The sequence below is a fragment of the Ananas comosus genome, linkage group 7, assembly GCF_001540865.1.
Source record: "Ananas comosus cultivar F153 linkage group 7, ASM154086v1, whole genome shotgun sequence".
Taxonomy (NCBI): domain Eukaryota; kingdom Viridiplantae; phylum Streptophyta; class Magnoliopsida; order Poales; family Bromeliaceae; genus Ananas; species Ananas comosus.
In genome coordinates, this window is record NC_033627.1 from 2,106,183 (window position 1) to 2,177,617 (window position 71,435).

General features: G+C 34.1%; 8 protein-coding genes across 13 annotated transcripts; 3 read left to right on the top strand and 5 right to left on the bottom strand.

Moving 5' to 3' along the window:
* On the top strand, positions 1,727-5,617 carry LOC109712647 (peroxisomal membrane protein 13-like). The gene is made up of 5 exons (XM_020236339.1): positions 1,727-1,862; positions 3,319-3,540; positions 3,632-3,915; positions 4,347-4,439; positions 4,746-5,617. The coding sequence occupies exons 1-5, from the start codon at positions 1,838-1,840 to the stop codon at positions 4,950-4,952; spliced, it is 831 nt and encodes a 276-aa protein (XP_020091928.1). The 5' UTR covers positions 1,727-1,837; the 3' UTR covers positions 4,953-5,617.
* LOC109712646 (peroxisomal (S)-2-hydroxy-acid oxidase GLO1-like) lies at positions 6,168-9,958 on the top strand. Of its 3 annotated transcripts, none has more exons than XM_020236336.1 (12): positions 6,168-6,325; positions 6,723-6,904; positions 7,397-7,521; positions 7,746-7,792; positions 8,024-8,101; positions 8,195-8,319; positions 8,510-8,576; positions 8,671-8,733; positions 8,866-8,935; positions 9,068-9,168; positions 9,340-9,444; positions 9,593-9,958. In XM_020236336.1, the coding sequence occupies exons 2-12, from the start codon at positions 6,768-6,770 to the stop codon at positions 9,776-9,778; spliced, it is 1,104 nt and encodes a 367-aa protein (XP_020091925.1). In that variant the 5' UTR covers positions 6,168-6,325; positions 6,723-6,767; the 3' UTR covers positions 9,779-9,958. The 3 variants fall into 3 exon arrangements, with proteins under 3 accessions (XP_020091925.1, XP_020091926.1, XP_020091927.1); XM_020236337.1 differs by having other exon boundaries at positions 6,214-6,325; positions 6,694-6,904; XM_020236338.1 differs by lacking the exon at positions 6,168-6,325 and having other exon boundaries at positions 6,793-6,908.
* LOC109712648 (protein TIFY 5-like) lies at positions 14,313-16,608 on the bottom strand. Its single transcript, XM_020236340.1, has 3 exons — positions 16,391-16,608; positions 16,134-16,254; positions 14,313-14,822 (listed from the first exon to the last, which is right to left on the bottom strand). The coding sequence occupies exons 1-3, from the start codon at positions 16,477-16,479 to the stop codon at positions 14,493-14,495; spliced, it is 540 nt and encodes a 179-aa protein (XP_020091929.1). The 5' UTR covers positions 16,480-16,608; the 3' UTR covers positions 14,313-14,492.
* LOC109712705 (pyruvate dehydrogenase E1 component subunit beta-like) lies at positions 20,162-23,916 on the top strand. The gene is made up of 4 exons (XM_020236443.1): positions 20,162-20,517; positions 20,683-20,786; positions 21,031-21,074; positions 22,700-23,916. The coding sequence occupies exons 1-4, from the start codon at positions 20,427-20,429 to the stop codon at positions 23,670-23,672; spliced, it is 1,212 nt and encodes a 403-aa protein (XP_020092032.1). The 5' UTR covers positions 20,162-20,426; the 3' UTR covers positions 23,673-23,916.
* On the bottom strand, positions 24,370-26,797 carry LOC109713011 (F-box/kelch-repeat protein At1g30090). Its single transcript, XM_020236921.1, has 2 exons — positions 26,585-26,797; positions 24,370-26,450 (listed from the first exon to the last, which is right to left on the bottom strand). The coding sequence occupies exon 2, from the start codon at positions 25,879-25,881 to the stop codon at positions 24,661-24,663; it is 1,221 nt and encodes a 406-aa protein (XP_020092510.1). The 5' UTR covers positions 25,882-26,450; positions 26,585-26,797; the 3' UTR covers positions 24,370-24,660.
* Positions 38,793-41,037, bottom strand: LOC109713434. 2 transcript variants are annotated; one of them, XR_002217102.1, is made up of 2 exons: positions 40,903-41,037; positions 38,793-39,246 (listed from the first exon to the last, which is right to left on the bottom strand). XR_002217102.1 is itself a non-coding variant. In XM_020237515.1 (2 exons), exons 1-2 carry the CDS (start codon positions 40,908-40,910, stop codon positions 38,870-38,872), a joined length of 432 nt encoding a protein of 143 aa, XP_020093104.1. In that variant the 5' UTR covers positions 40,911-41,037; the 3' UTR covers positions 38,793-38,869. The 2 variants fall into 2 exon arrangements, 1 of the variants encoding a protein (XP_020093104.1); XM_020237515.1 differs by having other exon boundaries at positions 38,793-39,293.
* Positions 43,896-45,315, bottom strand: LOC109712429 (WAS/WASL-interacting protein family member 3-like). Its single transcript, XM_020235990.1, has one exon. It carries the CDS (start codon positions 44,894-44,896, stop codon positions 44,267-44,269), a length of 630 nt encoding a protein of 209 aa, XP_020091579.1. The 5' UTR covers positions 44,897-45,315; the 3' UTR covers positions 43,896-44,266.
* On the bottom strand, positions 56,773-62,235 carry LOC109713197 (DNA topoisomerase 3-alpha-like). 3 transcript variants are annotated; one of them, XR_002217063.1, is made up of 6 exons: positions 61,733-62,235; positions 60,216-60,413; positions 58,965-59,208; positions 58,606-58,779; positions 58,203-58,316; positions 56,773-57,033 (listed from the first exon to the last, which is right to left on the bottom strand). XR_002217063.1 is itself a non-coding variant. In XM_020237191.1 (4 exons), exons 1-4 carry the CDS (start codon positions 62,186-62,188, stop codon positions 58,667-58,669), a joined length of 1,011 nt encoding a protein of 336 aa, XP_020092780.1. In that variant the 5' UTR covers positions 62,189-62,235; the 3' UTR covers positions 58,370-58,666. The 3 variants fall into 3 exon arrangements, 1 of the variants encoding a protein (XP_020092780.1); XR_002217062.1 differs by lacking the exon at positions 56,773-57,033 and having other exon boundaries at positions 58,127-58,316; XM_020237191.1 differs by lacking the exons at positions 56,773-57,033; positions 58,203-58,316 and having other exon boundaries at positions 58,370-58,779.

The window sequence follows — 71,435 nt, forward strand, 5'->3', positions numbered from 1 at the left end:
CATATTGGGCTTGGTCCTGGGCTTGATATGGGCCTGTGCTTTGAAATTCGTGATATCAGGCCCACATGATCTCATTCAAATGTATACAAAAATCGCAAGATCCCATTCGCAGGCCAATTTTAGCTGTAATTATTTCTAGCAGAGTATTTAACAAATTTGTTTGTATCTTACATTTGAAGTTGTGGTGCAGATCCAGTTCTCTGTAATATTTTACAAATTTGTAGATACATAATCATTCTCAATTCTCAGAAAAGCACCACCGATCCCATAAAAAAGTTGTGATTTTGAAAAGATAACAAAATTCAATCATTAATTTTTTTAAATTCTATAAACTGATATAGAATTTTAAATTTTATTCCGTAATTAAACGCGCAATTTTATCAAACCACGAGAACTCAAAAAGTCCAGTCAAAGTTGACTGCCGTGGCCTCGTCCCTATTCGGTCAACGCTGACAGTTGCAGTGCATTTAATTGATTGCCGCGTTGATTTGTTCCCATTTGTTGTTATTATTATTATTATTATTATATATAAAAATAAATATTAAGAACAAAAATTAAAAGTACATGCCTCTGCTTGGTCAAATTTGCTATTAACACACGAGAATACTCCTATGAATGAGTCGTAATTTAATTTCCACAAATATGGAGGATTAAAGATTAATATGATTCCAATTAAGATAAGCAAAGATTTAAAGTTTGTACATTTTAATTTTAATTCTTTTACGACTCATTTATTTTTTTTGTACTAATTTTTCTAACCTAATAACAATTAAGGCCCAGCGAGCACCAACTACTAAGTAATGAGCTATAATAATAATTTTGTACGTACATACATACAGTTACAACTGTTTTTTTACAATTTATTTTTTTATTCATATTGTTATATAAATTTGATATATTTGCAGGAAAAAAAAAAAAAGAAAACCCACATTCCAAAATTTACATGTAACTTCCCAAACTTTGACCACTTCAAGAAGTCATCAAAGTACAAAATTATATAATACTAATGTCTTTATTTGATTTTGTTATTATATAAAATTTATACATTAAAGTAAGAATTTAATAAATTAATTAAAACTTGATAGGATACTGATAATGTATGCATATATTCACCAAATTTATTTAGCAAGGACAAATTTGTAAGTGAATGGTGGGATGCTGATCATATAGGCATTTATCAAATGTATTTAGTGAGAAAAATAATGTTCAGCAATATATATATTTTTTTTATTTAAAAATAATATTTTTTGACATTAAGTTATGTTGTATTGCAAGCCGGCAAAGAGTAAAGCAATCTATATGCAAATTATCCAAATATATAAACCTTTTAATTTTAATTGTAAATAAAAAAAAAAAATTTAACTAGCCTTCTAAATTTAACATACTGTTTACAACATCACAACATATAACAACATATTATATTATAAATAATAAAAAAAATAAGAGTAAAAAAATTTAGTGTCGAAATTTCAGCGAAAAATAAAACAAAAAAATATTCACTTTTTCTTTTTTTTTTTTAAATTATTTATGCCCATATTCGTGGGTAGGCTACTCAAAATATTTATAATTTAACAAATATTTGTACATTTTATTCATAATTATTTATATTTTATATAAAAAAATTAATATTTATATTAATATAAGGAAAAATTGCCAGGTCTATAAATTATAAAATAAAAAATTAGAAAAATTAAAAATGTCTCTTTTTTTTTTTTTTAAAGTCACACTTATTTAATGTTGTCCCTTCTCATTGGTGCCATCGCTTTTCTTCTTGAGAGGCGTAACGAGGCGAAAAAGGGGGGTTTTTTTTGTAGCTTCCCCACCTCGATCGAGCGCCATGGCTTCGAATTCCCCTCCTCCAGGTTTGTTTCTCCGCTCCCCTTCGATCAAATCCCTAAATTGTATCCTAATTTTCGGGAATTGTTCGTGTAGGGTTTTGGAATCGATACTGAATTGTCCCTAATCCGTGGGATTGTTTCGATGTAATTTGTAACATCGATCGATTAGATTTCTTCTTGTAACATCGATCGATTAAGGAGTGGTTTTGTTCTTCTCTTGATGTTTTTGATGTCGGAAGGGTTAAGTGTTCGAATCTGTTTGCCGGTTTTGTAGTTTTTGCTGTAACAAATTAAAGGAATCCGAATCTCGCTATGTTGATCTTGGGAGCATTTACTAGAATCGTGTAAAAATATCCTTTTTCTCCCCCTAATTCGGCAAATATTTTTGTAGAATATTCTGAAAAAGAGTTGGTTGTGATGCGAATTTGAAGAAGGGAAGTCAATTTAATAGTTACGGTAACATCGTGCTGTTTGAGGTATATGAAGTTATATGGAGTTTACGCACTATAGTTGTGATTTTTATCAATTTGATATACCGACGATCGGAAAACATATAGTTTTACTATAGATTACTGGACTACTTACAATGATGAGGCAAAGATGCAATTTTTATACCCCAAAGTTGTGACTTTTACTGAATTGCTGAATTTTGTGTGCCAAAGTTGTGACTCTTATCAATTTGATATACCGACGATTGGAAAACATGTAGTTTACCATAGATTGGTGAATTACTTACAATGATGAGCAATGATGGCAACCACCGTCATCACAGGAAATATGTGCACGCAGGTAGCTTATCAGGAAGGATATGTGGTTTCCTTTATGCTGAAAATGTCGACTTGTTTGATTAGCACAAGCACATTTTCCCCTACTTTATGCTGAAAATGTGTACTGGATGTGGAGTTGTGGACCATGTGGTCGAAAGATTAGCACACTGGACATCGTGCAGAGATATTTTTCTGATGGTTAAAACACAATTAGTAGGAATGCCTTATCCCATCTCGCTGAATATTTTTCGTTGAACCAAATGGTTCATAAAATTAGAAGATATCTTCTTTTATCTGTTTTTGATGGATATAACTATTAGCTATTGTTATCTTTTATCTATTCATGCTTCCTATAGTTATTAGCTGGGGGAATTGCTCTTACGTAAGATGCATGTGGAATCAACTCATTTTTCAAACACATGTATTTATAAACTCTTCTTTTAGATCCTTGAGTGTTATCCATGTTTGCCTGTGAAGTAATTTACTTCTTTCTCGAATTTAGAAGATTGTGATTTGGATCTGCCTTGTCATTCATGTCAAAAGGATCCACCATCTAATATAGGATTTTGTATCCCTGCATTTCTTCTCCCTTGATCACACTGGCTAGGAATTCAAGTCCACTTTATGTACTTTCTCCTTCTAGTAGGCTTCTGTCTTTGGGTTTATGATTATGCAAGCTTTATCTTTACCAAATAATGCATCCTATGCTGCAGGCAATACCAGACCAATAAAACCATGGGACCGACCTGGGACTTCCTCTGGCCCCACACCCTTCAAGCCCCCATCCAATGGGAGTACTAGTGATGTTGTCGAAGCATCTGGGACTGCGAAGCCGGGAGAAATTGTCAATACTGCAGAGAGGAATGTCCCTGCAAACACTAACACTCTTGCAAGACCTGTACCCCCGAGGCCTTGGGAGCAAAACCGACTTGGAGGTACTATGTGAATTTAAATGTGCTTTACTTGACAGTCATTTCATTCTTCCTGCTTCTTCTTCATCCTCTCTTAATTCCATCTTAACTACAGGTTATGGTATGAACTACAATACATATGGATCTGGTATGTATGGCTCGTATGGCGGATATGGAGGATCATATGGCGGTGGGCTCTACGGAAATAGCTTGTATTCAGGGTATGGTGGGTTAAATGGGGGTTCTGGAATGTACGGTGGGGGCATGTACAACGGGTTAGGTGGTTCATTTGGTGGCTATGGAATGGGAATGGGCGGTCCATATGGTGATCGCGACCCAAATAATCCGTATGGTCCGCCTTCACAACCACCAGGCTTTTGGGTTTCTTTCCTAAGGGTGGTAAGACATTCCTCTCCTTGTAGCATCCTAATTACTTGATGTTCGGCATGCTTCAGCTCTTAATGTCTTACTCATCAAACTTTTATGTATGGATATGATCTACGTTTTCTTGACTTAATAGCTGCTTTGTTCTTGCTTCTGAATTTTGACCGTGTGGCAGCATGTCTATTCTATTTTGTCGTCGCTCTAGATTTTTAGGCTTTGTAATTTTCATTTAGACTAGTTTACATGGTGGATTCCATCAGATTATATTAAGTATATGTGAGTCAAAAATTTTTGCTGTATAATTTCGTTTATGATGCTCCATTTCTATGACCATTTTTAGGTTAGAATTCTGAAACTATATGTACGCCTACTAATTCTCTATACTCGTTTAAAATTATCGCTCCATAACTTTCGCCTTTTAACTAATTCTGGAGTGCCAATGGCAGATGGGTGGTGTTGTGAATTTCTTCGGTCGAATTGCAATCTTGATCGACCAAAACACCCAAGCATTTCACATGTTTATGTCAGCTCTTCTTCAGGTACTTTCCAGTTCTTCTATCTGTTATCATTCTTTAATCCTGTATGGTCTGGCTTCTGGAACAGCTTCCTATTTGAGAAGCGGAAGCTAAGTATTTACCAAACAAAAATTCCGGATCTTCTTCTGCCTTTCGTAAGAAGCAAAAAATGAGCATCTGCTCCAGTTTCGGGCAGCTGCTTCTTGGTGTAATGAGCTTCTTTGAACAGCTCTTTTAAAAAAGCACTTTCTCTAGAATCTCAAGTGAGGCCATACACATGCAAAAATTTGAACTGATTCAATTGCTTTAACCTGATAAATGTTGTGGCAGCTCTTTGATCGTAGTGGGTTATTGTATGGCGAGCTTGCGAGGTTTGTGTTTCGCTTATTGGGAATCAGAACAAGGCCCAAGAAGGCCCACCTTGCCGGGTCCGGTGAAGTCCCAGGCAACGATGGAAAAGGGCAGCGCTATATTGAGGGTCCTAAGGCTAACGACGGATCATGGGACAATGTTTGGGGGAATAATGTTAAGGCATAAAGGAGGCACCTTGTAAAATGCAAAAAGTTGCTAAGTGTGTACAAGGTCGAAATGTGGAGAGACCCCCTTATCTAGTAGGAAATTTTGAAACAGATCCCCCTCAAATATTTCTCTTTTGATTGACACCTCCTTAACTTCCGATTATTTTCATTTGAGTCATTATAATCCACTTCATTGGTGATGTTGAATTTAAATTCTCTTAAGAATTCTTTTTGGCTGATGGAGATGCGATTTATGTTGCCGTCAATGTTGGCAAATCTGATATTCAGTTTAAGAGTACCTCAAATCGAAATAATTGGGAGTTGAGAGGCTGCCAATTTAAAGAAAAATGATTGAGGGGTCTATTTCAAAGTGGCCTATAGTCGAGGGTGTCGCCATACTCATTTACCTCTATACAACATTTCGGAACTTGAGGCAAATACAGAGGATATGAGCTGCTTACATGATTGGGGCTTGAAACATGAATGTTTTGTTGTATGTTTACTTAATTCTATTGTGTGTTTCGTGGTATCTATGATCGATAGATTCATCGCAGAGGATGTTCTAGTATTACATGTATGTGAATGTCATACAACATATGCTAGAAATTGTTTTGGAGCTGGATGGATAATGTCATTCTCGTGTTGCAGATGTTCAATGTGTTCCTCTTTAGTGTTGTGTATTTATTCTTATGAATGCTTCTTCGGCAGAGGTCGAGTTTCCAAAAGCTTGTGCTATTCTTTGTTCTTGATTTAACCCTTTTTTTAATTTTTTTTTTAAGTTTACCAGAGCACATAAAAGCGCCAGCACAAGTTCACATCCCATTATTGGATCAATCTAATTATGTCAATAAAAGCATGTAAAAATTTAGTGAAAAATTGGTAGCTGCTTAAATTGAAACAAAGCAAATAATGATTATAAATAAAATAATGAGTCACCATGTTACTATAGTAATTACTACAAAAATAAACAGTAGTCCTATCAAACCTCCAACGCTACGCGATAATCACATGCATGTGAAGTGCAAAATAGTAAAACACACTTCCCCTGTTTCTATGCTTGTTTTGGCACGAGACAAGTGAGGAGATAAGCCAATAGCAGAGCATATTTTAATACTTAATTCCTCTTCTGTGGACGTTATATTATTTATAGGTGTGGAATAATTGGGGATTTGTTGGGATGTGGAAACGCATGTGGATGAGAAAGTAGTGTTGGAGGAGCCATTCTTAATCCCCACCTCCAAAAGCTGATCCAAAACCAACTCTCTCTCTCTTTCCCCCCCTCTTTGTAATATATAAATACTTTTTTTTTTCCCTCTGTTTTTCAGTCCCAACCATTACTACTCTATTCCTTTTTCACTCCATTCTCTCTACCTACTGCTCCTAGTAGCAAAGGTGACACCTTTTCTCTTTCTATTCTTTTTTTTGTTTTTTCTCTGCTTCCTCTGCTTCTGCTTCTGCTTCTGAGTTTTAGCCAATCGGGTCTTTCTTTCCTTCGGCGCGTATTTATAAATACATTTCTAGATATTTATATGATAAGAAACGGCTCAGAAATAGACTTAACGCCTTTGCATACGCACATGATAGAGATCACATGAATCATATCACATGCACCGACACCAGAAAAGTTCAGATACGCGTGTTACCTTCGAGTCCTGATGACAAAACACTTAGCTATTTTTATATATTCATCATCTTGTGATTCGTTCTGTGTGTTGGTTTGCTAAAAGATAAGTCACGGATTGTAGGAGTTTTGCATGCAGGGCTTAATTTTACCATGTTTTCGTCGCAGAGGAAATTGGAAATTTGGGTGGTGTGATCAGGAACAGCCACCAAGATGGAGATTACCAATGTCATGGAGTATGAGGCCATTGCGAAGCAGAAGTTGCCGAAGATGGTTTATGATTACTATGCTTCCGGCGCAGAGGATCAGTGGACTCTCCAGGAGAACAGAGAGGCTTTCTCGCGGATACTGTATGTTTCTTATTCAACTAAATAAATTTGTTCATTCTTATTTTCTGTATACAAAGTTTGGCTTAATTGATCTGCAAGTTATATATATATATATATATATTTCTGATTCATGTTGTTGGTACAGAATACTAAGATGTAAGCAATAGTATTAAGAAGAAATTTTAAATCATCTAACTCAAAGATATGTAGATTAGTTCTTAAAGTAACTCTCCAGTAGCTGTTTCTTCTAATTATTCTATGCCAAGTTCACATTCAAATGTTTTTATCTTTCCCATCTCTTCGCATAAGACCAAGAAAGCGATGAAGATAAGCTTCGCTTTATCTTTGTCATAAAGATTTGTATGCTTCAGCTTCTTCATCTAATATGAAAAATGACATATACTTGATTGATAATTTTGAACAGCCAAAAGAAAAAAAGAAAAAAAGAAAAAAAGAAAACATTTCTATTTCTTGTTACAAAGAAATGACCGAACTTTACTGTCCTTGGACTAGCTTCCGCCCGCGCATACTCATCGACGTTTCCAATATCGACATGACCACGACTGTTCTGGGGTTCAAGATATCGATGCCGATTATGATTGCCCCTACTGCCATGCAGAAAATGGCCCACCCAGATGGTAATTTTATTTCTGAAAATTGCTGCTGCTTTAAGCTTTGTTCATGACAAATCTGTTTAGCAGCTAGAAGGGCATTTCATGCCACAGAAATTTCCATTAATGGATTCACTATCAGTTGGTTTATTCTAATATCATGATATCTTCTGCTATTCATGAGCAAGATTTTAAAGGAATTCAGGAGAAAATACAACAGTAACTTAATTGAGTCTGATATTGTGTCTCAGGAGAGTATGCAACTGCAAGGGCAGCATCTGCAGCTGGCACTATCATGGTTTTTTTTAATCTCCTCTTCTTTTGCTCCCAATTACTAAGTTTATTTTAAGTCTTATTCGACGAGCAAATACTATTGAGATTTGAAACTTTTTAAACATACCTCAATGTAGTCAGAAAGAGCTCTTTAACTTTCTTTCTTCAGGGGAATCCGGTTTCTATAACTTCACTCTTCTTTTGCTCGATTCCTCTAGATTAATCGACTCGACGGTCTTATATGTTTCTGTTATAGACATTGTCATCATGGGCTACTTCCAGTGTTGAAGAGGTTGCCTCGACAGGGCCCGGAATCCGCTTCTTCCAACTTTACGTAAACACTCGCTTGTTCGCCTCTTACTATTCTCTCAAATAACTTTGATTCTTCATTCGCCTCTTATTGTTTGTTCCTTAATTTTCTTTTTAGGTCTACAAAGACAGGAATGTAGTTGCACAACTTGTTAGAAGAGCTGAAAAGGCTGGCTTCAAGGCGATAGCCCTTACTGTGGATACTCCGAGACTCGGCCGCAGAGAAGACGACATAAAAAATAGGTCCACATATACTACTTTGCGCATTAATTGATATGACGGAAACATATACTTGCGAAATTGTTCGGAATGAATATAAAAGATCAAGTTCTTGCGAAACAGTATTTACGAACGTGCGATTTTTCAAATTGATGCTGTCCGTGAAACACTGAGTTGCCAAAGGTATTGAATCTATGACTGGATTGTTTTACAGATTCACTTTACCGCCATTTCTGACTCTCAAGAACTTCGAGGGATTGAACCTCGGAAAAATGGACAAGGTGGGTGTCAATCATGTCCAATTCGAACACTTTTGTTTCTTCTGTTTTTGTTCGCGTCTCAATTTTCTTGTTTATATGTCTGCACAATGTGCAGGCTAATGACTCTGGGCTGGCGTCGTATGTTGCTGGACAAATCGATCGCTCATTGAGCTGGAAGGTTCGTTGTTTGTTACGCTTTCGAAAATCTGTATACAATTAACATGATTGATTGATTATGTTGCGCGCTTTGACAATAAATATTGCTAAAAAGATACTATAATAAAAAGAGTAATTTTTCCGACATGAGCAGGATGTTAAGTGGTTGCAGACAATAACTTGTATGCCGATATTCGTCAAAGGAGTTCTCACCGCAGAAGACGGTAAGCGATTCTCCGAACTTTTCATCACTTAGACAAAAGTTCCCGCCCCCCCTTTTTGTTTCCTAGTGAGAAAAAGTCGCCGAAAATTTTGACAGCTGTCGTAGTTAGTTATATTTCTACAATGAAATGCAGCAAGGTTGGCAGTACAAGCTGGCGCAGCCGGCATCATCGTGTCCAACCACGGAGCGCGCCAGCTCGACTATGTTCCGGCTACTATCACTGCTCTGGAAGAGGTTATTTGCTTCGCCTCTTTCATCGCAATTCGCATAACAACTAGATCAGTAAAACCCCTGCAGTTGTTTTCTTCAATCTTGGATCTTGGTTCCTGCGACTGCTCAATTAGATTTTTTATGGAATATGAAAGCTTGCTTACTAATACTAATCCAAGTTTGTTCGAAATTCAGGTTGTCAAAGCTGCACAGGGCCGTGTTCCGGTGTTTCTGGACGGAGGTGTTCGCCGTGGAACCGACGTCTTCAAAGCTCTAGCTTTGGGCGCATCTGGTGTATTTGTAAGTAACGATTGACATCCCCATGCAACCTGCGTTACTCATAAGCTCGATTCTCGCGCGTCGTCATAGACGCCGTTCGTAAAACTATCGTCTTAGAAGAACATACATGTTGAGAAAAATGTGTGTCTCGATCGAACTTGTTTCGCAGATCGGAAGGCCCGTGTTGTTCTCTTTGGCTGCGGAGGGCGAGGCCGGAGTCAGGAAGGTTCTGCAGATGCTGCGCGACGAGTTTGAGCTGACCATGGCACTGAGTGGATGCACCTCACTCAAAGAAATCACCCGCAACCACATCGTGACCCCCGCGGACATGCACCGCGCCGTGTCGAGGTTATAAATCATTCAGGGATGAGAAGGAATGCTCTGCACATAACCACTGGTTGTGCAGAGAATGTTGTATCTCATATTGGGCTCTGAAAATTCTACACACTCGAAATATTTCAAGTTTCCGTGGCAAACGACATATTAATTATACTTTTATTGGCTAATATTAGTTTGTCTCAGCTCTCAATGCTTATTTCTTGTGTCATATACCCAATCATGATACTGCTGGATATATATATATATATATATATATATATATATATATATATATATATATATATATATATCTTCTTTTGTATATATATAGGGCATAATTAAATAGATATTATCATCAATATGAAAATTGATCCACGGCGCATTGAGTTTACCAAAGTTTCTTCAAATGTGAACGAGATGATTGCAATCAGTGGGTCAAGTGTGTTTCCTGCGTATGCATGAATCAAACTTATGTATACTGTGTTTGCCAAAGTTTATGTACGCATAGGCTAATTAAGAATATTGGCCTTGCATGAATTTGCCAAATTCAATACGTGCAGGTATGCAAATAAAAGGATTGTTATACTTCTTAAGTAACAAACAACGAGTGAATTAAATGTAGTAGTTTTTTGAGTTTTTTCTAATGGAAATTCATTTGGAAATTTTCTTGTAACATGGGAAGGGCGGCAATTAGATCCAGTAATCTCTACTCATACATGCAGGTACCCGCAGGTTAAACGTTGATTTGCCGGTATGGGCATTAATTTTTTGTTACCCAAAAAATCGCAGGTAAAATAGGTGGATTCCCATTAACTTACGGGTATTTTGGGCGACCGGCTAATATATGAGACCGGCTATTGTACTCTTATAAATATGATTTCTCATACTCATAAGTCATTTTTGATTACAGCGCATATGAATCGACGATTCATACCATTAAATATTATCTAGAGCATTTGAAACTTTTAAGAACAAAATTCAATAATTTTTCAACATTGTTTACTTTATAATCATCGAAGTTGATAAATTTTAACGACTGATATGTAATAGTTGCTAGTTTAACCGTGTAAAAGAATCGAAATTGGGTGAAATTTTGATAAAAAATTCTATTCACTATTTAGATAAAAATCAATTACTCCGAAGTTAAATTAAAGAATTTGATTCTATAATTTTAGAAGGTCGTTTGATTTTGACCGTTTATTTTATGTCCGCTTGATGGACTTTATAATAATTTCAAAAAATTATGAAATTTGATTTCTAGAAGTTTTAAATACTCTAGATCATGTTTAACAGTATGGATTATTGATTTGAAAGCTTTATCATCAAAAACTCTTATGAGTATAAATGACTCTATACTTATAAGAGTATAGTAGCCCTACTCTCTTCTTTATAAAGAGAGATGGGCTAGAATGCTTCTAATAGCACAAGTCATTGGTGCTCATAGTTTTTTGGCCTTTGGAAGAAGATTTGCAAGGTTAGTATGATAGTGATCCTTTAACAGTTTAGTGGGTGATGGGTAGAATAGTATGATCTAAGAGGTGGAATTAATTGGCCAAAGGGGTAGATGTAATTTTGAAAAACTTGATAGCATCAAATACTTGATACTATTAGAAGTACCATAGTCGGACCCTATATGTAGAGTTTGGCTCCCCTTTGTACTCATAAATTTTCGACCATTAGATATATCCTTTTGATCATTTTCACTTATTAAATCATACCATTCAACCAACCACCCATTCAATCGGAGAGAACCACTACCATCCTAACCGCACGTCCCCTAACCGCACATCCCTTCCTCCAACGGCCGAAAACGTATGAGCACAAATGGATCTACACTCATAAGAGTATAGTAGCTCTACTCTCTCTCTTTTTCTCTCTCTATATATATTTTAAATAAAATAAGTGAATACTTGTTTTATTTTATCTATCTCTAGAATTCTAATCTTAATTTTTCTCGGTGTTGTTTTATAACTTTATATTATTTACCGTATATTGCAATATTTTAATGTATATGTTGTGAAATTTTAAATAGTATATTATCTTATGATTTTTTAAAAAGTGTTATATATGTATTTTGTGTTTGAAAAGTTAAGGGGGAAAAAAAGGCATACTTTGCTGATAACTTGAATACCTACCACGTACTCCGCCTATGGACGGGTATAAGTAAGAATGTTAGGTAGCCTAAAATTTACAAATAAATTTTATCTATACGAGCAATGCTTCAATACACCATAAGTATTAAAATCAAATTCTTAATTAGTAAAGGGTATAATTATATTTTACATAAAGTAACCTATTAAACATGTTACCGATTTTAATTAGTTAATATGACAATATTGAAAAAAAATTAGTAATATATACCAAATTTGTTAGCATCATATAATATTTAGTATCTTATTTAGTTTTGTTACTTACCAAATTAGATAATACCCAATTTGTTATCCAACTCAAAAGAATATTGAATTTAAATTTAAGTTTTGAAGTTGGTACTTAAATGTAAAATTTTAATTTCAAAATTTATATTAAACTTTTAAATTTTGAATCTATATTGCATTTTTAATCTGAAAGCCAAATTTTAATTTTTGATTTAAATTAAAATTTTGAATTTGAACTGAAAGTTTTATTTAAAATTTATTTTTTATATTTAAAAGTTGAATTTGATTTATAATTAAGTTTTTTATGTTGATTTGTATTTAAATTTACAGTTTAGTTGTAATTTAAAGTCCAACTATTGTTGTAGGTATTTGAGAAGGTTATAGTATTTTTAGTTGGATAAAACTAGTTTTGTACACCAAAATATTTTTCTAAGACCAAAATATTCTTTAAATAGGTACCTGGTGAATGGTATCTATGCCAGAATAGTAGGCCGCCTTTATAATCATATTACATCTCAACCATCTATTTAAAAAAATAAATGGTCAAGATTTATATAGTGTATTGAAGTATTATTCATACCGAAATGATCCGTTGAATAATGACCGGTCCGCAGATCACCCAACATGCCCGTTTGCTGGATCTAGCGACAATAATCATAAGACTATTATATTTAGGTCGAAAGAAATGTAAAGATATAGACTTATGTTCTAATTTCTTCACATATAAGATATATATTTCTCTCCGTCTCTCATTCTCTCCGTACGTGGATGTTGGGAAGTTGCCGAACCCCATAAACACATGTCTCTTCTTTGTGTTTTCTTTTTATTTATTTATCATTAGTTTTTTGTTTGTGTGTTTTATTAATAACACATGCAGGACTATTCTAGCCCGAACAAATACTAATTGACTTAAATCCTACCGAAAACTCGGAGCAATTAGAGAGTAATATTTTAATAATTTGTATTCAAAACCTTTTTTTGCTAATAATTTCATTCAAATGCTCAAGGAGACCGAAGACTACGGGGAAATATAATTTCTTAAAGTTGAGTGGTGCAAGCTAAGAAAAAATGTGTCTCCTCAAAAGCGTAGTGTAATGTTTGATCTATTCTCCTCACCAAAAGGACAAAGCGCTTTGTCGTACCATAAAATTCTAAAAAAAGTATGAATGAACATTAACATGTGACGCATCATGCATGGGCTTAGAAAACATTAATTTCTTGCATTGACTTAAAAAATAATTAGCACGGTAAATTTCAAGCCACCTAATTGCGTTACGAAATCTAATTAGGTCAAAGATCACGACATTTAAGAGGAGGTTGTACGCCATTTTCTAATATCTAATTATGTCATATGTAGACTCCATTATCTTACTAAATTGAACAATTAATTGGAATAGTTGAGAATGCCTAATTAATTAAAGGCATTTTATGGGCTTAATTTGCGCAGCAGCTTCTAGGCGGGTGGGACTTTTTTTCTTTTTTTTTTTTACAACAGGTTCTCAGTTTAAGTCACGGTAGGCAGCTAACATTATTAATTTCTTCACATTTAATTCAAGTCCACTTACAAAAAAAAGTTGAAAATGAGTGTTAAATATAAAAATATATAAACATTGTTTTCTAATAAATATTTTTTTTAGGAGAAAGATAGTATGCTATCCGCTTCGTTTATTTCATTTAGAAATAAACTTAGCTGGAAATGTGAATCAACTAGGATTTGAACTTGGGTCTCCCTTTTATAACTTACACTAGGAACAATCGATCGTTTTCTTATAATTTAAACTTTTAAAGTACAACTGTTATTTTACACTAGTGTGCTTGGCGAAAATCTTAACATGAATATTTATATATATTCATCATGAATTTTTTTACAAATGTTAGTAAGTTATTAGATTAACTTTTTTTATTAGAAACTATTTTTATTTGATTAATTTTTCTTATATATAATACAGTAGTAGAATTATTTCGGAGCTCAATCAAAAGATATTGCTTCTAATATTTAATGAATTAAAATGCCAATCTGACTTTTTTTGTTTACACTAAACTTCTAATATGGACCAATTATTTTTCTTTTTTTTTTCATAATAAATGAAACGGGAGGGTTCGACCCAATAAACAAGATGATAAACAGTGCACATGTGCACATGCAATATTACTCGCACAATTATTTGCCTTCAATTTTTGTAATATCAGAAGCCATTTAATAAAGAATAATTATGTATTAATTACAATCTCAATAATTCAAACACAACCAAACATATAATAATAAACAAGATTAGCCAGGTGTATATAGAACTACAAGTCAATCTCATATCTCAAGCACGAACATATAAAGATAATTTTTTTTTAAGGAAAAAAAGAGAGAAAAAAAAACTCGATCTACGAAATGGATGAGGATAGCAGTTCCTTTATGCGAGCATCGTACGGAGCGGCGGCGGCGGCGGTCAATCGCGCCTTCCTCTTCTGAAGGAACCGCTGCAGCGACCGCTTCATCGTGAGCCCCGAGTTCAGGAGCTGCGGCGGAGGATTCACATTGCTACCATGCGGAGAGATCGAATGCGGAGTTCGCGACGGGGCCTTCGTGTTGCATGAGTTCTCTACCACTTGCCTATGCTTGTAACGGTTGTTGGTGTCAATGCTCGTGTGTTTTCCATTTTTGTTTGCTGTGTTTCCCATCGCTTGGTTGGCCATAGTTATGATGGCTCTTGCCTGTTGTATACAAGATGTAATGCAAAACTATTAATATGAGGAGAATACAAAAAAAAAAAAAAAGGAAAATGGTAAATGAAATTACTTATTACTAGACTCTGAACATGTAAAAATAATGTAAAACAACATTAATTCCCTCATGTAATGCGTACAATCAAATAATAAAAGATGGAATACGTGCATGGAATAATAAAATTCAGTATTCGAACTCAAAAATTCGTGCTATGATATTATATATACGAAAGAGTGGTGTTTAAATATTTCATATTCAACACTAAAGATTATAAAAATAAAGGCATGTGGCTCTCATAGATGGGATCATCTACTGCTTGATCTATATTAAAAGGCTCAGTTCCAATCCAAAAGTTTAGGCTAGTAAATTTGAAAAAATTCCTCATATTATACAGAAATAACCAGGATATATATATACTAGCTAGTAATTTATATTTGGTTTGAGATTTATATTCTTAAATTGCTGGTAATTAAAATCAGATATGATTCACGACATTTCAAACGCAGATGGTCAAATAAAATATGTGCAGCAGTTTACTGGTCACAGATCTGTGTTCAACCTTTGTTAGTGGAAGTCAAAAATCAATTAGTTTTTTCTAAAGAGAGAAATTGTGCGAAAGCTTATTGGGAGTAGGTATGTAATTAATTAAGGACTTTGACCGGGCAACTGCTGTTTATATTTTCCAACTTTATGTTAATTCTTTGACTTTGTGTGCTTGTATGATTCCATGTTGTCGGCATATTCAAGGCACAAATCAAATGCAACCTCCCCATTTATGTACATATTTGGTGCCTAGCTGTAAAGTGTGACTAAATTATTAATAAAAGTAGGGTTTTGTCAGCGTAAATTAAACCCCACTAAGTTTGAATCAAACATAAAAAAATATTAACATTTTTTTTTATTTATTTTGCTCGATCCTATACGTAGGTATATATCATGCTAAACAATCGATCGTTTATTTGCAAAAATTTTAGCTGTTAGATTAGAACGGGGTTATAATAGTTCGTTTCTATTTAACAAATAAATGATCTGAGATTGGATTCATCGTTCCAAGGTTAATATAGGATAAAGTGGAAATTGAGGAAGGTGAAGAACAAGCCCATATAAAATTTGATGCAAGAACTAAACTATTAGGAGAGTATACAAAGTACAGGTGCACGAAGCTAAGCGCTCGATTCTTAATAAAGCAGGAAAAAGAAAAGAAAATTAAAGGTTGTGAATCGATGGAGATAGATAATATATACATATTGCAAGTTCTTAAAAACAGTAGAAAAATCTGGATATGGAACCAAACAAACCTGAATCTCTGTGATGTCGCAGACGCAAATCTGCCCCTTGTAGAAGATTGTAATCTGCTTATTCTGCTGCTGCTGCTGCTTCTCTTGGCACTTCTCTTTTATTTCAAAACATCTCGCATCCCTACAAGAACATCAATTATAGTATCATCATCAAATAATCTATATATCTATATAAAAAAATTAGAAAGATGTAAACAACATGCATGACCTTAAAGAGATCAGAATCTATGAGAATATAATCAATCACATACACATACCTGCAAACTTTGGCAGAGTCGACGTCGCCGGATGGTCGATCGTCGCCGATACCAAGTCGGAGGCAGAGCTCCGGTTCGCCGATGACCATCTTTTTTTTAAAATTTTTGTTATTCTTTAATTCTCTCCTTCTATTATATATACTATGAATCAATCTCTCGCTTCTTTCTTATATATATATATATGTATGATGTTGTTCGAGAAAGCTTAGTGTTTAATATTTGGTATGCAGGAGATATATATTCATGCTTTTATTAGTATATATATATATACGCGCTTTGTTCCCAACCCCAAAGAGAGAAAACGCACGTGGAGCATGAATTCCACGTGCATGTATACCTATGACTTTAGACTAGTTGGCCAATAAGGATGCATTTATGGTGGGAGATGAGACACGTTTCTATTCTTTTTGGTACTTTTTATTATTATTTTATTATTATTATTATTATTATTTTTACTTTTATTTTTGCAAATTTGTGTTGTGTTGGAAATTTGGGTCAAATTTTCGTACTCACGTTTTCGTTTCTGGGGGGTCGGATATCGTGCGTACAACTAAACGGGTCGAGATTTTAATTTAGGCGCAACGAAATTCTAATAAGATTTTTAGAAAACGAAATGTTACTTACTTGTTGAACTTTTAATTAGGTGTAAATATAGTCGTACCATCTTTTGATTTCTTTGTCTTAAAAATAAATATATATAGTAACGCTCATGTGAAAAAATTAGTTTTTAGTGGAAAATAATGTAAAGAAATAAATGTGAGACTTATATTTTTTTGTCACGTCGGCTCAATGATTCACTTAATTAATTCCTTTATGCATTCAATTGAAAAATTACTAAGAAACTACTGAAATAAAATATTAAACTATTAGTTTCTAATAATTTATGCTTGTAAAATTAAATAGTTATTTCACATGGTAATCAGAACAGAAAATTAGAAATTAAGCTAAATAATAATTTTGAAATTAAGTCAACAAAATCATTAATCTTCTTCTATTTTTTTGGGATAAACTTCAATTACCATCCCTATGATTTTGCACTTTCTCATTTTAGTAACCCTTTGGTTTAAAGTGTATCAAGTTAGTATCATGTGGTTTTATTTTTATTTTTTCGTCAGCTTTTCCATTAATATTTCGTTAAATTATATACAAAAAAAACTTTAGATACCTTACCTAGCTAGATTTATCCAATATTCACTTTAATACTTTTTAGTTTTAACTTTGTTACTGATTGAATAAAAAAAATTAATAAAATCGATAATAAAAAAGAAAAAAATAAAACCACATGACATGCACTAAATTGATACACTTTAAATCACATGATGCTAAAGTAAGAAAGTGTGAAACCACGGGATGATATTTTAAGTTTTTTTTTTTTTTCTTATTCCACGGAGGCTACATAATGGGAGAAATTAAAGGCACGTGCCCATTGACTCCTAATATTAATTCTTCGACAAGGAAAGGAGTAAGAAATTTGGCTTTTCTTATGCATAAAAAAAGCACGTTTTTTTTTTTTAAAAAAAATCCTCATAAATTCAAGCAGGTCGAATCTAACTTTGATTTCCAGTGAATTAATTGTACGTTCGTACTAGTAATCTAGCCACAAATATGGGACGGTTTAAAAGTCAAATAATTCAATTTTGGAGCTCGTGCTTCGCCCCTTTTTGATTTTTGTTGCCTCAACAAACGAGGAACTTTTAGACCACCGTGACAGTTACTGCAAAATAAATAAAAAACATAATTAAAGTGGTTCAAATTGGAGTTTTACTTCAAAGTTGGTGGACCTAAATCACGTGCTTGGTAGGTTTGGGTTCCAGCGAGAATAATTCAAAGATCAAATGGGATTTGTGACACGTTGAGCCCCTAATACGTATGGTCGCTAAAGTGTGAAGTAATAATTGTCATTAATTTACGAATCAATATGTTATGCACTGTAAAAAAATTTAGGAAAACTTTAAATATTATCTCTATAGTTTCGCAATTTTTCCTTCGGTATTCTATGGTTTAAAGTATATTATTTCGGTACCCCCGTGATTTTACTTTTCTTTTTCCATCAGCACCTCCAACTTTCCAGTAAATTATATACGAAAAACTTCGGATACAATATCTATATGATTTATCGAATATTCACTCTAGTACCTTGTGGTTTATCAAATTTTCATTTTAACATTTGTGATTTTAATTTTGTCACTGATTTAATGAAAAAATTAACGGATAAGATAACGGAAAAAGAAAATGAAACCACATGATACTTAAGTGATACATTTTAAACCACGGGGTATAAAAGTAAGAAAGCACGAAACCATAGGAGTGGCATTTGAAATTTTTTTCAATAGTTTTTGAAAACTAGTACAAATGCCTGCGTGCAGTGAGCTCTCCATACAGTATAAATTAAATTCTTTAAAATAATTTTATATAACAAATTTTATTTGATTTTAATCATGTAATTTATATTTAATACTATATATAAAAGCACGTGTTTCTGATTTGGGTCTCGCAACCGACCCACTTTTTGGCCAAAATTTTTCAACATATGGAAAAAAAAAAAATAGATATTGCAGAAGAAAATATATACGATAGAGTTCCGACCACGCATATAGGACATTTTTCAACCACTAAAGTTGGAACCACATTCAATTTGGACGTAATTCTAACAATTGCAATCGAATCTGCTCATACAGTTCTAACTGTAATAGTTGAATTTAGATACATTAAACTAATAAACTGAATTTAAATCTGCATAGAATTATAATTGCAATACAGTTGCAACTACATGCAACCGAATTACCTTTATTAGTTACATTTATAATTTTGCAAATGGGCTGCGTGGGCGCGAAATCTGCATGAACTAATTTGTTGATGCGGTTTATATATTGGGCTCGGACTTCATAAATAGATGTAGATCTTTCGTGTTAGAAACTAATTTGTTGATAGTGCTGTTATTGGGCTTACTTACCAATTAATTGGGCCGGAACTAATCTGGGCCTCTTATATCTTTCTTTCTTTTCTTTTTTTTTTGGTATGCACTTAAAATTTGACTTTAATTTTAATATTGAAAAGAAAACATGAGCTAAGTAAATTTGGAGTATTGTTCACAGATTTTAAGTAATGATTTGGTCACGAAAAATAGATTGCATATATTTGATTATTTATTTCTGCGGATTTCTAATATTGACTTCTCCTTAATAGTTGGTTGTTCAACAAACAAAAAAAAGAATATATATATATTATATTATAATATATATATATTAGTATATATATATATATAGATTCTAAAAAGTCCCCTTTTTTGCATTTTCACTTAACACTTGAGTCCTTAAAACTAATACATATATCACACTTTCATTTTCAATAATTTTAAAATTATTAAATATTATTGCAAATTTAGATTAAAGTAAAATTCTTTTATTTAATCGTAAAGGTCAGCTCTATCTTCATATATATATATATATATATATATATATATATATATATATATATATATGGTGTAGAGATACTACACGATCGGAAGTATAGAGAATTTGATATTTTCGATTTTTTAATTTCTAGATCAAGAATTGTATAGTTGGAATAATTGTGGTCCCCTAGAATTGAGTACTTCTAGGGTTAAGTGATTTTCACAGAGTAATAGTATTAATTCAAAAGTTAAAAATAATTAAAAAAAAGTTGATCTAAGGCCAAAAAAAGAAAAAAAAAAGAAAAAAGAGAAAAAAAGAGAGACCTTTTCGTAATAAGAGGATAGTATATAGGGACTATTGTTAGATTTGGTCCGAAGCGTGAAGGAGTGGACCGAGTGGCCCATCATCGTCGATGCGATCGAGGAGGAGTCGGGAAACGCGAGGGCACTCCGTCGTGTTCGTAATCGTACCCTCGCTTCGTTCTCTCCGCCCCTTCAAAACCTAACGCTCACCCAACTCCCCCTCTATAAGTAATATTCAATTCCCCTCTCTCCCTCTCTCCTCCCCCCTTCCAAATCCAAATCCATCCCTTTGCTCTCTCTCGATCTCCATCTCCGTCTCCACCTCGATCGGCTTCGGCAATGGCGGCGTCTCTCCAAATGGCAGCGCTTCTTTCGGCTCCGTCCACTCCCATCAACCCCGACAAGCTCCGTTTTGGATCGATCCCCGTAGGTATTGTCCCGATGCTCGTTGCTCTCGGGATCTTCGTAGAATTTGGATCGTAGTGGGTAGAAATCGAGTGGCATCCCCTTTTTTTTGGGAGATCCGATCCCCTAGCTCTCACCATCCTATAAATTTCAATCTTTTCCTTATTCTAGTTTTTGGTTCTCTTTACAGGAAGGAAAGTGAGCAATTTGATCGTTAGATCGGATGGGAGGATGATGACCGGTGGGTTTTCCCCTTCAGCTCGCGGCGGAATCTTGATTCCGAGTGCGGTCGCAGTTAAGTATCCGATCCCGATTTGTATTGGATTAGTGAGCTTGAAAAAACCGGATTAGTCCTGTGAAACCTACTGGTTTAAGAATTTAGCGCTTAGAAAGCAAATTGCTGGCCTTGTATTTTGAAGGGGAGATGTATACGAAATTATATTTACTTGATGAATTTAAGGGATTGTTTTGTATGTTTTTATTCATGTATAAATAGCGATTCGTGTACTAAATTTAGGATTTTGATGTGTTCATGTAGGCAAAGTCTGATGCTCCTGCAAGTTCTACATCCTCAAAACCTGGGTAAGCTTCTTGCTATGAATAATGGATTCTTCAAACTTCTTATGATGAACGAGCCTTCTTCTTGCTTCTCTAGATCAAGTCACTTTGAAGTACTAATTTCATGACTTGCAGACCAGGAATTGGACACTTAAGTGTTTAGTAATTAAGTGGTTAGAGCAGCAAACATCTTCGTATCGATCAAAATATCATCTTCGTATAGATCAAATTATCAATTTGACTCATAGGTGTCTGTGTGAGGAAAGCGAAGCAAGTGCCTTCCAGCTTGCATTTATAGCACTGAGAATAGTTAGTTGATTCCCAAAATTTAAACAGTAGGTAACATGCCTTTCCACTTTCATTCAGTTCATCCGATAATTGAGGCGCTTAAACCATCTTTGCCTTTTTAGGCATTTTATTTCTAGATATTGTTAACACTTAACATCAGAAAGAATATTAATTACATGTAGACGATTTAGTCATATAATAAAGTTACATCAACCAGGATATATTAAGAGGTTTAGTCACTGGTAAAACCGCTGTTTTTGAAGAAGAGAATAAGTGCTATATATTTCATAGACTATCACCTATGTTTGAAAAGGACCTTTTTGTGTTCAAGTTCATTCACCTTGGCCTATGCTTCTTAGTTTCATAAGCAAGGATGCAACAATTTCTTTTCTTTTTATGGTGGGACTTGGCCTTTCCTAAGTTGAGTATGTTCTTTTACATGTTAACATCCAGTGGTAGCTTATGTCTATTTAGGACTTTCCAGTAGATTGCGCCTGGCTGAGTTGCTGTGCTTTCAAATTTGATGAATTTATGCGAAGATTTGTGCTGATGTTTGTTCACCTTTCGTCATTTTGCTGTTATTGTGATACTTTTGTGATTTATGATTATGATTTGTGACAGAGGTTATAGGCAATCTGCAATAGATGTTGATTGCTAGAAAAATGCAGAATCAAATTAAGTAATATGAGACTTAAAATGCAAAATCTTTGCCCAAAAAATTAATTAGTTGCGCCCCCTATGGCTTTTTGCATGATGATTTAGAATTAGGTTTTTAGTGCCTATGACTATCAATTACTCTCAAACATTGAGGAATCAGGGTTATTCTTTTCCGCATGTTAATTTGTCAATTATCTCCCCTGCGTTCACTTGGTCAAATTCCTCTTGCCATTCTGCTAATGTGGAATACAACAATATACAGCATATTATGTTTTGAACCTTGATATGCGTACCAGGAAGCTTTCTTGCATTAGAGCTGTGTGATGAGTTGTTTACTACTATAAAATCAGACCTTCCTCAACTGAGAAAATAAAAGCACTATCATAGGCAGAACGAAGATACATGCAGGCGTGCTAGACCTATTGCATGTGCAAAGCAGAATGTGCTTGCTTACAGTACACTTCTGCTAGAAGTTAATCTAAGTAGGCACTTCTTTCCACAACTCATCATTTTATGGGAGATTCTTGCCTTCTTTCTTTCTTTCTTTCTTTCCATTTGCTCTTGTGGTGGCAAATTTTACCTGCTGCTTTTGGTGGTAATTCTTAATCAAGGGGTTTACTATTCTTTCTTGCCGATATAATATCTTCTATTGCATCTGTCATAATTTAAATCTTTCAACTCCGTTCTCATCTTTCAACATCTAGTCATGAGCTGTTATTATTCGAGGCTCTTCGTGAGGGTCTGGAAGAGGAGATGGACCGGGATCCGCGTGTCTGCGTCATGGGCGAGGATGTCGGCCATTATGGTGGGTCCTACAAGGTCACTAAAGGCTTGGCCACAAAGTATGGTGATCTTCGTGTCCTTGACACTCCCATTGCTGAGAACTCCTTTACTGGCATGGGGATTGGTGCTGCCATGACCGGACTAAGGCCCATCGTCGAGGGCATGAACATGGGCTTCCTTTTACTGGCTTTCAATCAGATATCCAACAACTGCGGCATGCTCCACTACACATCCGGGGGCCAGTTCAAGATACCAATAGTAATTCGTGGGCCGGGGGGTGTCGGCCGCCAGCTTGGGGCCGAGCACTCCCAGCGGCTTGAGTCATACTTCCAGTCGATCCCCGGCCTTCAAATGGTCGCATGCTCAACCCCTTACAATGCGAAGGGGCTGATGAAGGCCGCAATACGGAGCGAAAACCCTGTAGTTCTTTTTGAGCATGTTTTGTTATACAATCTCAAGGAGAGGATTCCCGATGAGGAATATATCTGCTGTTTGGAGGAAGCCGAGATGGTACGGCCCGGGGAACATGTAACCATCCTCACGTACTCACGCATGCGGTACCATGTGATGCAGGCGGCGAAGACACTGGTGAATAAGGGGTACGATCCCGAGGTGATTGATATTAGGTCATTGAAGCCCTTTGATTTATACACTATTGGGAATTCTATCAAGAAGACGCACCGCGTGCTGATAGTGGAAGAGTGCATGCGGACAGGCGGTATTGGTGCGAGTCTGAGGGCAGCAATTATTGACAACTTCTGGGACTATTTGGACGCTCCGATCATGTGCTTGTCGTCCCAGGATGTGCCGACACCGTACGCCGGGACGTTGGAGGAGTGGACGGTGGTGCAGCCGCCGCAGATTGTGGCCGCAGTTGAGCAGCTTTGCCAGTAGAAAAAGAAAACAAGAAGATATTTCCGTAGCTCTGGCTTATTTTGTGTTGTTAAATCTTTGGGACAAGTCTTTCCTAATTGAAGGTTTTATTCATACGTAAGTATGGTGCGGCAAAGCAGGATATTCATTCTTGTTAGTATTGTACTCGTGTACGGTTCTTTTATTTTTGTAATGTTTGTTGTGCTCCAATAACCATTTAAGTCCGTAGTGCTAAATTTAATTTTTTTGGTTGTAGTCGTTTCAATTATTAATATCTCAAATTTTTTACTTCGATGTGCGATATAATAATCTTGAAGATTTGCGAGTTTTGTGGCAGGGGACTAAACTTGCAAGATTAATGGCTCTTGTACTTCATATGGTTTACCCACACACATACCAAATATAAATATAAAGGAATTAATGATCCAACTTATAATTTCTGTGTATGATTAAACGGGGAGAATAAAAGGGAATTTTCTCATTCACCAAAATATATTTACAGTTGCTAGCAACTTTCCAGGTTTATTCCATTTTATTATTATAGCTCTAGATAAGAAATCATTAACGCTAGTTCCAATTAAGTTTTTTAGTTGTGAAGTCCTCTTCTTAGCCCGTAAACTTTTGACAGCAACAAAGGTTTGGCCAGATTCCACTCTCATCATTCAATAACCCGAACATGTGACTCAAGTTAGGATCTATATTAAAATACTATTAAAAATTGAGCACAAAACAATCACGCTGTACTGCATAAAGAAAACTTTACCGCATAAAGAAAACTCGCTACATTTGCTTCTATATAGTTCATTCGACTTGTCGAAGACAACTGTTAAAATTTTACATTAGTTCAAGCTTAACACAACATCGAAAATATCAGCCTCGTAGTCAGAACAGAATAAGAGCAAAACCTACAATGCTGGTAATTAGAACTACCATCAACCAAACTTACTACATATATCTTGCTTAACACTTTCCGAAAGCCTACTGATACGGCGCGGCAAGAACCGAGAGATCACGCATACAGAACCTGCGTACTGGATGGAGTCAGATCCGCAAAGTCCTTCGGCACGTCAACTTCTTGCCACCGAATCGAAAAGCTCTTCTTCTTCTTAGAGCTGCAATCCGACGTCTCTACATGCCCGACCACGACGTGCAGTCCCCGCCCGACTACAAAGATCCGAGACCCAACACAGCTCACCGAGAATGGCTTTCGGATCCTCTCGGACATCGGCGACCCCGCGACGGTCTCCCATGAATCGGATTCGAAATCATACACCTTCACACGCATCCGCTCATACTCGGATATCACAAACAAATGCCCATCGACCACGGCACTCGACCCCGTCCACCCTTCACGCATTCCTATCGGCATACCCTCCCAACAGTTAGTTTTTGGATCGTAGACTTGCCCTCTCGGTGAAGACAAGAAGGGCCAGACGCAGCCTTCGGTTACATATAATCGTCCATTAAGTACAGCCGAGTCAGATGAGGCCATGATGGTGCCCATGTTTGCGATCGGTTGCCAATTACCCTTAACTGGGTCGAGAACCTCTGCCGAGTCGAGCTCAAACTGGTCGGTGCTGTACCCACCGGCGACATACACTCGGCCGTCAATGACACCGCGGGCAAAGAAGGACCGGGCGGCTAGCATCCGGCTCATGACGGTCCACCGGTTTTTATAGATCTCATACTTCAGGACCAAATGTAGAGGGCAGTCCATGTCCGAGACGAGCCCGCCGCAAACCAGCAAGGTGCCGTCCGGAGGAACTGCGATACATCCAAAGCCGCGAGGGCACGCACGTTCGCGGCACGGCATGGCCGGAATAGTGTGCCAGGAGAAGTGAATAAGATCGAGCACCTGCCATTGGATTTTCCCGGTGCATCTATGGAAGGCTAAAGTGAAGAGCCACGGGTCGCGGAAGCCGAGGGCTTTACGCTGAGCGAAGAACCGTTCTTTGTTGGCCAAGAGGCGATGCCACCGTCGGCAAACAAGGCGGCAGGCCTTGTGCGTGTCGACGGGGAGGCGGAGTAGACAATTCAGTGCGACATCATCAGGGAGGCCCGGGATGAGGGGGGTCAAATCGAGAGACGAGTCCGGTTCGTAAGAAGAAGATGCAGATGAGGGATAGGAAGGGGTGGCCGTGGCGAATCGGAATTTGGGAGTGAGCTTCATTTGAGAATCCCCAAGCTTGAGGACCGGGGACTGGTGGGACGAGACTCGAACACGTCGCATGTTTTTGGATCTAACAAATCCGGAGAACAAATAGAAGGACCCAAATCCAACAAAAATGCAATCCTTTGTTATCTACTCCTTTTGAGGACTGTTTCTAAGGGAAGGGGAAAAATCTCACCTTTGAACAAAAAGTCCAAATCTTTGTCAGAAACTAATCCAAAAGTGTGGATTTGGGAAACCCTTTTCCTGATCCCAAATCTCAATCCTTTGTGACCTACTCTTTGTGAGGATTTTGCTGTCAAGGGTGAACTAAAAGTTCATATCTTTGTGAGAAGCTAATCCTAAGGTGTCGATGTAAAAAGCACTTCTCCTCATCCCAAACACACACAACTCCTTGTTATCCTACTCTTTTTGAGAATAGTTGTTAAGAGATGAAGAAGAAAAGTCTCAGCTTTGAGCCAAAAGGCGAAATCTTCGTGAGAAACTAATCCAAAGGTCTGATTTTGGAAAGCCCTAAATTCATCTCCCTATGTTACTTTTCCAGAGGAGGAGCTCAAAACCCAGCAAATTTTCCTTTTTTTCCCCCCCACCTCCTCTATAAGCAATAAGCAGAGATCATTACAGAACATCTAACAGAAACAAATAAGCTTGTATTAACTTGCCAAAGCTCAAAAACAAGATTAGATTGGAAAGAACCCGCAAGTGCTTTTGAATTCAAAAAGCTAAGAGAGGAAAGAAATAAAGCTGCAACCATGAATCTTACAAGATTAGGGGAGCTCTGTGGAGGATTACAGAGGAATTGATTCTCTCCTCTCCTTTTCCTTCTTTTTTTTTTTTTTTTTTTTTTTAGCTCTTTGATTTAGAATTAAGGAGGTGGTAGGATTTGATTCAGCTTCAAAACCAGCAAAAGAAGTGGTGAAAGGGGGAAAGGAAAAGGAAATTTTCCTCGCTTTTGGTCCCACATTAGGAGCAAGTCCCTTTCTTTTTTGCTTTGAATAATAGGAGCAAAATTAAAATGTCTAGATGGTACCTTATCTGTTCTAATATTGATAATTAGCCCCTGATGTTTCGATTTTTACAATTCAGTCCTTGTAAATGGTATTAACTATTAATGGGTAGAATAAATTAGATTTTGTGAAAAGATAAAAGATCTAGCATATTTATTAGTGTTTATTTTTTAGAAGCCGGTAGTCAGCTATCCGCTTTATTTATTAAAAAAATAAATTTAATAGAGTTAATAGAGAAGACCAGGATTCAAAATAGGAGGGAAAGAGAAAGAAAGAATACAAAAAAAAAAAAAAAAAAAAAAAAAAAAAAAAGCAAAAGGGTCGAGACATCACACTTAATTTATTAGACAACATGCTGAGCTCATTTTGCTATAATATATCTATTTATACATACTAAGATTGACTACATTACTAATATTACCCTTCAATCTTTCAACTTTTACATATATTATATTTTAGTTCTGACCATCAACAAAATCTTGAATATTATTATAGAATAATATTTTTAATCTTTATTTGCAAAGTAATATTATAATTTATCTAAAATAAATTAAAAATCAGTGAGTCATTATACAGTGTCAACCGTCAAGAGAAATAACATGATTATTTTATTTTTTTTACCGTAAAGTTTAAGTTTAATTTTTCTCCAACTTTAATTTGAGAATTGGGGTAAAATCAAAACCAGAACGACTGATTAGTAACAAGGGCTTATCCATAAATCTTACCCCTTAATTAAATAATAATAATAATAATAATATTACTATTATTATTAATATTAATAATAACAATAATAGTAATTGGAAATAAGGAAATGGGAAAGAACACTAGTAGGGCTATGTAAATGTTTCCAGTGGGACCCACAGTTGTTGTTTTTCCTCTGATTTTTCGTTGACTAATTAAAGAGTTTTTAAGAATAATTTTTATTATTTAATAAAATACGCATATGTCGAGTGTGGAATTTTAATTTTTTAATTTTTATTATTTTTTTCAATTATTTTGGGGTGGTTGATGAGTGGTTGGCCCGTCGATAAAGGTGTTGTTGTGTGTAACCGTTACATGCCACGGTTGTGACACTGAATAGTTGGGCCCACGGTGCAATTCTACGTAACAAGTTTATAAAAATTTTCACACGCGGAATTAATTTCGTCGCTCATTAATATAGCATGATGAATTTCCGCCACTAAATTAACAAATAATTATATTAATTTTCACAACTGTAACTATTTTTTACACTGAATTAAGTATTAGTTTTGTTAATAACAAATGATTGATAGCTTGAAAAAGCAATTAATTCGAACAACATCTCCAATTCTGAAGATAATTTAAGTCAAAATAAATAAAAGCTTAGAGGTTTTACATTAAAAAAAAAAGAATTAAAGTTCAGGAGCCTATTTCAAAATTTTCTCTAGTTAAAGGGGATCTCCATAAATTATTCACTTAAGTATCACCAATTGGGCTAAGGTGGAGCTCTAGCTCAAGTGGTCAAGCCTTTTATAAGCACTAAAATTGAACTAAATTTCTAGGCCTTTGTATCAAATGTTTGAGCCCATTTTCAAAATAAACCTGGTATTAATTGGATCTAATTAATGGACCTTCATATATACCAGCATTTAACTAGGGTTTGTTTCATTAGCAAATAAATTAATATTGTAGGTGTCATGTTATATATATATAGAATTGAGCTCATGTGCTTTTAAAAGTACTAAGTTATTAGTACTTATAGATTTTTGGTCATTGGATTAAGACGTAAATTTAACGGTAAAAAATTTACAAGCACCAGGCCACCAAGTGCTTGGTGCTTTTATAAGCACCATAGCCGGACTCTCTTTATATATATATATATATATATATATATAGTTCAGCTATGGTGCTTGTAAAAGTATCAAGCACTTCGTGCTTGTAAGTTTTTTACCGTTAGATTTATTCCACGGATCATTTTCAACCATTACATTATACTATTCAACCAACCACCTACTCAACCCTAGAGAGTCCACATCATCCTAACCGCATATCTCTTAATCCAATGACTAAAAATTTACAAGCGCCAATGTCTTGATACTTTTAAAAGCATAGGAGCTCAATTATTTATATAGTTGTTGATTTAGTTGTAGATTTATAGCACNGGGGGGGGGGAAATAAATTTAGAACGGATATGAGATCCCATTCTGAGCTCAACTGCTACATGCCAGGAAAGGAAAGGGAAATTATTTGGCTTACGAAAATTAGGATTTTATTAAATTTGTAGTTGGTTTTCTAGTTGAATAAAAATTAATATTTAAATTTATTGAAAATAAATTAAGATTTAAATATTAATTAAAGTATAAATCTAATTAAATTAGAATATATATTTAAATTTATTAGAGATAAACTAAATATAGATTTAAATATTATTTGGAGTAGAAATTTTAATTATCTTAGAATTTCGGTACATCTTGAGTCAAGCCTTATATATAGTTCCATATACGCAAATTGTTCAATGAACTTACATGATGTACGGATGAGAAAGAGTCTTTTATGGTGCTAATCGTACGGTGGAGAAGCCTAGGCCCAGCTGTGTGCATGTGAGAGAAAAAAGAGTTGTCTTTTAGCTTTATAGAAGAGAAAAAGAGAGTTGTCTTTTAGCTTTATAAAAGTTTATAGAAGAGGAGTCAGGTGCAATAATCTCTTATTTAGTGAATCTTATTTTATTCGCATATTTTTAATTTTTAATTTTTATTTTTTTTGTAATTGTATGAGTTTTTGCTGAGAAGATAAATTATGGTAAAAATTTGATTCGACGCTTTTGTTGCACAATCTCAATATTCAGTATCGAATTAGCAACAGTCGGCATCGAAGCTGGTGATGAATTCATAAAATTCGATTACAAAACGAGTACCAAATTGCCAACAAAACAGAAATTATAAACTCATTGTGATATATTTGCCATGAAGATAATCATGACAAAAGTGGTAGTGGTTAGCGAGCATCTGGACATAGATGGGCTGAAGTGGCAGTGATTGTGACAACTAAAGCAATCATCCCAATGGAAATTGAGTTTTTTCATTTTGTTTTTGAATTAAATTGATCCCTATCTTTAGGGAGCTGTCCAGTTCAAAATTTTATAATACTTCAGAAATATTATATGCTTAGAGTTATTATACTATCGGAAGCATAAACTAGTTAGTGCTTCCGATTTTCTAGCCCTTGATCAAACATTCTACGGTTGAGATGATAGCGGTACTCTTAAGGTTGAGTGGTGTTTTTAGAATTGAGTGGTCCCCATTGGTTAATAATATTAATCCAATGGTTAGAAATGATCAATGGGGTTGATCTAAGGGTTAAAAAATCGAAAGCATCAACTACTTTATGCTTTCGATAGCATAGTAACTCTACTCATATTATATATTTTATATTTAAAATAATAAGTTTGTTACTAACTTATTAGATAGACCACTTAGTTTAGAAAATTGTTAAAAATTAAGTTTTATATTCTTATTAATGAATTACTGATGATTTTCATTAAATATGAAAATAAAAATACCTTATAACTCATGATAATCTAATATTAAATCCTACCACCTGAAAATCTGTAATAATCTTATTACTTCACTAACACCTTTTACAAACCATCCGGCCAGCTTGAGTCGAGTAACAACGAGTTGAATATTTTCAACAAAACGTATGGGGATTTATCGAAATGTTACAAATTAACCATGAATCAAACGGGCCCTTGAGATAATAATAGTAACAATCGATAGCATCGATGATTCTTGAAAACAAAGGCAGAATTATATATAACTGCGTAGACAATCAATAATAAAATCAGAATTTAAACTATTTTATTGCATGAATAATCAAATATGCTTTCACAGTATTAACTCTATTTAACAGGTGTGTCCCCAACCTAAAAAGAAGGTTATTGATGGATGTCACAGGGGAATCAATAATATCCTATATATCCAACCACTAACTAAAGCCAAATCTACTCAAGCTCAATTATATAGATCCCTCGAGTAAAAAACTGCAACTAATCAAAACCTCACTCATTTTAGGCCAAAAAGGCGCATAATCATGAGCTCAAAGTATATATATATATATCCTGCTCTTTGGTCTTGTGAAGGACAATAACTTGAACGTAAAGATCTCCAAAAGAGCTGCATAATTAAAGAAAATATATGATGGTGTCGAAAAAGCTTAAAGAAGGTGAAGTACTTTACACACCAAAAAAAGTTTTTTTTTTTTTTTTTAATCCTTTTCCCACTGCTTTGTTTTATTCCACTTAATTTTAGGTGAATGGTAAAGCTGTGTATATGTTGGTTAGTGAGGGAGCATATTCAGTAGCTGCGTGCTTCAGCTTCACGTTTTTGCTTCGTTGCGTCGCGCTTTTGTTGTAGGCATCATTTTGGGCATGTTCTTCTTTTGGGTGGAGCTTTTCCAGTTGTATTAATGTTTTGAGAGTACGTAGAGGTACTCAAATTATATACTAATAATTATGTATACAATAGCTTAATTTCTACAATGTTTCTTTGGTTTTTAAGTTGCCCGTATGTAAGCCCTTTTCTCGAGAAACTCGAGAAGCTCTCGTATGGTCTTTCGCGATAACAATCAACTAATTTCGGTCGTGATTCTGCGTAGCATTTATGTTAAAAATTTTCTAATTGATTTTCCTTAGTCGCTACACATATACGCAGTATTTGATTAGGGGATAGGGATAGATATAGACCCTTATCCTCTTTATACCTAAAGACTAATTTTTTATCTGAGAACAGTAGTTCTCGGTTACCTATAATAACCGGTTATAACTATCCCCACCAACACCTCCAAACTATCTAATATTTTTCTTATTCCATATTATCTATCCAAACGCTATTTTTCTTATCCCCGAAAACAACCTAATTTTTATTCAAACACTTTTTTTCTTATCCCTATATTTGTACCTATCTCTGTAATAACTAGTTCTTACTTATATCCGAACCAAACGATACCATAAAGATTTTAAATTTGAAGCTAATTTTCGAGATTCAGAAACTAGCCTTAGCAACACTTCTCGTTAAAACAAAAGCTTCACACTTAGTTATCGCGCGTGGAACATTTAATTGGTATGAGTGGTGCTTCTTAAATTAGAAAAAGTCATTTTAAAAAACAAATTAAAAGTACGCCTACTTATGTATTGCAACTATAATTGATCGAATGAATGGCGATGGCCCATGAAATTAATTTACGCTGCGTCAGAACCGAATGAACTATTTAATCAAAAATTGAGAAAAATAAATAATTGCTAGTTTTATGTTGGATATCTCACACCATTGATTCTGTTACTACAGATGCTTGAATTTTTTTTTACTTTACAGCTCTTATATTAATAACAATAATAATCTAGAGAGTCTAATGCACTAAATTTAATTATTTAACAAGTTTGTAAAATGTAAATAAATAAAGATTGTTTGGTTTTACTAATTAACTGTGGCGTAATGATTCGCGAGGGACATGGTCACGTGCATCTATATTTACTCGAGAATGAATATATATATAAAATATTTTGTACTAAAAAAATAGGAGGCTTGATTAAAAAAAAAAAGGAAAAAAGGGTTACAAAATTTGTCTACTTTAAGATAGGTTAAAATTATTATTATATTCATTAATTAATAGCAAAAGTGGAAGGTCTAATGTCACGCTTCGCATGCGGGCCCTTCATTCCAAGTTCATTACTATACAAACTCCTACATATATACCTCTCACAAAATTAATATTCATCCGTATTCTAACTCTCAATTCTATCTTTAATTTTTTGTGCTAAATAATTCAACTATTTGAGTGTGGTTGCTTGAACAATTATTCTAGAATTTAATTAGGTTTTCTCTTTTTTGGACAATAAAGAGTGGCCTAGAGAGTGAGGCTGGTATGCTTCTGGAAGTACGGAATATTATGTGCTTTCAAGTCGTTTTTGATATTAAAAATTTTGAATTGATGATCGGCTCCGTTAGACTTGATTTAGAGTATTTGAGATATCTAGAAAATAAATTTTATAATTTTTCGATATCATTTGCCTATTGATTGAAGAGACTCAAAATTAATAATTTTAATGGCCGTGGTCAGTTATTTGCAAGTTTAACGATATAAAAATATTCAAAACATATGAAGTTTTGATAGAAAATTTTTTATACTATATAAAACAAGATCATTATCTTTAATCTAAAATTTTAATATCATATCGTCACATTTTATAAGATTTTTATTTTCAGCCGTTGATTTTGACCCTTAAATTACTGGACAAATGATATCCAAAAATCATAAGATTTATTTTTTAGGTACTTCAAATACTCTAGATCAAATCGATTCGGAAGTTTCACTATAAAAAATGACTTAAAAATACAACGGGCACCGTACTTTCAGAAGCATATCAGCCTTACTCGTGGCTTGGTATTTTTTGCGAGATACACACCGACATGAACAAGCTACTATATATCGAGTTCACACGGCGAAAATCGAATTGAACGCCAAGTTCACAATTTACTCTTGACACATGACCAGTACGCTAGATGAATGCAGTACCAATTAATCATTTCCTTTCCTCCTCTATGGCACTTGCACAAATTGCCGTGTGAACTTCTAGGATGGGGATGCAAAAAAACTGTAAAGGGGGTCGGTGTGAAGGTGAATTTCGGGAAGGCTTTCGATAAAATCTACTGGCCTTTTTTATTTAGTATCCTTGATTGGTGGGGATTCGACAAAAAGTAGTGTGGATGGATCAACCTATGTATGCGCCATACAAAAGTAGCCGTATTGGTTAACAGTGAGGCAACCAAATGGATTAAAACGAGGAGACGCGTGCGGCAGATGGATTCTCTTTCTCCCTTTCTTTTCTTATTGGTGGCAGAATGTCTGGCATGGATGACTAACGAGAATATCGCTAATAACCTTATAAAAGGCTCTGGACCCTCCGATGAGAGCAGAACTATCCTTGTTCAATTTGCTGACGACACACTTTTCTTCTATGAGGCCAGAAAACGCTACATGAGAAATCTAAAGTTCTTGCGTCACCTCTTTGAATGGGATTCTGGAACGAAGGTCAACAAGAAAAAATCGAAACTTTATTATATGGGGCAGATCGAAGAAAAAGCGACAAGACTAGCAAACTTGCCGGCGTGCAAAGTTGGCAGCCTCTCTACCAATTATACCTTGGCCTACCCCTCTCTCTCAGACCCCATTCTAAGGCGGATTGGACAGGAATTATCCACAAAATCCAAAGTAAAAGCAATGGCTGGCAAGCCAAACTCTTATGAAAGGGGGTAGACTTATTCTGGTAAACTCTGTTCTATTGGTGGTTGGTAGCCGAGATCCCAAGTTCGAATCCTAGTTGATTCATATTTCTAACTAAGTTTATTTCTAAATTAAATAAACGAAGCGGATAGCATATTACCCATCTCTCAAAAAAAAAAATTTAGTGGTTCGTACCCAAGGTCCCAAATTTGAATCCTAATTGATTCGTTTTTTTCAGCTAATTGTATTTCTTAAAAAAAAACAAAGCAGATAAACGTACTATCTTTCTCTCTCTCTCTTAAAAAAAAAAAAAAAGGAAAAGATGTACAAACACCTCTACCTACGAAATCTGGCCTGTGACTTTTTGAACCTAACATCCACCAAACTTGTTGATGTAAGTAGTTATATATATATAAAAGCAGTTATAATTTTTCGGGATTTACATTTTTGAGACCAACTTGTCACGATAAATAGAACCTACTAAATTAAATAGTACATGCAAGAGGCTTCCAGATTTATTACTTCTCTATTTTAATTACAAAGCGCGCGCGCACACACAAATATACACTCATGTGCTCCATGATTGAGGCGATCAATTAACCCTTGTGATGTATAAAAAAAATTACTCAGTTCAAACTTCAAAGTGCTCGTACATGGCACTGGGAGAATCCAAGTACCAACTTGAGCCAGTAATTAGTACAAAAAAAGAAGAAAAAAAAAAAAGAAAGGAAAGGAAATTAACGACTATGAGTCAAGTATCTTTTATGGCTTTCCAAAGGTGTTGTTGTTGTGTGGAACTGGCCCGCACCATATTGCATGCATGCCACGTAACTCTTCATCTCATCTTTAATTTCAAATTATAATTTTTTGAATTTAAAATTATTTATCATGAAAGTTCGTATCACGGATTGGATGAACTAAACGCTTGATTTGCCTCGTCTCTGCTTTTAAAACGTCTACTGTTTTGACTATGGTGAGAAGTTAATGCGAAATTTGAGTTTACAGAAACAAACTTTGAATTTAGAATTATTTGTTTTCGCTGTGGAAAAAAGTAGTTAGAGAAATTTTATAACAATATATTCTTATTAAGTACTATATTCTACAGTAAAATCAAACAGGTATATATATCTGGGTGATTGGTAGACGCGCAATAGACCATGTCCGTGCAATAATTTCTCCATGTAAATAGGGTACCAAAAAATTGAAATCTATAAGCCATAATATCCGTCTCTTTTCTTGCCGAAAAAAGCATGAAAATTCTCCGGATAGTACCTGTATACCGCAGATTAGATTCCCATAGAACAAGAGAGAGAAAAGTAAGAGAGAGAAAGAGAGAGAGAGAGTACAATGGGAGTGACCTATATATATATATATATATATATATATATATATATATTATATATAGAACTAGGTTAATATACTATTAATAGCACCTAAGTTATTGGTGCTACCAAGTTTTTGGCCGTTGGATTAGGAGATGTGCGGTTAGGATGATGTGGGCCTCCTAGGGTTGAGTGGGTGGTTGGTTGAATAGTATGATCTAACGGGTGAAAATGATCAAAAGGGTAGATCTAACGGCGGAAAACTTGGTAGCACCAAGTGCTTCGTGCTATTAATAGCATAGTAACCGGACTCTATATATATATATATATATATATATATATATATAGAGTGAGGCTACTATGCTATCGGAAGCATGGAGCCTTCCGTGCTTCCAGCTCGTTTTCGATGTTGCGACTTTCGAATCGTTGATCGGCTCCGTTAAATTTGATCTAGAGTATTTGGAGTACCTAGAAAATAAATTTTATTATTTTTCGATATCATTTGCCTAGTGATCGAATGGGCTCAAAATCAACAAATTTCAATGGCCGTAGTGAGCCGTTTGCAAGTTTAACGGTGTAGAAATATCCAAATCACGTGAAATTTTGATAGAAAATCTTGATCTATATAAAACAAGATTAATATCTTTGATTTAAAATTTTAATGTCATTTATTATTAAATTTTGTAAGATATTTATTTTCAGCCGTTGATTTTGAGCCCTTCGTTCACTAGGCAAATGATATCGTAATATTATAAAATTATTTTCTAGGTACTTCAAATACTCCAGATCAAGTTTAACGAGCGATCGACGATTCGAAAGTCGCAACATCGAAAATGAGCTAGAAGCACGGAAGCGTCCGTGCTTCGATAGCATAGTAGCCCACTATATATTATATATAGAGAGAGGAGAGAGAGAGAGTTGGACTGGGCTACTATTAGTAGCAAAATTCCATTATTGCTATCAGTTTTTTTAGCCTTTGGATCAACTCTTTTTATTATTTCTAACCATTGGGATTAAATACTATACCCAGTGGAAACCACTCAACCCTAGGGGGACCACTAACTCTAACCGACTAATATCATCTTGACCTACAATTTTTCATCCAAGGGTTAAAAACTGATAGCAAAAAGAGCATTTATATATAATAGTATTCCAGTCTAATATTATTATATATATATATATATATATATATATATATTAATTGTGGGCCTCAACCAGCAACAAGTAGTACTCAAAAAAAAAAAAAATTCCTATTTCAACTCAAAGCGATTCGAAGTAATTATAAGTGTTTGCTTTAAATGGTATTTTTGGAAGTGTGAGTGAGAATGTCCATTTGGAGCAAGCATCCAAAGAGAGCAACAACACGCGCAGGATGTAGATTCGTGTAACGCTCTCAACCGCTCAAACCGAAATATATTTTAACGGTCACAACATGGTAGTGAGGGGATAATGATAATAATATTATATATATATATATATATATTTAGAGAGAGAGAGAGAGAGAGAAAGAGAGAGAATTATTGTGTGTCACAAGTGAAACATGCATTCACGTCACTGTTTAATGTAAAAGATGTGTACCTACGGTTGGGTTCGTGTTGGGCTTGGATTTTTGTAGAGATTTTGTACGACAAGAGAATCTAATTATAAGCAGAACAAATCTAGCGTGTCGGCTGATAGTTTAAACACAGGAGTTTAACTCGGGGTTCGCTTATATTTTATCTTATATATATAAATATGATTGACATGTTTAATTCTGTTTGTGTGTATGTTTATATATATATGGCCATGGCAACTATGCTATTATGAGTATCGGAGCCCTCGTACTCATAAATTATTTTCAATGATAGAGTTTTCGAATCAACGATCCACTCCATTAAATATGATCGAGAGTATTTGAAACTTCTAGAAAATAAATTTCGTAAATTTTCAAAATCATAATAAAGTCCATCAAGTGAGCATAAAATGAACGGTCAAAATCGAACGACGTCCTAAAAAAGAATAATCGGATACTTCAATTCAAGATCGGAGTTATTGATCTTTATCTATGTAGTGAATAGAATTTTCTATCAAAAATTCAGCAAATTCCGATTCTTTTACACCGTTAAACTAGCAAGTATTCCATACCGGCCGTTAAAAATTGTCAAATTTGTGATCTCTTGATCGTAAGGTAAATGATGTCGAAAATTATAAAATTTGATTTCTAGAAGTTTTAAATGCTGTAAATAACGTTTAACGGTGTGGATCGTCGATTCGAAAGCTCTATCATCGAAAACAACTTATGAGTACGAGGGCGATCGTACTCATAATAGTATAGTAGCCGGACCCTATATATATATATATATATATATATATATATGTATATATATATATATATATATAGAGTTCATCGGTATATTAATTATTGATAGTATATAAATTGTATTTACTATTAACTTTTTCATCTTTGAATTATTACCATTTCATAAACCTTCACTAAATCCTAAACATCTATTGATCAAAAAATTAATAGTAAAAACTATTTCTATACTATTAATAGCATTCTAACTTCACTATAAATATACATATCATATACATAATTAAAAAAATACATTTTGCATATTTAATCACAGAATGTATATCTTACATCTCGTCATTCGAGAATTTAATATTTCTTAATTTTTAATATTGAAAAATTGATAAGATAAGTGAGTAAATCTAGACCATCAAGAGTCTAAGACGCAAAATTAATATACACATAAATTATAGGTGTACATGTACCATTGCTTATATAATTAATATGTCAAACAATTAAACTTGGATGTTTTAGTAGGGGTAAACTGCACTACTACTCCCCAAACTTTGAGTCGAGTTTCACTTTGGTCCTCAAACTTTTGCTTTTGGCATTTGGGACTCCGAATCATTTCATTTTAGTCTCTTTGTTATGCACTACAAATTTGCCGATTCTTCTCCCATCTCATACTTCACCTTAGAGTGAACATTGTAAATTCTTCACCCACCTCATACTTTTCATTTAAGTATCTAAATTTTTAATAGGAAATGAAAAAAAAAAATTCGGTAAGAACTAGGATTGAAATATGTGATAAAAAAAGTAATCGACAAATTAATATTGCATGAAAGCTAGATGTATAATATAAATGCATTAGGTGTAGACAATTAATACTTTGCCATCTAATCTAAAAGTAAGTATACTTAGAACTAAACTGAAATTCTTTTAAGAGTTTAAATACCACTAATATCGAACTAGAAAGCTCAAAGATGGAAAAGAAAAACTTTAAATAAAGTTGGGGGACTAGGGTGCAATTTACCCCTTAAGTAAAGTGAATGTGTTTTTTTTTTTTTGAGAAATAGATAGTAAGCTACCTGCTTCATTCATTAAGCGAAATGAACTAAGCATACGTGATGAAGACAGCTAGGGCCTCCTGAAAGAGCCGAAAAAATACAAGAAAGAAAACCCAAAATAAAGAACTCTACACCTACCGATTAAACAAAGTAAACAAGAAAAGCGGGATCGATAACGAAAATGAAGAAGTGGGGACTGAGCATGGAAGAAGGGACAAGCAAGGGCCAAAGGGCTCCATTCCAGACATTGGTCAAAGAAGCGACACGTTCAAGAGCCCGAATAGCATTGGAAAGCACCTTGCGGAAGATAGTGTTGTTGCGCTCAGTCCAGATGACCCACCAGATTGCCGCCAAACGGGTTAAACTTTTCGATCTCGTGGCGGCATTGGGTATGTTAGATGCATCTGTCCATAGCCTTCGTACATCCCCGGCATCCAATTCGCTTGCATCTGAACCTTCGTCACAAATACGGATGTATCTGACCAAGATACAGTCCCGGAACAGGTGGTCGCAGGTTTCTGGAAAGAACACGCAAAAAATGCAAAATTGATCCACCAGACACCCTCTGCGAATCATTCTGTCTGCGGTTAGCAGTCTCTTACGCAGCAGAATTCAAATAAAAACTTTGATTTTAACCGAAATTTTTAATCTCCAAAGATGCTCATACATTGGGGCAAGGACACTTCTGCACAGAAACAGAGCTATTGAGGGGCCTACAATAGCCATAGCCCTCCTCAACTTTTTTTAAAACTATATGAAGTCCCTAATTAGGGTACAATGAAAATTAAAATATTACCAAATTTAGAGGTCGAAAGTAATTTTTTTTTTATAAAAGCTTGTACCTTATTATAAATCCAACTTTTCTTATAATTTTATTTATAAAAAATAATTATTAAAATAAATAAATTATGCACCTACTCCAGGCTCCTTCCAAAATAATTTTTTTTTATAAACTTTTTTTTTTTTAAGAAATAGGCAGTATGTTACCCGCTTCGTTTACCACTTGCGCCAAAAACAATCAGTAATTTTTTTTTAAAATAATTTTTTTTATAGACTATTGATGCTCACAATTAGAACTAAAACTCATATTCCATTTGAAAAAGAAGCTAGTAACTTACTACAGTAAATGTAAAAATGACCATTATCTGTATATTCTGGTCTACATAAATATGCATACACAGGGCTTATCTAAACAGAGAGATTACTCCAAATCGTCCAAAACGTACGGCTTGTTTGAGATGTCAAATCTTATAATTTGCGTGGGCCCGGGCCTATTATTTTGATAGCAACAATTTTTTTTTTTTTCTTTTAACTTTGTTTTCATTGCTAGATAGTAGGATCTTTTATAGGTTGAAGCATACATATATATTATATATATATATATATATTTTTTTTGGTATCAGGCTTCGTACATTATTGAATACGAATTTATTATTTTCAGTAACCGTAAAAGTCACCAAAATTTGAAGTACGCTCTACAAATTATATATACACTTTCAGCGCATGCTGAAAGATCATGATAACTAATTTTAAACTATCTCAATAATAATTTATTTTAATATTTGAATTTTACTGACCGTCCCTAGCACAAATGGCAAATGGCTTGGTGGTTGGTACGCCCGAGACTCAAGTTCGAATCCTAGTTGATTCACATTTCCAGCTAAGTTTATTTCTAAATGCAATAAACGAAGCGGGTAGCATATTACCTTTTTCTCAAAAAAAAAAAGAAAAAACATTTGAAATTTAAATAATTGCAATAATAAACAAAGGGCAATTGAAAAAGGGCCATTATCCATTAATTTATCGCTAATATCTTATAAAGTGATCTATCAGCATTGTAATTGTGAAAATTTCTGCACAACAGATTTTTAGAGAAATTTTGGCCTAGTATGAAATATCGATTCGACTGATAAATCGAAGTTATTCTAATTACGAAAATCTTTTAAATGAAAAAGGAAAAAAAGAGAAGCAGCCCTGTCCAAAATTACACATAGACATCCTTAACCTCTTCTACAAGCCAAACTGCAAAAACATGTTGGGTAGGGAAAAGGAAAAAGAAAAAGAAAAATCTCTCTCTCTCTCTCTCTCTCTCTATATATATACACACGGCGAAGATCACGGAGAGATCGGCGAGAGAGAGATTGTGGAGAGAGCAAGTGAGCAACCGGCCATACCGCAACATGAAAGGCCGCAACCGGAGAGAGGCGAGAGACCGGAGAGAGAGAGAGAGAGAGAGCGCAGCGCGAGGCGAAAGTCGACACGTCACATTTGGGAGGCTCAACTTAATTTTATGTATTTGTTAGATAATAATAAAGGGTTTAATTATGTATTTGTTAGATATAATAATGAAGGGTGAGTGAGCACTGAGCAGGATTATCGGAGTGGAGGACCAGTAGCAGCTGAGCAGTCCAGGCGCGCAGAGTACTTGCCAATGGGTTTAGTCCAGATTGCTCAAAAGTATTAGCCCGAGGGAGTTACGTACCCCACATGTGATGTCGATTGTTTTTCTCAAGGAAGAGCTAGCACATGCCAAAAATGTTAGGTACAACAACGAAAGAAAGTTTTTTGCTGTAAAACGCATACAGTGCGTAGATTGTTTTCAGCAACACAAATTTACAACTCTTTTTTTTTTTTTTTTCTTCTTTTCCAAAAATAGGGTGTGCTTAATTAAGACATGTAGAAAGTTTCCTTCGTCTAAGGCTTAGTTTGATATTGAGTTTAATCTAACACTATAAGATAAAATGGAGCTGAGAAAAAATATATGAGGATATGCTTCTGCGTTCTCCGATGGGACCGCAGAAAATATATCGTAACCGACTAACCATAATATGCGGAACACAATATTACGTACGAAAACAAGTAGGGTATTTTTTCATCGTCATTTCTCACGGCACGTAACGCATGCAATCTCCCCGCAATATCAAACTAATTAGTCTAACTAAACTTGTGAGATCTTCCAGTATTATTATTATTATTGCTATTATTTATTTTTATTTTATTATTATTTTTTTATAGATAAATTTGGCTAGAAATATAAAATAATAAGTCTTTGAATTTAGAATCTCGAATACCAACCATTAAATCTATAGTTAACTACACTAGATGTTGTCAGTGTCTTTCAATATCACTATTGTCCTGTTAGCATAGTATAGATGTTTTCGTACTTTCAAGTTGTTTTCGATTATGAAACTTTTAAATCAATGATCGGCTTCAGCAAACTTGATCTAGAATATTTAGAATATTTAAAAAATAATTTTTATGATTTTTTTAATATTATTTATTTAGTAATTGTAATAGGCTCAAAATCAATGCAGGAAATATAAGTTTTACGAAAGATAATTATAAAATACTGAAATTTTAGATCAAAAACATTAATCTTATTTTAAATAGTGTAAAAAAATTTCTATTGACATTTCATCTTATTTTGATATTTTTTGACTGTTGAGCCTGTGAATGATTCACATTGATCATTAAAATTATTAATTTTAAGCTCTATTGGTCAATAGGTAAATTATATGAAAGAATTATGAAATTTATTTTTTAGGTACTTCAAACACTCTAAATCCGATCTAAGAAAGCCAATTGTTGATTTGGATATTTTATTATTGAAAATCATTTCGAAGCACAGAGTCCTCCATATTTTTAAGGGGCCGTTTAATTGGATATAATTATAAAAACAACACTGTTCGAAATGCATATAATTGGAAATGCAATTTTTGCAGCAACTATAAGTACTATGTTTGGTTACATGCTGTTGACAAATGTACTTACTAAATTTATCATTTTATAAAAAAAATGATAAAATTATCCTCTATATGGGAAAAAAATTATTTTTTATTTGAAAGATCATTAGGAAGGTAAGCATACTTTGTTTAATGTTATTTTTTTTAATTGTTGTGCAATTGGAACTATAGCCAAACTGGATGTAGTTTTAATTGCTGCATTTCAACCTTCTCGTGCAGTTCTAATTACAACAGTTCAATTCAAATTCATAAATCAAATGACAGATTTAAATTTATAACTACGTACAACCAAGCATACCACAACTGGACTCATTACATATAAATTTGGCATACAGATTAGCTTATACAAGTCATATAAATACATTGATTATTACATATACTATCCATAAGGGGTTTCTATAAAAGATTAGGCATAATTTGAAAAATGTGATGGATAAAACTACTATTATTATATTATAAACAGTCTAAAAAATTAAAAAACGTTGACGAACTTTTTTTCTCTAATGCCTTAAAATTGAAGTTACAATCGTCACATATTTTTTCGGTGACGATTACAACAGTAACTGTATAAAGTAAAAAATTAAAAATTAAAAATATTTTTAAATTTTTTATGGTAGAAAAGTACTGCTTCTGGTACAAATAAGATATAGAATACAATAGGTCAAGCACAAGTACGTATAAATAGTGGGTACTGAAACGGATTACTCTCATAGATCTAATAGTAGTACTCTAATACCAAAACTATGCATGGCCGTATATATAGCATACAATAGGCCAAGTACAAGTACGTGTAGTAGTGGTACAATAGACGAGTGCAAGTACGTGACATTCTCATCTGCGTAGTCACGTGAGGAGGTGGAATCGTAAAAAGGGTGGGAACTAAATAAAGAAAGAATAGAGGCGCAGCTTTAAGCCTACTTGGGGAATGGAATCAAAATCAAAGGGGATGATAAAGTCAAAAATATCAAAAACTTTTATCTTGAAATGAACAACTAGTTAGTGAGAATGAGTGAGTGAGTGAGTGAGTGAGTGAGTGAGAGAGAAGGGGCACCTCAATTCACTGGAGAGGGGGACATTGATGTAACAACCCCCCCGCTAAAGAAAACGTACGCCCACTTGACTACAACCTTAATTAGTTTCCCCACCTCCTCCCACACACACACACACACACACACACACACACACACACACACAAACTGTTAACCCACCCTCATCTCTAATGATTTGCGTCTTCTCTTTCCAACACCATCAACAAAATCAACATCACCTCCTCCTCCTGCCCCTTCCCATTCTTGGAAAGACCATGAGGACCAAAGTGTTAGTTACCTCTAAAATATCAATTGCACAAGAAAAAGAATATATATATATATATATATATATATATATATATATATGAATGAAATATAGATTTTTGTATAGCGGAATAAAAAGGCTTTGTTATCTTGAAACGCATATTTATAAATTTTTTTGAAGGTACAGCTGAAATTGCGGGCAAAATTTTAAAAATGAAAAAAAATAGACGTGTCTTATTGAGGTGTACTCTTGGCGATCCACAGGCATAGAAAAAAGTGTCTTACCCGAAAACGTCTAAATTTTTTTTCTTCTTTTCTAAAATTAAGGACTAGAATCTAATCATCTAATCATAAAAATTAAGGTACATCAAAACAAAAGAAAAGGAGGAAAAGAGAGAGAGAGAGAGAGAGAGAGAGAGAGAGAGAGAGAGAGAGAGAGAGAGAAGAGAAGGATTCTCAAAGTGACAAGAGAGAAAGTACACGAGCCTAGCAGGGTGTTTAATTTAGAGCCGCAGGGAGAGGTCGAGCTCGGATTGATCTTCGTCTGGCGATGCGTAGGGCGGGGGGTGGGAGCCGCGCTGCCAATTGAGCAAGTCGACCATCTCGTCGCGGCCGGCCGGGGGGTCTGCGGCTGCGGACTTTGCGCGGCTGCTGCTGACGGTCACCAGCAGCGGCAGGTGCGCGGCGAAGCGCGGCGCGTAGCCGGGGCCGTGATGGGAAGAGGAGGAAGAAGACAACAACTGCGGCGGGGGCGGGGGAAGAGGCGGCGGCGGCGGCGGCGGCGGGGCGGTGACGGACCAGCAGGAATGGGAGGATATGGGGAAGGCGGTCGGCGGCATCGGCATCGGCATCGGCATCGGCGGCTGAATTGGCGGCGGCGGCATGTAGAGGTGGGCGTTCCAGCCGACGCTGCGCTCCTTCTTGTGCGCGTTCTGGTGCCCGCCCAGCGCCTGCGACTTGAGGAACTTCTTGTTGCAGAAGAGGCAGGGGAAGAGCCGCACGTCCTTCGTGTCGCGGCACGAAGACGTCGGCGGCGACGCCGGCGGCGACGATGGCGCCAACGTCAGAGACAGATCCACGCTCTGCTGCGCCGCCGCCGCCGCCGGCACCGGAGGGAGCGGAGGAGTTTCCATTTCCTTTTTTTTCTCTTTTTCCAAATTTTTTCTGTCTTCTTTTTTTTTTTTCCCCCAGTTGAGGTCTTAGGCTTTAGGTTTTACTTCCGTGGCGGAGAGTGAACTTTTGTTGCTGAGATTTTGGGGCGGAATTGCTCTAAGTTTTTATGTGCTTCCGTGTGTGTGTGCGTGTGTGTGTTATAACTTGTGGGGGAGAATGACGATGGGAAAGAGTAACCTCTCGTTCCCAAAATGACACACACAAATACTTTTAAGTCCGTTTTTAGCATAACGAGTATTTGCTATGCACACCCCAAAGTACTACTACTTTTATAGGCTGTTCATGTATCTATCCGTGCACCGAAATGTTATGTCGACACATCAGCTTAATCAACCATGTGAATTTTGAGTGTGATGGACGATCGATGAGTTAGACCATTTCGCAATGAAAATTAGTTTATACATATATAATGGTGTTCTAAAAGATGCACGCAGAGTATTAATTTACGCCATATAAAAAAAACTACTTCAAATTTTGTATAATATATATATAGAGAGAGAGAGAGAGAGAGAGAGAGAGAGCAGCTCCTATGCTTTCGAAAATGCGGAGACCAGGGATGGAACCACGCGGGGGAAGAGGGGGGCTATAGCCCTCCCAAATTTTATAATTTACATAATGGTCCTTTATATATAAAAAATTTAAAAAATATATTTTTATTTAACCTGTTTTTTTTAAAAAATTGACTAGATAAATCTTATTTATTTGCTAAAATTTTGATCTGTATGTATTTTGGCTCCCTCATAATAGCTTCGTCCCTGGCGGAGACCTCCATATTTGTAAGTTGTTTTCGATGATGGAACATCTAATTCGACCATCGATTTTGTTAAATATGATCTGCGTTATTGAAACTATTTAGAAATCAAAATTCATAATTTGTTTACTTCATTTGCTTAATAAACGAGTGGCCTTAAAATAAACAACTGGAAATAAAAATTTTATAAAAAATAGTGATCAAAAACTCAAATTTTAAATTAAAAATATTGAACTTACTATTGATATTAAATAAAATTTTCTAATAAAATTTCATACAATTTGGATTGTTCTATACCGTTGAACTTAAAAATGTGCCACATCGACCGTTAAAATAGTCATTTTTGAGACTTTTTGATCACTTGGCAAATGATGTCAAAAAATTATTAAATTTTGTTTCTAAATAGTTCCAAAAATATAGATTTTGCTTAAGGGAGTCGATCGTCGAATCAGATGTCCTGTCATCGAAAATAATTTATAAGTACGGAGGCTTCTGAACTTTCGAAAGTATAGATCTAATGACAAAAAAACTCGATTGTATTAAAAGCTTAATACTATCGATAGCATAGTAGCCGGACATATATACATGTATATATATGTATACACACATATATATATTGGAGAAAAATTCAAAGAGAAGAGAAATTGAGATATTCAATTTCTCCTCATTTCTTTTCTCTCTCTAATTTTAATCATCCATCAAAATTTATAAATGGTTAGAAATTTAGGAGCACAAAGACTATTGTATTCCTAATAGCACAATAGCCTAGATATATATATATATATAGAGAGAGAGAGAGAGAGAGATAGGTTGGAATACTATTGATAGCAAAAATTCTTTTTGCTATCAAGTTTTTAACCATTGGATGAGAAATTGTAGGGTTAGGATGATATTAGTCCCTTAGGTTATGGTTGATTGATCCCTCTAGGGTTGAGTGGTCTCCACTGGGTTATAATATTTAATCCAACGGTTATAAATAATGAAAGGAATTGATCTAAAGGCTAAAAACTTGATAGCAAAAAAAAATCCTTTGCTATCAATAGTATTCTAGCCCATATATATGTAGTTGAGCTGGAATACTATCGATAGCAAACAGGCTCCGTTGCCACCTATTTGTTTTCGATGATGAAGCCTTCAAATCGACGATCGGCTCTATTGAACATGATCTATATCATTTAAAGCATCTAAAAATCAAATTTCAAATCTTTTCAACATCATTGACCTAATGATCAAAGGATTTCAAATTTTGTAATTTTAATGGTCGATATGAAGCGTTTTCTCGTTTAATGGTGTCAAGCTATCCAAATCAATTGAATTTTGGTTAGAAAATTCTTTAACCTATTTAGAACAAGATCTATACTCTCGATCTTGATTACAAAATTTCTATCATCACTTTTTAGAGGATACTCATTTTCAGCCGTTCATTTTGACGCCCACTTGATGAACAAAAGAATAATATCGGAAAAACATAAAATTTTATTTGTAGATACTTCAAGTGGTATAGATCATTTTCAACGGTACCGATCGTCGATTTGGAGGCTCCATCATCGAAAACAAATAAGAGGCAACGGGGCCCGTTTGCTATCGATAGTATTTCAGCAACTCTATACATATGCACATCAAATTAATTTAAATTAAGTTTATATTTATATTTTAAATTTAAATTATTATTGGTGATATGTTTTTATTTATTATTTAGATTTTTAACTTTAATTTATCTACAAATAAATTTTATATATTTTAAATTTAGTTATACTGTAAATATCTTTCATATACATTTCTTAACATGCAATTTTTTTTAGAATTTGGACCTGATTTAAAATTTGAATTAATTCATAATTTTAAATTAATAAATTTAAATTTAAATTTATGAACAAAACTTAAAATTTTAAATTTATTTCGAATCCATGAATATTAATAGTTATTAAAGACATAGATCTATTTATCAACAAATCTACGTTTTAAATTTAATTTATTTTCAAATTAGTTAATTATTTTTTGTTTCAGATAATCTAATGATAGTCCCAAAATTTAAAATTTAAAATTTATTTTAAATTTTGAATTAAAATATAGATTCACAATAAATATCTTCCAGTTAGCAAAAATTTGGATAAGTATGAATTTTTTTTATTTTAGAGATAAAAAAGTGAAAAAAAAAATTAAATTAAAATATAGATTCACGGTAGATATTCTCCAGTTGGTAAAAATTTAGACAAACATAATTTTAAAAAAAAATAAAAAGGAATTAAAAGTTTGCTAGATTCCGTTATTTATTTTGCGTAAGGGGAGAGAAACCAATTTTATTTTTTGCCAAAAAATAGGTCGGTCAATAGACCAAAATTTAAAATACGTGATTATCTGTATTATATATAAAAGTACATATTTCAAATTTCGTTCCGTTGGCAAACCCATTTCAAAGTTCTTTTTTTTCGTACACAAAATAAATAACGTAATAATAGTTCCTCTTTTTTCTCCAACTATTAATATTTTACACTTTTACTAAATAATTTTTATCATTCAATATTTTTCTAATATAAGTATTTATATATTATCTCTATTCTATTTACTAATATTTTATTATTATATTAAACTTTTAGTTTAAAATATATATTTAAAATTTGAATTTATTAGAATTAAAAAATATAGAAAAATATTCGATATATATCTATATCTGCACTATATATAAATTTTATAAAAAAAAACTCTATAATTATTGTTGGCAACAATTATTTAAATTTGAATTAGAATAAGACAAATATTTTCTAATAGTATATAATAAATAAATTTACTTTTTTTAACTTTAAATTTTGCATTATAAATTTTTAAATAAATATGATGTACAAATCTATATTAATTAGAGATAATTATTAAAATATTTATTACGTGTATTTGCACGTGTGTGTATATATATAGAGAGAGAGAATAGAGCTACTATACTATCGGAAGCATAAAGTAGTTGGTGCTTTCGATTTTTTAGCCCTTAGATCAACCTCATTGGTCATTTCTAACCATTGGATTAATATTATTAATCAATGGGGACCACTCAACCCTAAGGGAACCGCTATCATCACAACCGTAAAATCTTTGATCCAAGGGCTAAAAAATCGGAAGCATCAACTATTTTATACTTCCAATAGTATAGTAGTTCTACACTATATATATCATTATATATATATATATATATATATATATATATATATTATCGATAGTATCTAGCATTTGGTGTTATTGACTTTGGACATTTGGATGAAAGAATGTTGAGTGGGTGGTTGTTGATATATATATCTATAAATAAAAATAATAAATGGTAGATCTAAACGGCAGAAAATTCTATAGTATCAAGAAGTTGGTACTATCGATAGTATAATATCCGGACTCATATATATATATATATTATAATATATATATTAAGGGCAATTTCATGACTACCCTTGTAAAATTTAAAAATATCATAGATACCTCCAAAATTTTGAAATATCATCAACGCCCTCTCAAACTTTCATAAACTATCATGAATACCCTTCCATCACCCTCTATTTGTTTTTGTAAATTTTTATAAGATAAAATAACTTTTCTACCCTAATTGTTGGTGAGTAAAGTGTATGGAGACCCCTCCTATAGGTCCATTTTAAAATAGACCCTCTTCAACTTTTTTTTATTAAGATCTCTTAAGCTTTTAGTTTTTTTTATTAGGTTTTTGCTTGTAGTAAACTTCTTAGCCGGAGATATCTCATTCATAATTTACTAATTTTTTTTTAAAAATTGGCTAAGAAAAATCACTCAATTGTAAAAGAAAAAATAAAATTGAGAAGGTGTAAATAAAAAAAATTAAAATTAAAGGGGTTGTCAAATGGCCTATAGGTGAAAGGAATTTTACGCACTTTTATTTTATTATAGAAAATACATTTATATGAATGTCAATTGATACTATCAAGAATTTTGGCTAATCTAATTTTTTTTTTTGTGTAATGTATGTAAATTATATATTTAAATAAAATTAAATAAATAATTAACTCTGAGGTAACATTGAATACTAATTGAAGTTATATATTATGATAAACTATATATATTTCATAGCGAAAAATTAAAAAGGAGCATTTTATATTTAGTAAATATAAATATTTTATTAAAAATTTTAAAAAAGTAAAATTTAGTTAATATACAGTTCAAAATTTAGAACCATCATTTAAACAACTTTAAATTTTTTATACTTTGTTAAAATTGATATTAGGGCAAAATGCAATTTTAAAAAATAATGGGTGATGTTTTTCATGGATTTTTTACCTAAAGGGCATTCATGAGTATTTTCAATATTTAGAGGGGTATTGATGATATTTTTAATTTTAGAGGGGCATCTATGATATAATGACCTGCAAGAAGGGTATTGGTGAAATTTTCCCATATATATATATATATATATATATATAATATTTTTAAAATATAAATATATAAAATAATTAAATTTGTTTGTATAGCGCGTATCAACATCAACACATCAATGATAGATAGAAATTGTCCTAGGAGTATTGTAGTACCACTGCGTGGTCTAGAATTTGGTGGTGGTTTGCTTATATCCTGTTCGAAAACCTAATGATAGTAATAACAATAATAAAAAAATAATATTAATTGGCCATCACCTGTACGCCAGGTGGGGAGGGGAGTGTCTGCGTACATGGACTGCAGTTGCGAGTTTGTGACTGGTGAAGGGGGGTCAGTAGATGCTGGGGGACACGTGCAGGGCCCAAAAATGGGTCGGAATAGGAACAAAGCCGCACTCAGAAAACAAGTTCCCAAAGAATCTTTCTTCTTCTTTTTTTCTTTTTTTTTTTTTCACTGTTACTGCAAAAACGAATAAAGAAATGGAAATAAGGTTTTCTGATCTAAAAGGCATAATACTTTTCTGTAACATCCATGGGGTCCGATGGGAGGTTTTTAAGTTTCCAACTCGTTAGATATGCTTTAAAATTTGGTAAACGATTTCAGTTTTGAACTTTCGATTCGTCGACAGTTTCACGGTGCGACGAATTTTGAAAAAATAAATTGTGGAAGAAAAATTGATATATGTGGTGGGTAGCGAGGGGCTCGGACCGACTGGCTCGAACCTGTTAAGAGATTTCTATATTGTGTTGGCTCATTTATTTTTCGAGCCGAAAAAGTAAGCTCGCAGTCGGCTCGTTTATTAAACAAGCAGACTAATTTCGAGCCAACTCCGAATCAAACACGAGCTGACTCAGAAACAATGAGATGGATCGACAGCGCTAGACTTTCAAACAATCTAGTTTGAATTTGCTGCATACAATAGCAAGCAACTGTGATCAATTATGTTGTTACCAGAGCAGGTGAAGGTAAATAAGTTTGTTTAGTGTTTCACATTTCACTGTTGGAAAGCAAGGTTCAAAGAACAATTTCAAAATATATGTTCTAAACGAGAAAATCAGAAAGTTCAAGAGCTTCTAATTCTACTGCAGGGAGAATCTATTGGAAATCTTTTTCTATATAGCAATTCTGCAAATGCTAGGCAGACACTTAGCAAACCATAAAACCTAAAACTTGAAAAGCTAAAAATTCATTCCAATAGACCGACCGTCCTTAGCGCAAATGACAAAAAAATTTAGTGGTTGACATCCGAGGTCCCAAATTCGAATTTTAATTGATTTATATTTTCACCTAAATTTATTTTTTTAAAAAATAAATGAAGCGTAGTTTATTTGACCTAGCAGTTAGAGAAACAATTTTTGTAGAATTAAATTTTAGTTTAAAGAATTAATTTTGGTTAAAAATTATATAGTATTTGACTAAGTACAAATGAAAATGATTTTTAAAAGTAATTTAGTAAAGCTGTTTGATAAAAACTTTTCGCTGTTTGCAAACGATAAATTTTTTTGCAAAATTTTATTTTAAAATAATTTAAATTTTAAATTTTAAAATTCTGAATTTAAAATCTAAAATAGAATTTAAATTTTAAACTTTTAAAATTTTAAAATTAAAAATTTTATATTTAATATTTTCAATTTAAAATTTAAATTTTAAACTTTGAAATTAAAAATTAATATTTAAAATTTTAAATTTAAAATATTAGATTTTAAATATAAATTTTAAATTTTAAATTTTATTTGAAGTCAATATTTAAAATTTAAAATTTGAAATTCAAAATTCAAAATTTAAAATTTAAAATCTAAATTAAAACTGAATTAAAACTTGAAATTTCAAACTTGAAATTATAAACTTGAAATTTTAAATTTTAAATTTTAAATTAAATTTTATTGAAGTCGAAATTTAAAATTTAAAACTTGAAATTCAAAATTCAAAATTCAAAATTCAAAATCTGAATTAAGATCTAAAGCTTGAATCTAAAATTAAAATTAAAACTTAAATGTGAATCCAAAATTTATTCAGATTTCAAGAAGTAGATTTTAGCTACTTCTAATTTTTGGATTTCTAAAATCAGAAAGTTGATTTTAAAAATCAGAATCAAATTTTAAAACATAAATTACCAAACAATCTATTGATAGAAAAAATTACTTATGACCTTAAAATCATTTTTCAGAATCTAAGCCAATCGCCCAGATAGTTATAAAGCAAATACAGAGTTATTCTCTCATTTTAAAGGAGCATAACCTCAAGATTAAGATGAAATTATATGCTCCACAAACATGAAGCTACACATCAAATCAAGATCTATCTTATCATCGCAGGGCTAGCATATCATTTGTACCGTATCGCATTTTGGTGTATGCTGTTACCATGCAAAAGCATTACAATTATATAGTTCGTATGGATGTGGACTAATACCAGGGTTAATTACATAATTGTTCCCAACCTCCAACCTTTGCATCATTTTTTACTTAAGTCTCTAATCTTTTTTTTTTTAATTTTTCACCTGAGTCTCAAATCTTTCTTTTTTTTTTTTGCAATAAAGTCTCCAATCTATTCCTTGTATTGCAATTGCATCCCAACCGTTAAAAAAAAAGAATTAAAATTAACGGAATTACCATGTCAGCGCCTACGTAGCTTTGTTTTGCATGTCAATTTTAGTTACTAAACTTTACATGTTTTTTACTTTAATTCTTAAATTAGAAATTCAAATTTTTGAATTTAAATTCGAAATTAATATTAAAATTAAAATTTAAAACTAATCAGAAATTAAAAGTTTGAATTTGAATTCATAGCTACAATTTTGATTTAAAGCTAAATTAAAATGTTAAATTGAAATTCAAATTTTAAATTTGAATTTCAAATTGAATCTAAAATTTGAATTCAAAATTAAATTTTTTATTTTGATTTTGATAATTGAATTTGTGTTTAAAATCAAAAATTTGAAACTACAAATTTAAATTTAAAGTTTGAATTTGAATTTAAAATCAAATTCAAAATTTTGATTTTAAGTTTTAAATTTGAATTTGAGGTTTTATTTCAATTCTAAACTTGAATTTAAACTTTGAATCCAAATTCACATTTTGAATTTGAAATTTCAAATCAAAGTTTGAAATTAAATTAGAATTAGAATTCAAAACGTGAATTTGAATTTAATATTAAATACAAAATCAGAATTCAAATTTGAATTTAAATTTGAACCGAATATCAAAATTTAAATCTCAAATAAAATATTTTTCTTTGAATTTATAATTTAATTCAACATATAATTTAAATTTTAAATTTAAATTTATAATATAAAATTAAAATTAAAATTGTATAATTAACTGGAGTTGACATAGTGCCTCCGTACTGCTGACGTGGTACTTTTCGTTAATTTCAACTCCTGTTCGACAGCTGAAATTTAATTATAATGAAATCAAAAGATTGAAAATTTCACTTCTAAAAAAAAAAAGAGAAAAAAAAGATGGGAACCAAAACGAAGAAAAAAGAAAAAAAGAGCAAAGATTGGGGACCAAAACGAAAAAAGAAAAAAAAAAAAGAAGAAGAAGCAAAGATTGGGGACCAATAGTGTAATAAAATCTAAAGCTCTGCTGCACACCACAAACAAATGGAGTGATCATTGCTTGTCATTAATACATTGAAAAGCTTCTTGACCTTAAGCAGAAAAAAGAAAAAAAAAAGAAAAAACAAAATGAAGAAACAGCACCTTGTCGTTTATGCCTCTCCACTAGCAGGGTGGTCCTGCATGAATAGTTAATGGCAAATGTAGCTTCTAGTTCTTGCGAGTTGAAATGCCCCCAAATGACAATGTCTGTTTGGCCTGTAAAGTGTGCAGAATGTTTCACAGAGACATGCCAACCAGACGAATGCAACACTTTACTTGACACCATGTGGCTGGGTCGAACAGTTCAAAATGTACATCCAGTGAAATTTTAGGAAACAACACTACACAATTTCAAGATGATATTAGTATATATATATATATATAAATAGAGTTGGACTAGGCTACTATTAGTAGCAAAATCCTATTATTGCTATCAGTTTTTTAGCCTTTGAATCAACTCTTTTCATTATTTCTAACCATTTGATTAAATACTATAACCTAGTGAGGACCACTCAACCCTAGGGGGACCACTCAACTCTAACCGACTAATATCATCCTGATCCTACAATTTTTCATCCAAGGGTTAAAAACTTGATAGCAAAAAGAGTGTTTTACTATTAATAGTATTCCAGCCTAATTCTATATATATTTACCACCACCAACACCTTTATATTAGTTTTCTACTGCAAATGTATCTCGGCGATGTCTCCAGAACCTGCACTTGATTGGAGAGCTGGGGTCAAAGGGCATTGGTAAAGTATCATGAATATAAACCAAAATTAGCCCTGAAATTTGGTACTATTTTCAGTTCTGCCCACATAGTTTCAGTTCAATAGTCACAAACTGTTATTCAACTATGGGAAAGGACACAATGTCGCCACCATGACGATATTGGTTTGCTAAAATTCAAACTCATAGAATAAAACTGAAATATAATCAAACGCAAAAAAATTAGGCTTTGATAACAAAATTTGAAATAAAAGTCAACCTTAAGGGCAAATTGTCATAATTGAAACTATGGAGACAAAAAAAAAAAAAAAAAAAAAAAAAATCCAGCTCAAACTTTTAAAGGGATTGAATCTCTAATCAGACCAAACATTACAAAAAGAAATGTCTGGATCATTCTTCAGTGAGAAAACAAATTAGCTCATAATGACGCACAAAGATAATCTAAGCTCAAGTAGACGGCCTTCAAATCAATTTCATAAAAATATCAGAGGTCTCAGGAACTGTCAAACTTCATGAATGTTTTTCAGATCGCCAGCAACGCTTTCTTTTACTCTTGAGGACCACATTATTGGCAAGGGGTAGCTGTTAATGCCAGTAGGCATGGGCAAGAAAGGCAAACTCGTACGCGATACTCAAAAGAGCTAAAGCAAGAGCTAAGTGATTTTCATGAGCACATCAGAAGGGCATGAGAGTGGTTGAACTGACATAAGTTGCATTTCGCTATCATGTTAGTTTTTACTCATAAATTACTATAAAACACTTCGGCAACTTGAGAAACATGTGGATCTTGACCAACAAGGCACAGAGGCTTTTTGCCCACACATACAAGAGGATTTGTGTTACTATTGAAACATAGCTGTCAAAACATAAAAACTATAAAAGGTACAAAAAAATGATAGAACTCAATCAGGATTACCAACAAAAGAGCATGAAACTGCTGATTATTGAATGTCAGGCATACACCATACACTGCTGGACCCACAAGGCATACATATGATGAAAACAGAATAAACAAAAATATGAGCTAATTTATTCGACTATCATACAAGGAAAAATGCAAGTAATCTAATGTCTAGCAAGAGTGTCTTAAACACTACATGCAATGAATAACTTGTAGGTGCTACAACTTAGTTTGATTTGCTAAATCCCTGAGTTCATTGATAGCTAAAACCTACATCTGATGAAACCACCAACTGTGGCTTGAATGGTAATAAAGAGTTTGCCAAAAGATACAGGGATTATGTTGGGTTGAGAGGCAGACGAAAAACATGTTAATTCTTTCTAAGCCGTCTCATCTTTGATTTTTCTGCTTTGCCAACCACATAACGAGATGATGATGGCGAAGTGAAGCATATGCACACATATTCTTTCATTAATCTGAAAATTTCAAGTTATAGCATTGTATGACCCTCAAAATCAAAGCTAGACATCATGATTTAAAGTTATCAAACATTTATCTTCTCGATGTCTTAATTAGTTAATACCATTTGGTTTGCATGTCATTAAAACGAAACATAGGTAGTCTCATTCAGTATAATGATTTGGTTAGGAATTTAATATCAAAGCATTAATGCTTTGGTCATTTTCTTTTCTTTCCCAATCTACAACGTTAAACAAGTGGATTTCTCACTTGGCTTGCCCCATTATATGTTTTAACAAGCTAGCACTTAATTTGACATTATTCTATGCGAACTTACCACTAACTTTTAGATCAAGATCCATGAGGTTTATATTTAACATGGTAGATAAGTAGTCCCATGCAATTAATATGAAATAGAGTGTAATGCAAAAGTTTACAAGTTTAACACCCAAATGCCAGATGTGATCTACAGGTTGGAAAAGGCTTACATACGCAAATCATGAGTTCCTCATATCTTTCTATCATCTAACATGTCATTCTAACAAAAGTAACTTACAAGGATCTCCCTCACTGTTTCAGTTATACCTAGTTAACTAGTAAAGACTATATTTGAAATCTAGAACAGTAAGATCCCTTGTGGAGTCGATACAAGGGATATGAGATAACACCCCCTATCATACTTTTTTTCCTATGAAAATTCACGAGGAAAGAGCCTCCTAAGTGTTGAGACCATGCATGTACTTTATCATATTTACCTCAAAATATTATATTGTCCACTTGACAACACCAATTCACTGGCCAACTGCATTGAGAAATTTCAATGTGACTTACTAATCACCAAACTAAAAGAGACCATGATATGGTTTCGGTCCAACAAAACTGGGGTCTAGGAAGACAAGTTTAAAGACCATTCTAAGCTTCACCATCTTGCATGAAGTGGCTGCTTTAGAGACTCCAAATCACGAAAGTCCAAGATTTCTATAATTTCTCAATTGTTTGGCTCAGGAACCTCCAATTAACCTCAAAGTGTTCCCACTCTATAATAATTTCATTCAATAAATGGAAAAAGATTTGATTAACAAATTCAGATAATGCATTGGCCAATTTGGTCAGAGATGAGAAACAAGAATCTCAAAAACCCACATGAGAAAAGCATAGACTTCAATGAGTGGAACTTCTGCAACTGTATTTGTATCATCAGAAAGCAATCAAGATAATGCATGGAAACCACGTGTTTGCTCCCAGCCAGTAGCCAATAAAGGTCAGGTCAGACTCCCTTAAGATACAAAGGTTCTTATTAGTTTCAAATCCGTGGCCATAATATTACAATATAAAAAAGTATGATAATTTATTGATTAATATAGGCATTTCAAATATGTATATAAAGTTACCAATACATTAATTACATACAAAACAATAATGTAGAAGATCTAAAGCATATAAATTTTCTATATATATATTTTTAAAAAAATTCACAATTAGAGTTAAAAATAAAGGCCTAAATTTTCCTGTCTAGAAAATGCCTTCTTCACACGGAAAACTTATATAAGACAAATCTCTATAAATAAGAGGATTGAGAAGCACTTCTTTCTAAAATGTGCGGTCTCCTTTCCAAAATGCACAACCGCCTCCTTTTCTTCCTTTTTTTGGTTAGAAACTTTTCCGTAAGTGCAGCCAACAAGGGACGGAGCTATGTGNCCCCCCCCCCCAATAATTCAGCTCTCTTTTTCGGATGGACCACTAGGTAGCCATGGCCCCCTTGGCTTTTCAGTATTTGCTTAATAGCCTGTGATGCCAGCATAACTCTCTCTCTCTCTCTCCTTATTTATATACTCTTTTTATGTGTGAAAATATCTTAAGAGCCTCTTACTTATAGAGAATTTTGAAATATGTTTCTCTACTCTAAAATTTTTGTTTAATAATTTTTTAACTTCTAATTATCTTAGGTGAGCTATTTTATTTGACTAAATAAAAGATTACACTAGATTTTAATAGCTATGTTTATTTTATTTACTAAAAAAATTAAGTTACTATTATATTTAGTAAAATTTCTAAGTTATTTGAATATAATAATATAAATAAAATAATTAGAAGTTAAACGTCTGATAATAAAAAAAATAAAGTTCATGTTTTTATATTATTTATTTAATTAATAAATTTTTCTTATAATTTTTGTTAATTAGGTAACATTTTGTTTATTTGCAAAGTTTCTATTTGAATATATTTTAGCCCCCCTCAGGAGTCAGGATTGAATCCTAGCTCCGTGCCTACAACCAGCAATAGATGCATGTTTCAATCAAAGCATGTCAAACTTAAGATACAGAAATAGGTGCTACAAAAAAGGAAAAAAGAAAAAGAGTCCTAAGAGATGACTTAATTCTAAAATGAAACCATTACCACGAACCCAATGAATACATACTTTGCTAGTGTATAACACAAAGTTACCTTGAATGAATATGTAATTTATCGATTCTTGATTGCATTTGAATCTTTCCTGGTCAAGTGATATCATATATCAACTCTTCCATACAGAGAGAAGTGTGCACGCTTACTATCAACCTGTGCATCCAGATAAATTAAATAAAAAGCAAAGGAAATATCCACTCAGAATCTTAATCTTAAGATCAACTGGAAAGAATAATAGAAATTTCACAAGGATATAACTGTTGCGAGCTTTATCAAAAATATCAAAACTTTGCTCATAGGAGAAACTTTCAGGCTGTTAGTATGATTCAAAAGTCAAGCCAAAATCACTACTAGGTACCAAAACAGAACATCAGATACAAAAGCGGTGATTCCAGGTTTTAGTTAGATACACAGTCATTTAACTTCGGCAGGTGACCCTTACCCCTTCAGTCCTATTTACTGACTTTTTACGGTCTTCAGTGGCTCGCTATTTACATCTATTCCTAGCACGAGCGGAAAGCATTTGAGCAGTTTGTACGGACAAAAGCAGCACCAGATTTTTGGTTAGGGCAGTCTCGAGACCAGTGACCAGGCTTACCACACTTGAAGCATGTACCTGCAGAGAAAGTCTTCTCTGTGAACTTTCCCGCATATGATGTATCAGAAGCCGATAATAAGTTGGCATTTCAGATAAGTTTAGAGAGAAAAAAAAGGCATATAGAAAAAACACATAAATAAGTTTTCTTGTGCTATGTAGCATTGTTTGTTGCTCTATATATTACAGAAACAACCTTCTTTTACCTGAGGTTGAGGAAACAAAACGGCTTCCCGCTTTATCTGCATAGGAATCCGAGGATTGATTAGGACAGTCCTTGGCCCAATGGCCTTTCTGCCCACACTTGAAGCAAGAAGAACTGCTTTTCTCATTAGAAAGTTGGCTTCCTAAGCTGTTATTAAGGCTACGTTTTTGCAAAGCAAGTGAAGGTTGACTGGCTACAGAGATATGGTCGTCGCACCATTTAAAGAAGCCACAAGAACCATTTCCCTGCATGGTTCCAGCAGTAATTTCAACAGAAAGAGTAACATTAATATTTTCTCACATAATACACATCACTGAAGAACAACACCGGGCAGTGGCCATATTTCTTAAAACATGCATAACACAGATAATCATGTTCTTCTATCAGGTGACGGCCCTTAGGCTAGAAACAGAAAAGGTAAGCAACAGCTAAGAACGTGAAATTTCACAAGACAATGACTAACATAACAGAAAGATGACAATATGTTGGCAGCTACTTAAATTAATGCTTGCCAACTTATACAATAATTACCCTGGCATGAAAATAAAAATGCAGCGAAATATTAAAACTTCCTAAAGATGTTTTTCTACTGAATTTGCAAAAACAACTACCATAATATTCCACAATAAATTGCAGAACCTAATTTTTCTGTGAATCTACGGAAAAGCCAAATACCACAAATGTATGTGTACATAACAAGAGAAGCGGTAGCATGCTACCTTTCCTTCAAAAAAATAAAAAATAAAAAATCAAGAGAATCATATTGTTACAAGATACTACGAGGATTTAATGAAGTAGAATGAACAATAGCAGATGGAGAGTTTGTCGTGTTAATTAATCATACTAGATTAGAAAAGGATACTCTTGAAAATGAAACACAAAAAAATTGATATAGTTTGACTAATAACAGAACATTGACCTTTCATAAGCTTTTTTTTTCTTTTTTCCCTTAAAATGATCACCTCTCAAATGCATGAAAACCAGATGCCTAAAACTCCTAGAGTCAGAGGTATACATAAATATACCAACTCCCTTCTACACATAATTATAATATACTTAGTAGTACTTTTTTCTATTTATCTTGAGATTTTTATTTCTCAGCAACAGATACAACACGCTAATCTTATGCCCTAGAAATTCAGGCAAGTAATATGGTGCAACCTGACACATGAGATATACAAAGCAAAGGATGCAATATACAAAGTACAATAGGAAACAGGGAAATGCAAAGCATCTAAGCTGATATACCCACATCTGCAGGGCAACGATAATATTGCCTCCCCACATTCTTTCCCGTCTTTGTAGTGAGAACCGGGCAAGATCCAGCACCGCATGGACATGGAAGTTCCGGAGCTGACGAACCAGATTGATAATTCGTAGTACTTGGAGCAGTAGGTATGCTTGACGATGGGCTATCACACCACTCAAAAAAATTGCAACCGCCATTTTCCTACAACAACATAGCAAACAAATTAAAAAATAATAACTCACAAAACAGCAAGTGCACTAACAGATAATATAACATAAGTGCAACAAAATGGTAATAGGAACGTAATCATTTTTACTCTGAAAGAAAGGGGTTGTTCGGCCCCTACTTTAGGGTGTAGTGTTGTGTGATGAAGTGTTATATGCAAACGCGAGCCTAGTCATAACCACCTTTTACCTTTGTCTGATCCGTCTAAGGACAGTTTAAGTGCCCGATCAAATTAAAAATTTCACCTAATTGAAACACGTCTAGCATATTTTTTCACAGTAGCAAGATCAAAATAACTTACTCCATTAAGTTCGCCACCAAGAGTTTTTGTATATAGGGTTCCAAGTATTTTTTTTTTGCCTATCACAATTGTACTTTTCTACTGTGTAAAGTACAACTGTGATAGAGATTAAAACTATTTTGTTATATGCCTATCCCAAAACTTAATTGGTTTGTAAATGGTATCACGAATTAGAAATTATATTATTGTTCCCTGGGATTGGCTCTGGACCTATCCTGCGCAGCTCAGGTGGAAGATGAAGAAGGCCCCCTTCCGGGGGGTCCCCAAGCCATCAATGAGATACCACTCTGGAAGAGCTAAAATTCTAACCTTGTGTCAGGACCTACAAAGCGAGAATATCGGCTTGAGTAACGCGAATATTAGTGAGAATCCAATGCCCCGAAAATGATCCGTCCATGGAGGGTGAGTCAAGGCCTAAGATCAGGCCGAAAGGCGTAGTCGATGGATAACAGGTGAATATTCCTGTACTACCCCTTGTTAGTCCTGAGGGACAGAGGAAGCTAGTTTAGCCGAAAGATGGGATTAGATTGGATAGGCTGATGGGAAATCAATTAGGAGTTGTGGAAAGGACTGAAGATAATTTGTATCCATACTTACAAGATACTCTGAGTACTCAAACATTCAATCAGGATGGTTGGTCGGCTCTTATCTTATAGAATAACAGAGTAAAAGTAGTGCTATTACGAGAAGCAATATATTAAAACGCTCCCAATACAATTAGACACTCCAAAATGGAGCTTCTGATTCTAGGCCACACAATTTCATTTCAGCTTCCCACCACAGCAGAAGTGCGAAATGATTCTATTTGCCGGAGAGAATACTAAAGATAAAAGCAGAAGCAGAAATTACGGTTAAACGACAAAAATTAGGGTTTACGCATGCGAAATACGATCCCAAAGACATGAATTAAAACCGAACAACAACAATCGAATCGAATAAGCACGCTAAGATCAAAGTTTACGAGTAATTCCACAAGAAGAGCAGAAATTACTACCGCTCTCAGAGGGCATCGATAGAACTTGCGCCCAGGATTCTTCGCAGTGGCAGATGTTAAAACCGAGCAAGTCCCCGATCCACAAGGGCACGCCCTCTCCGGAATCTCCTCTCCTTTCCCGCCCCCTTCTTTGCTCCAGATGCTGCTCCTAAAATCGCTCTTCGAGTTATAGATCGGCTGATTCGGGGTTCGCCGCTGCTGCTTCTGCTTCTGCTGCTGCTGCTGCTGCTGCTGCCACACGAAGCTGTGGCTTCCCTTGAGCGCGGCGGTGTAGGAGCCCTCATCGGCGAGCTTCGGCCGCTTCGCTTTTCCCGCAACAGCGGCTTCGGCTTCTTCCACCAGCGCGAGGTAATTTGCGTCGTCGTGCATCGTCTCCACTCGCCTCCTCCCTCGCCCTCGCCTCGCTCTCAGAGGCCGCTCTCGTCCGTTCCGGGAATAAACATGCGGCGCGTCCATTTTCCAGTGTGGGTCGGATCTGAATCGGGTCTGAATTTGTCTCAGCAAGTCCCGATCCCAACCCGTTTTATGCTATGCTACTGCCCCCACGCGAATGCGAAGATGAAAATGAATTTATTTATAGCCCGTTTTGGACAAATTGCATGGTTAGTACTTAGTAGTTAAAGCGTTTGATGAAATTTTCATTTTTGTGATCCAACTTTTAAATCGCACATTCGTATGTCAATTGTTTTAAATCAATTATTATCGAGACTTTAGTTGTAGTCCGCACCCAATGTACCAATTTCGGCCACCTCCTTTTGCGGGCCAAAGGCCCAAAACTTAGAAAGCCTAGTCCAAAGCGTTAATCCAAGACCTAAATTCGGTCCAGAGTCTAAATAGTCTCTTTACTATAATAATAATAATAATAATAATTATAATTATAATTATAATTATGGGGGCTCAAATGAATGTGCTGAATAGAATATTCAATTTCATTATCAATGGAGGTGCAATTGTATCGCCGATTGCGCCTATGCCAGCCCTTTGGAAGCGCATGGGCATATGGCTTGGGACGTGCAAGTGTGCAACTGCACACTCTTTTTGTTACTGCAAAAGCTTCAAATGGAAGTTCTGCATTAGTACAATATTGTGTGATGTGCTAGCCCACTGCACGGCCAAGCCAACTTCTTCTGTCAAGCAACTACAGTACCAAATCGACAAAGAGTTAGTCCTAATAACTCAACTTAAAGTTAGATTGGGCTCTGGGCTTAAAATCGGATTTGGACCGGCCCATATTCGGTTCCTAAATTTCCGGACAAAGCTTGATACGACGCCCAAGTTATGTTCGGTGGCCCGCCCGACCCATTAATAGGATTCAATTTGTGATTTTTTTTTCTTTTTTGAGAGGAAAATAACGTGCTACCCACTTTATTTATTTCTTAAAGAAATAAACTTAGTTAGAAATGTGAATCAATTAGGATTCGAATTTACCGACCGTTCCTACAGCAAGTGGCAAAGGACTTGGTGGTTGGTACCCGAGACCTAAGTTCGAATCCTAGTTGATTCACATTTCCAGCTAAGTTTATTTCTAAATAAAATAAACGAAGCGGGTAGCATGCTATCTATCTCTCAAAAAAAAGAAAAAAGAAAAAAGAATTCGAATCTGGGGTCTCGGGTACCAACTACGAAGCCGCTTCGTCTATTTCTCAATTTGTGAGTATTATTGTTTTTTATTTGATAGAAGGGTGATATACAGTGAACTTAACTAGAAAAAGGCAAAGTTACATTTCAAACTTATAACCTCATATATCAACAATCAAGTTATTTGTCATTTGTGCTAGAAACTTAGTGTTACGATATATTTAGTATTTTATGCTATATTAGGATATTGTATATTACGAATTATTTAGAGTAAGATTATATGGTATATAATTCCAGTTGTAAAGGCATTGTTACTATAGTAAACTTATCTGTTGTATTATATAATTTTATCAACAGAACCCAAGAGGGTATACTCTTTTACCCTTCTTTCACTTAATTGGGAGCTGAAATTTCTGACTATTACAATTACCAATGAACCTATGCTTTACAAATTGTGCTACTTTATCTTTTTGCAAGCTACATTAGGCAAAATTATGATCTCTCCTCATATATTGTGACAATTTGTGTTAAAACGCTCCAAAACTACTCCATTTTGTGGCCTTTTTGACTTTTTTTTCTCTTTCCTTCCAATCACCATTCGAAACCTCTCTCACCACTTTGAAGCATTAATCATCCATCGTCAATGACACGAATGAGTACAAACTTTCCACAAGCACTTTTGCCTGATACAGCCATTTTCAACACAGAAGCTTCAAATCAGGATAATATATAATTAATTCCTTTTCAAATATTTATCACATGTATATTGACTACTTGGGTTCAACGACTACATTATGTGCCAACCCTTAGTTGAGTACTTCCATTACCATCACCATCAAATTGGGCCACTACGGCGGCTTAACCGTTGATTCGACTAATTTTGTTTTTTTATCCAAATATCAAATAATTCTTAGGTGCGCTGAATATTTTCTCTCTTAGGAAAAGAAAAAGAATCTTCTTTCCACCAATTATTTTGATATAATTTCATTATTTGATATAAATTATAATGTGATTGTTTTGTTATAAATCTTAAGTGTACAAACACTTAACTACATATGAGTCACTTCTTTCTGAGAGGTCCCTCATATGATTTTTGGCCTTATGTAGGTAGAGTCGTCTAATTTTGGTCTACAAAACAATGAATGATGGTTTGCGCTTGTCCCCTTGTGCATGGATGGTGACTGAACATTAGACGAATGTGGCCGAAAAGGAGAGGAAATGGGGACCCAACATTAGTAATATCTCAGGTACAGGTGGGTTTGGACTCGTCCATGCAATTAGACCCATCGCGTGGGGACCCACACGAGAACCCTAATCACACATCACCCGGACCCAACTTGTTGGATTTCAATCCGAAAGCCCATCGCTGACACGTGGCAACTGCGTCTGACACGGTGCGGGGCCCACACGTCCCCTGATTCCCACGTGTAAGATAACTGTGACTTGGACGGAGTAATAATTAAGGCTGCGTATGCCGTGGACCCATTATATTATATATTATTATTATTATTAAGAAAAAACGCGTACAAACTAGTCACTGTTTAAGCGTCGGAGCATCCAAGGTGACTTATGCGATGAGAATTATTTAGACACGAAAACTGTGGGCCCTCCCTGGCTCATGGGCGTGCTTACGGGGCCGCCACGTGTCCCTTTGGTCTTTCTCATGTCCCTTGCGTTGACTAGTGGTCATACACATTTATATATCCCGGTTATATGTTTTATATATGTCCATGCATTAATTGTGTGTTTATTAACCCGGTACTTGATGTATTTGAATATGGTTAAGTTCGAGTGGTCTCTTTCTTGTACGTGCATGTAAACGTGCCCTGTTTCTAACTCGCTGTATACGAATAGCATTGCATGTGATCCTCTGCGTGCTTAGCCACTGTTACAACGGAGGGCTATCACGTGTGATGCTCCTCCTACTCCTATAGTGATCACGTACACTGGATGCTCAAGTGCTTAGAACATGATCCTAGTGATGATCACTACATGATGATCAAATGCAGCACCCATTTTGGTGTGATCAAGAGATATCAACTTTATGGAGGGCCCACGTAAAACGGATAAGCGTGAGTGTCTTTTCCATCTCATGTCTTGTTAGGTTGCGCCAACATTCGCGCCACGTGTAAATATGGACACTCTCATCTACCTGGCCTATTAATATGGGACACTAATAATTATATATAAAAATATATATATATATATATATACAATATAGGACACTTGGCACCAATTATAAGAGTGCACATATAATGCACCAAATTGGGTGATATATGAGTGGGAGGTTGAAATAGCCACATACAACAAACACAGGACCATAATCATATATGAAGGTGGTGCATATGTGTGTGCTTCAGTGAGCCCCTCACCACAAGGGAGCAGTGCAATTATCATGTGCCTCGCCAATGTGTGCATGACAGTGTCCCAACCAACAAAAGAGCACGCCATGATCCATGCCATGGAAAAGAACAAGACCAAATTCTAAGCTTCTCCACTCATGTACATGGACGTACTCCTTTTGACTCCTTATAATGGTGAGTGTTACTGCACTCTGTGCTCCTCCTTTGGCTGTAGCAAGCCGGTTGTAATTATAGACCTTCGATATGTTTTATCGGTGTCTGTCTGTCCTTACATGAAGTCGAAATTAAGAGCGCTAGAGGCAGTAGGTGTCAGCAGGGCAAAAATAAGTTGCTGATATCTGCAAAGCCATTAGCAGTGAATTGAAACACGTCCATCACAATTCACAAGTCCAGTGTCAATTATTTGTCTGTAGATACATATATAGTTGGCAGTTTTAGGGCACATTTTCTTACCGAATTATGGTATCGATCCAAATTAAGAACTGATAGGAATCGAGTCTCTTTATCTTGAATGTTCCAGATCCTTCAATTGCATAATTAATCCACCTATTTTATGAATACCTAAACTATTGATAGATACTATCAATGTGTATGTACAATGCGCGTCACACACATATATACAAAGAGGCACAATAGTTTTGAGTTTTTTTTTTTTTTTTTTTTTTTTTTTCTGAAATGTTTGATAGTTTTAACTTACTACATTCAAGAGAAAGAACAAATGTAATTCAAATATCGATTAATTGCGCACTAATTGTTATTTGTGTTAATTAAATTCTTATTTTTAAAAATATAGTTGAAGTTAACATAGTTTGTCGCATCAGGGTCAACCAATATTTTGCCATATTTGCACTAATTTTTATCATGTATTAATTAATATTAACATGTTTTTAGTATATGGTTTAAAAATATCAAGTTAAAAAAAAAATATCAGAATGGTATTTGATTAATTGATAATTCTTTGAATATGCTAGGGGCATTTTTGGTACATAAATTGACAGATATTTTATCTGTCATTCAGTGGATTAGATTTAGTGGTGCAAAATTAATTTATTAGAAATATGCCTTGATTGCAATCTTGAAACGTCCGCTTTAAAAGTGACGAATGGGATTATTCGAAGTAGAGCGTTATTAGACATAGACAAATGGGGATTTTTTGAAAAAAAAAAAAATCAACAAAACTTCGTCTTTTATAAGTAATATAGATATAGATATATATAGATATAGTGCATGGGATATTTTCTAACCTTAATAAGTTGTAAAATCACCAACCATCCCTAGCTCAAGTAGCAAAAGATTTGATAATTGGTGCCCAATGTTCCAAGTTTGAAGTCTAATTGATATACATTTATAACTAAGTTTATTTGTAAAAAAGAAAAACTAAATGAAAAAAACAGATAACACGTTATCTTTCTCTCTCTAATAAAAAATAGTAAAACTGGAAAGCAACTAGGTTCCTATCCAAAGTAACTCTATCAAGTTCGAATCCTAGTTCGAATCTTAGAGCAAGTGGCAAAGGGCCCCGAGACCCAATTTCGAACCCTAATTGATTCACATTTCCGACTAAGTTTATTTCTAAGTGAAATAAACGAAGCCGGTAGCGTGCTATCTATCTCTAAAAAAAAAAAATAACTCTATCAATATCATATGCTATTAAAAGATATTAAATATGCATTATTTACATGGTGGTATCTGGCATGATGTTTTTTTGTGGGGTTTGGCTTGGGAAATGTGCTTGCTTTTGTTAGGCCTTATTTCTGTTTTCCTTTATTTTTATTTTTTAACCCTTCTATGCTACGGGGTGCAGATTAAACAGCTTTTATTTAGCTTCATTAAGTTCTTCCTTCTATATGGATTCGACTAGAAAAATTCTAGAGGTGGCCATGACATTATGACAAGAGCTAGGCAAGTTGATAGATAGGTTCACCACATTCCATTTCAGATGTGGGCTGGGCCAGGCTGGAGAGAGGCCCACAAATAGCACAACAAAATATGTGCATTCAAACGCAGGGGCCCAACCTTTTGAGGAGTGAGGGACCGAGTGGGTACGAGTATAGAAGCTTCTAAAAAGTGTTAGAGCTGTTAGAAAAAGCACTATCTATTTAATGGTATACTACTGCTCAGTTGTAGCTAGCCTAGGTAAAAATGTATGGAAACGTCGGTCGTTTGGCAGTATATGCTTGTGCGTGATCTCCGGTGCTAGAAGATGAGCTCTTATATATACACGCTTGTTACGACAGGTTAGATTTCGACATCCTTAGCCTAATGTTTAATTTTAAGCAACCCGCCTAGCTACTCGAAAGAAAGAAAGAAAGAAATAAAGGAGAATCTACTGCATGCTAGAATTTTGTGCGTGCGTGATTCAGCAAACTTGGTTAAATAAAGTTTGAATGCAAAAAAGGGAAAGAAATGGAAGTTTTATCTCGACATCTTTTTATAATCATAAGTTCCAAGGTTTTCACTTTTTATTTTCGGAGAGAAAAGCTGTTCTAGCAGCTTGGCCAAACAAGCACTTAGCACAAATATACATTCATCACCTCACTAATGGTTTCCTATAAACTTAATAAGCTAGGTACGAATAAAGTTATGTTCCTGATCATGTGAGTTATTATTTCTAATTCTAGCTCTCGACTCGCTTTCGGCTGATGAAAAGCTAGACATTAATAGTATATCACAAGAATAATAATAGTTTAATTTTCTTTAATATTCTATGGCTCACAAAGAGGATTTGAGGCAAAGCAGGGCCCCTAAACATTTAATAAAGCTTTTTGCACATATGTATGCTCTTTTCTCTTTCTATGATAGTGAAATGGATAAGCAACTTACAATCAAACTACTTAAGATAAAGCACATGACCTACTTCTATCACAGGTCAATAACTATATATAGAACTCAATACGCCATAGCTTTCTCTTTCGAGAATACCTTTCTTTGATCATGCATGACATCATATATAGAAGAATGTTCTGGTCCTTCGAAAGATAAATGTCATGATCCACATACTTAAAGTAATTAACACCCACTAACAAAGATAAGATAAACAAAAGCAACGCGAGAATCTTGCGAACTTGTGGCATGTGAACGTTAACTATATATAATATGATCGCATCGATTATGTGCGCCATTAGAAGATTAATAAAACAAGTACGTGTTTCTATATATAATTGATATATATGATGAATCCGAGGATGTCAAACTTAATTTGCTCTTGGCTTATTATAAGATGCTGCGCCTAATTAAAAGAAGTGTTTAAAACGTAGCTATCTTTTTCTTTAGTGCATTATTTATACATTATGTTAATGCTTTTTAACTTCCATCAGAGAAGGCCTATTGTTTCTGATCCATGCATTAGTATGAGATAAGTATTATCTTATTTAATTGTTGCCCTCTTGCTTGTAATTTATAACTTAGTAACAGAGCCACAACCATTTATTTGGTGGCAAAATATATAGTTTCTCTCTCTTGTTAATCTTATCGACTGATTTAAACTATGTTGCTTTTTAATTGAAAGGTGATAGTCAAATTCGTAAATATGATGGCTATGAAAATTGAAACAACAAATATTAGTGGCTACAGTTGAGAGACTTGTTTTAAGTAATATCTCGTGATGAATAGAAACTAGTGCGCAAAATTTGTCACAAAAAACACATGGCTGACCTCATATGTTCTGAAACAATACGAAAAAAATCTCATGAAACAAATAAAATTTTTTTTTTCCCTTATTTTTGAGACCAGAGTTTGAATGCTACTTTCTATAGAAATAAATCTATAGGCACTAGCTGTACAGCAGCTGGGCGGTTGTAATAATTCAAACTTTGATTAGAGTTCAACATATTAAATTTTATTGGATTTTTTTGATGATTTAAAATTTATTAGGCCTCTTGGGCAGCCCAATACTTGATGGGCCTTGCCTGAAAGGCCAACTAAGATTTTCATATGTGAGGTTTAGTCCCACGTTGAAAACTAAAGATGTGTTGTTGTTATTTATATATTGCTTCATTCTCAAGTTAGTTGCTTGAGAGAAAATGAGAGTTATATTCTCAATTAAACACACATATACGGTATGAGTAGAGCAAAACTCTAAGGATGCATTATTACAAAAAATATACAATTTATTTATTTATTTATTTAATTTTAGATAATATTACCAAAAGTTTAAACATCTTTTTAGAAAAAAGGGAGTTGAAATTTTAGAAAGAGAGAGAGAGAGAAAACTTAGTTTAGAGAGAGAAAAAAAGTTGAATTTTAGAGAGAAAAATAAGTTTAGAGAAATATATAAAATTAGAATGTAAAGAAAAATAATATCAATTAGTCGGCGGATAGGAAGAAAGAAAGAGATTAGACATATTATGATTACCCCAATCCATTAATATGAGGATACCCACCTTCCTCAAGGGAATGAGAATAGTACTTTGGGGTGAATCTTATTCCCAAGTGAATCTGATATTACCAACTAAATTAGTTAGTGCGTTTAGCCAAATACCGTCATATTTTTTTATTCCCATTGAGTTACTAGGAATCTTTAAAAGATAGCGCGAACCAAACGCACCCTAAGTGTCCTGATGGGGACGGGATGGAACGTGGTCGTTGTATTGAGCACGAGTACTTTGATATGTAAGAGCAAAACTCTAAGTGTGCCGATTGCCGAAAAGCCTCGCACGTAGAGGTGCCATATTTATTATTTAATTTTTTTTCGAAATTTTTTTAAAGCTGAAATTAAACTTTTGAATTATTTTTAAAAAACAATTTAATAAAAGATTAAAAAGATCTTCCAACACAACATATATAATCAAGATCTTTTTTAGAGATCATTGAATTTATCCTTAGCGAAGATTAGATTGAGTTTGGTTTTCAGTTGAATTCCAAGTTAAGATTTCTTTTTGTTGTTATCTACAATTGAGTTTATGTTAAATAGGACTGATGGTGATTATGCTTGTATTAGAGCATAATGAATTTATAAATTCAGTCGGGTGTACAGAAATATTGATGAATAAAGTTGGTTTTTCTCATGCATATCATTCGTCGATCTCTTTTGTATTGCTTTTTTATTATTGAAATTATCAATTTTGTGCAGTTGGAACGAGCGAATACTTGTTTCGTTTTTAAATTCTGAATGCTTCAGTATCCGACCATTAGTAAATATTTATGCACAGCACTAAAAGAAACAAATATTGTCACCTCACTCTACTGTGGAGGGCCAGAATATCTAGAAATGATGTGTAGAATCCGCTAATAAAATTGAGAACAATGCATTCCTAACAAATGTACCTACTCAGTGCGAAAAAGTTTGCTAAAATAAGAACAAGAAACACTTGATTGTGCCCAACCTCACTAAATTTCGTAACAAAATTTGATTATGATTAAAAATCTAACTAATTTGTAATAAAGATAAAATCAAACTTACATATAAACGCAAATATTTAAATAAAAATTTGATCTTATCCAGAAGCGCGCGAGGCACTGCCCTAAGGCGTATTCCCGTCCTTACTTGCAGAATTAACCGGAAATAACACCCCGAGGTACGACTGGAAGACAAGGAGAGTATAAAAAAAAAAAAGAAGAAAAAATAATAATTGATCAGGATTAACTAATTATCTAATATCTTTTATACCTACTCTGTCTGAAACAGAGGAGGAAAAGATGAAGGAAATTTAACGCTCTTTTTCGTTACGAGAAAAAGGCGTATCCCATGCAACGAAACGAAATTCCGTTTGGCGAAAGAAACGAAATTGAAAAATATTCCATTAGTTTCTTTCTCATTAAAA

Coding starts and splice junctions, on each gene's coding strand:
- LOC109712647 (XM_020236339.1), top strand. CDS start 1,838: ATGGCTTCGAATTCCCCTCCTCCAG. Junction 1,863..3,318: donor TTCGAATTCCCCTCCTCCAG/GTTTGTTTCTCC, acceptor CCTATGCTGCAG/GCAATACCAGACCAATAAAA. Junction 3,916..4,346: donor GGGTTTCTTTCCTAAGGGTG/GTAAGACATTCC, acceptor TGCCAATGGCAG/ATGGGTGGTGTTGTGAATTT.
- LOC109712429 (XM_020235990.1), bottom strand. CDS start 44,896: ATGGAAACTCCTCCGCTCCCTCCGGTGCCGGCGGCGGCGGCGGCGCAG.
- LOC109713197 (XM_020237191.1), bottom strand. CDS start 62,188: ATGGACGCGCCGCATGTTTATTCCCGGAACGGACGAGAGCGGCCTCTG. Junction 60,414..61,732: donor ATCGATGCCCTCTGAGAGCG/GTAGTAATTTCT, acceptor ATGTTGTTGTAG/GAAAATGGCGGTTGCAATTT. Junction 58,780..58,964: donor TTTTGTTTCCTCAACCTCAG/GTAAAAGAAGGT, acceptor CTTTCTCTGCAG/GTACATGCTTCAAGTGTGGT.
- LOC109712646 (XM_020236336.1), top strand. CDS start 6,768: ATGGAGATTACCAATGTCATGGAGTATGAGGCCATTGCGAAGCAGAAG. Junction 7,793..8,023: donor CTGCAGCTGGCACTATCATG/GTTTTTTTTAAT, acceptor TTTCTGTTATAG/ACATTGTCATCATGGGCTAC. Junction 8,734..8,865: donor ATCGCTCATTGAGCTGGAAG/GTTCGTTGTTTG, acceptor CGACATGAGCAG/GATGTTAAGTGGTTGCAGAC.
- LOC109712705 (XM_020236443.1), top strand. CDS start 20,427: ATGGCGGCGTCTCTCCAAATGGCAGCGCTTCTTTCGGCTCCGTCCACT. Junction 20,787..21,030: donor TGATTCCGAGTGCGGTCGCA/GTTAAGTATCCG, acceptor GTGTTCATGTAG/GCAAAGTCTGATGCTCCTGC. Junction 21,075..22,699: donor TCTACATCCTCAAAACCTGG/GTAAGCTTCTTG, acceptor TTCAACATCTAG/TCATGAGCTGTTATTATTCG.
- LOC109713011 (XM_020236921.1), bottom strand. CDS start 25,881: ATGCGACGTGTTCGAGTCTCGTCCCACCAGTCCCCGGTCCTCAAGCTT.
- LOC109712648 (XM_020236340.1), bottom strand. CDS start 16,479: ATGGTCATCGGCGAACCGGAGCTCTGCCTCCGACTTGGTATCGGCGAC. Junction 16,255..16,390: donor GACTCTGCCAAAGTTTGCAG/GTATGTGTATGT, acceptor ATGTTCTTGTAG/GGATGCGAGATGTTTTGAAA. Junction 14,823..16,133: donor GCGACATCACAGAGATTCAG/GTTTGTTTGGTT, acceptor TGTATACAACAG/GCAAGAGCCATCATAACTAT.